This window comes from Melospiza melodia, chromosome 4 (genome assembly GCF_035770615.1).
Source record: "Melospiza melodia melodia isolate bMelMel2 chromosome 4, bMelMel2.pri, whole genome shotgun sequence".
NCBI classification, from domain to species: domain Eukaryota; kingdom Metazoa; phylum Chordata; class Aves; order Passeriformes; family Passerellidae; genus Melospiza; species Melospiza melodia.
Genome location: NC_086197.1, coordinates 84,462,905 through 84,534,993, shown reverse-complemented (window position 1 = coordinate 84,534,993; position 72,089 = coordinate 84,462,905). Strand labels below are relative to the sequence as shown.

At 38.8% G+C, this 72,089-nt stretch overlaps 1 protein-coding gene across 1 annotated transcript; it reads right to left on the bottom strand.

The window, feature by feature from the left end:
- Nucleotides 1-18,733: 18,733 nt before the first annotated feature.
- Nucleotides 18,734-63,071, bottom strand: IL17REL (interleukin 17 receptor E like). Its single transcript, XM_063155932.1, has 17 exons — nucleotides 62,928-63,071; nucleotides 45,395-45,422; nucleotides 39,393-39,542; nucleotides 38,547-38,656; nucleotides 37,147-37,261; nucleotides 35,389-35,433; nucleotides 34,407-34,546; nucleotides 33,995-34,066; nucleotides 31,598-31,652; nucleotides 30,756-30,919; nucleotides 28,455-28,502; nucleotides 27,748-27,805; nucleotides 27,229-27,374; nucleotides 24,730-24,789; nucleotides 23,645-23,702; nucleotides 21,014-21,068; nucleotides 18,734-20,045 (listed from the first exon to the last, which is right to left on the bottom strand). Exons 1-17 carry the CDS (start codon nucleotides 63,027-63,029, stop codon nucleotides 20,018-20,020), a joined length of 1,434 nt encoding a protein of 477 aa, XP_063012002.1. The 5' UTR covers nucleotides 63,030-63,071; the 3' UTR covers nucleotides 18,734-20,017.
- Between the last annotated feature and the right edge of the window lie 9,018 nt (nucleotides 63,072-72,089).

The following is a 72,089-nucleotide window of genomic DNA, read 5'->3' as shown; positions in this document are numbered from 1 at the left end:
CTGATTAACTGCAGAGATGCTACAGACATCATTCACAGGCTTTCTGGGCTGCTTCAGACTCTGGTGCTGGAGGAGTTTGCAAAGAATGTCTGTGTCTTGGGCAATATGGGCAATAAAATACCTGACAGAAATTTTCCCAAGTATGGAAAAATATGAAATGCAAATCAAATATGTTTTGTGCCTGCCTCTGGGTCCCTTTCTGTCTCAATCTGAAGTTAATATTGGCAAAGAATTTCACACCAAAAGGCCTGTTTCTACTCATTAAAATTACCTAGAATTATATCATTAGCTCAGTCTGTGTGGTTAAGTTACATTCAGAAACTGAACCTTGTTCACTTTCCAAAAAGTGCCTCTTTCCTTCCAGTAACTCTAATAAGAGAGCAGACAACCAGCTCAGCAGTAGATGTCTGCACCTGATCAGATGGAACCCATCATCATCAAAATTGTTGCCCTAGTCCTAGATTAGAGGCTTCTCAATCCCTACATTTTTCATTGTGAATCCATGTTTTCTTTTGAGAACTCTGCATGGTCACACTACTTCATTATGCTGGGTGTATGATGGGAGGTGAAAACATTAAAATGAATCATTTGGGTTCACTTCAGTAAACCAAAGTGGATTTTTTTGATTGTGGTCTATGATAATATTTCACTTAGATTTTAAAAACAGCAGGAAAACGTTGAGATTTTTAATTAAAATTTGTGGGAACATCTTGTTTTCTGGAGAGCTACATGCTCACGTTTTTTCTTCATGTGTAATAAAAACAATATTGAAATGTTGGAACTTTTCTCAGGACTGGGCGCTGTTTAACAGCACTCAAATCATACTGAATTCAGCCAATTAGGTTACAAAGTTACAAAAGGACATTAAAGCAAAGGAGAACCTGCCGTATTTAAACAGCTTTGTTGTGTTTTCCTTTTACATTTGTGAAAGGAAAACCATGATGTTGATTACAATGAAATTCTGGCTACAGCTGGATGACTGGGGTATGTTTTCTGACCATGCAAACCAATGGGATGGCCTGGCTTGCTCACAGCAGCACAGCTGGATCCTTTCCACAGCATGATCTTCACTACACCTTGTACTGCAGCCAGTCTCTGACCTTGAGTTATCCCTGAAACCGCTCCTGGCCACCTTCTGAAGCAGTGCTGGTTAAAAGGTCATGTGGCAAAAGCAAGCCAGGTAGGGGGCTGGTAAACACCAGCAGTAGAACTGATAGATGTCACTTCTCAAGCCAATGCCTTGGAGCTGTTTAGCTTGTTTGCAGTTTGCTCTTTGTTCACTATGGCTGAGTAGAAGCCTCTGAGCAGTGTAGACTGGCTTGTGGCCACACAGTAAAGGTTAGCTCCCTTCAGAGCACGCATCCTTGTGCCTCAGTCATACCTTGGTGCCTCTAAAATGCTGCTACTACTTGGTCTGCTGCTTTCAGCTGAAAGTGTTCAAAATACTGCATTTTGCAGTCCATCAGGGTGTTCTGGTAGCAACAGATGTAGTGTGTGTATTGTATGCCCAGGGATGTACTGCCGCAGTGAATGGAGGGCAATATGTATTATGGAATGACTGTAGAGGGGAAGGGAGACAGGATAGTTCCATGTATTTTGGGGAAAAGAGCCTGGAGTGAACTCCCCAGAGCTATGCCTGGGCTGTGTCCTTGCTAAAGCAGATAGGAGAGAGACAAACCAGAGCCATGCAGTGAAGCTACAGCTAAACAGACTGAATGATCAAAGTCTCTCTCCCTTGCCCTTGTGCATTTAGTAGCAGTAGTACCTTCAGATTGTGATAAAATGTGTCCATCATTGGCTTTGGGAACTCCTCATGGATTGGAGAACTGGAATCTAGTCAAACCATGCATAGCTCATAAGTTCTCTAAAACCAAAACGTTCCAATGTCAAAATTTCACTTTTAATTTTAGGAAAAGTGGCCTTAAAGGGAATGTACAGTTTCCACAGAAAGAATAACACAAACATTTGCCCATCCAAACTGTAGCATTTTTGTGTATGGTTTGTGGCTAGGCTTTGAAGCAGCACTCTGTTGTTGCATGGTAAAAGTCCAAGTGACACTATCGTCTCTTTTGCAGAGATACAATTTTATTACAGTGGTGCCCAGTGAAGAGTCCTCTTTAATAAAAGAGTCATAAATGCCTATTTTCAAAAGGCCTTATCTGAACCATAAAATTTATCTTCAGGCATAAGCTATAAAATAAGGCTGTAGCATTCAAGCATGATTTTATCTTTTGGCAGCACTGTAGACAGTATGTTCAAATTTGAATTGGTTTGCCCTGATTCAGTCTTTTTTGGTAACTTAAGGAATGCCACAAATTATAACCCATTTTTATATTGCTAGATTTTTTAGCAGATTTCATAAAAATCCAAAGGCTGGTTTTATGCCTGCAGTTTTTATGGACCAATAAATCTGTGAGAAGGAGTGGCTTTTCACAGCCAAATTCCAGCTCTGTGAAAGCACATCATTTTTATTGTCTTTGTAAAAATATTAATGACTAAAACTAAGATTCTGTACAAAATCTTGTAGATACAAGTTTGTCATACTGGAAAACACCCTGAGGAATCCTAGTGCATTTTTTTACATTTTTATGTTTAAAGATGGACTGGGGACTCCTCACAGAGAACTATGGTTCAGAGCAATAGCAATAAACAACGTAATAAATGTGAAATCACCTCAGATTTGTGTGATAGCATCTTATGTCAATTAAGCCAACTCTATGTCTAGAAAGCCAACTGTATCCTGGGCTACATCAAAAGCAGTGTGGCCAGCGGGGTGCGGGAGGGGATTCTACCCCTCTGGTCCACTCTGGTGAGATCCCATGTACAGCTGCACCCAGCTCTGGACACACTGTTGGAGCGAGTCCAGAGGAGGCCACCACCATGGTTAGATGGCTGGAGCACCTCTCCTGTGAGGAAAGCCTGGGAGAATTTGGGGTTGTTCAGCCTGGAAAAGAGAAGGCTTCAGAGTGACCTAATTGTGTCCTTCAGGTAAGTGAAGGGAGTCTATAAAAAAGCTGGAGAGGTACTTTTTACAAGAGCATGTGGTGTCAGGACCAGGGGGAATGGCCTCAAACTGAAAGACAGCAGGGTGAGATTAGATACTGGGAAGAAATTCTGTACTGTGATGGTGGTGAGGCACTGGGACAGGCTACCCCATCCCTGCAAGTGTTCAAGACCAGATTGGGTAGAGCTGTAAACAGCCTGGTCTAGTGAAATGTGTCCTGTCCATGGCAGTAGCATCAGAACTAGATGACCCTTAGGGTCATCAACTCGTACCATGTTATGATTCTATGAAGAGTTTTTTTTTTCATGCACAGCAGCATCTAGGCCACTTTTCTGGGCTGGGAGGTGGTGGGGCAGGGCCCTTCCTACCAAGCCACGCACAAACAGATATTGACATCCAGAAGCATGTCTCTGTTTCCTCAGACTGTGTCCCCAGACCTAATGGCTGCACCAGCAGCCTACCTCCAAAACTGCCAGTGTACCAATTCATTGCCTTCTCTCATGCATCCCCCAAAAACCTTATCTAATGCTCAGCCCTCCTAACACCCACTCCACTCAGAATCTCAGGCCTCCCACTTGTCATCAGGAGTCCCAATGTCAGTCCCATATGTAGTTCCTCAGTGCAAATCCATTATCTGCTGACAGATCTGTGTTGTTCATCTGCAAAGCCATGCGATTGCTAGCTACAGAGCCACAGGGCTTCAGAGCCAAGAGTTGTTCTGCAGCAAGGCCACCCCAGGAGATCCACTGGGCATGGTCACTACACTCTGTAGTGACTCCTTTTCAGTTGGTTTGGCAAAAAGACTGAGCACCAAAAATAAACCACAAGACAACAAGAAGCTTCAAAGGGGTGCAAGGACCTGATGATGTAACCAAAAACCAGCTTAGGAAAATTCATGCTAGGAAGTAGGTAGCACAGAAGTACTTTTGTTTTTAGGAAGAATTGCAAAAATATTGTGATTAAGATAAAATGAAGAATCATCCAAATGAGCTTGTTAGTCAAATCATCTACACTACTGAAAAGGAATTGCATCTAAGCATTTTTTGTTGGTATTGCCAGATGGCAAAATTTACCATCTTCCATAGAATCATTAGGATTGGAGAAAACCTGTAAAATCACCACATCCAGCTGTTAACCCAGTGCTGCCATATTGCCACTAAACCATGTCTGTGGAAGGAAGAGAGTAGAAGAAAACAAGTGGAGATATTAGCCTTCTGAGGGAGAAGGAAGAATTTCTATAAATAACCATGTCATTTGGTGAGAAGATTCCAGCTGCAGGAGGCAGCTCCTTGCTGGAATTAGCTACAGAGAGGGAGGAACACAGCACACATTCAACATGCCAAAAGAGTGAGCAGCTGCCTGAGGATATCCCTTAAAAAGCTTTTGAACAGCACATGTCTGGTATTGCCAGAAGGGAATGTTCATAGGGTGACAGGCTGGTGATACCTACACTCCAATTCCCAGACCTGTTCCTGAAGCAAAATCCCATGTGCTTCACTGTCACTTCTATCTGTACAAAACCAGCAGGTTATACTTAGGTCTTAAAAATCCTGGTAATTTCTATGAATTTGCCTTATCCTCTGTTTTTATTTCAGAGTCCCCTGAGGACTTTGAACTGCCTGAATTTGCACAGAAATTGTTAAGTTTCTTCTGCTGTTTAGCTGTATTTGCTCCTGCTTGAAAAAAGAAGCTCATAATAAACTTACTCTTTCCAGTTTAACTCTATGTAAGAAATTACATTAAGGGACACAGTCCTTTATGACAGTACCTACTAGCAATCTTTTTGTCTCAGAGAACTCTTCACCAGAACAATTGATCAAAATTCACCCCAAATGAGTTTTTACAGAGTAAAAAAAAATCCAGTTTTCCCATTCTATACTGGATTTGAATTGCATGTTATAACTGTGATCAACACTATCATGATTCAAAACCTGGAAAAACTTACTGTTATTTCTGGTTTAGCATAAATTTGTCGCTGATATTTCAGATAGATGTAATCAGAATGATGTGTTCGGAGGTAATTATTTTTCCAAAAAGTCATTACACAGTACATTAGCCAAGGAACAGCATTTTTATACCTGGCACTGCATAATTAATTCAGCCTACACATGAAACCTGAGAAGTTCACCCAAAAGAGGAAGTAGACCTTTCTTATCACCCTTGACTTGCTTACATTCCTGTGGCTCACTGCATATCAGCAATAAATTCCTGCTAAATATTTCCATAATTCAGATTGGTGTGTCATCATCCAAAAATCTGGCAGGAGCTTGCCTGCAAAAGGGCAAGCATCTACAGCAAATGGAGCAGATCTGCATGTAATCGATCACTCTCTCAACCTGCATACTTGATATGCCTCTCTGAGAGTGAAAATGGTGCTTCATTCCCACAACACCCTGTGGAGAGGAGCGATTATAAACCACACAGCCTGGAGTGTGCTCCTCATGAGTGTCCTCAGATGCCCAGATCCCTGAGACAGCTGGAGCTCTCTGGAAAATGGAACTATTGCAGCATCTTCTGACTGCTGCAGCCTAAAAGCAGGAACTCCATGTGTGATCCTCTAGCAAACCTCAAATCCCCATTTCAAATTCCCAGCAGTGTAAAATGTGAGTGGGTGACCATCAGCTGAACCACTGCAAAGCCTTCCACCTACCTTCGGCAGAAAGTGCCCAACTGGAAGGGGTAGTTTCCAGCAGCACAGTGCAGGCTAGATGATGCTACACTTAAAGCCTCCTCTTCTCCTTACAGATGTGCCAAGTACCCAGGGAGTTGGCATACCATACTGCTTTTCCTCCTCTGAAGGTTCCATGTCTTGCTCCCTTCATGGGACATCATTAAGAGAAATAAAATCTGTAGAGGTCTTTAATGTTTGGGTGTTTTTTAATTTAATGTCATTAATCTTGCAATTTGAGTAGCTGGTAACTGGCTAAGAACATGATTGGTCAACATGGCAAAAAAATCCAGTGACTCACACCTTCCAGACTGACCTTTTTTCTCCACTGGACAAGTGACTTTTGTTCAGTTCTACAACAAACCAGTAAAGATCATTCAGATGAGCATACCCTGGGCAGTGGAGTCCCCTGGGGAGCCCAGAAAGATCCCAGCCTGCAAAGGCCAGAATTTGGTGTTACCTATGCAGATTTCAAGGGGTTTTCCCAAATTAAATAGCCCATAACCAGCAAAGAAGAGGAAGTCACACTTCCTCACACAGCCACATGAAAAACGATTGACAGTAATGGCATTTGCTGCATTGTGGTAGTTTCTCCCTTTGTCACTCTGTGTTGCTCTGTAGTTCTGTCAGGGGTTCCCAGCACTGGCTGGCTTGGTCTTATCATGACAGCCTTACTGGAAACTGTTGTTCCCACTGTTATTCTTCACAGAATTTTTCTTTTTTTTTTTTTTTTTTTTCTTTTTTTTTTTTTTTTTATTGCATCAAGAAGTGTTTGTCAAGCGGAAATTCCCAACTTTGAAGAAATTTACACAGATTACGGTCTATATTACATTTGCCTAGTTCCCTTATAGGAAACTGGGAACAGGTTGTGCTTTTAGAATTACCTGGTTTACTTTCCCTGAATTACCATCCCCTGAAAATGAAAAGAAGCTGTGTTGCAACTGGAAAGGATAACCAGTTTCATAACGGGTTGTGTGTCCACAGTTAACCTTGGTTATTGCCCTTTCTGTACTGAGGCTTAGCTCCCCAACATTGCAGGCAGCCATCAGAGCCAGGAAAGTCACATAATTACCTGGATGCTGCAGTCAGCTGTTCCCTGCTATGGCACAGCCACCGTGGCACAGGCACTGATTCCACAGATTTTCCCTCTGGATTCTCTAGCATAATTCTCCAGTTCATATTATGTGCTTAAAAGAGTACCTGGAATTCACCTGAAAGCTTTCTCATCTGCAATCAGCTAAAGCTAAAAAAAAAATTTGGAATGAGAACTGACATTGAAATGGTTGCCATTGATGGTGAAGATCCAGTTAAAAATCAGTCTGTGAGTTCAGCCTGAAGACAGAAAAGTTTAAGAATTTGAACAATTTTCACAGGGGTCTGAGGAAAGAGATAATGACAGAGATAAGAAAAGATGATTGACTACAGCTTTTAGGTTCTTACCTAAAAGGGAAGCAATTCTGGCAACAAGTCAATAAATTAAAATTCACCTGAAAGACAAATACTGATACTATATACCTTTTCCTCCCCAATGACAGATTACGTCTTCCCACATAAACAGTTGGAGGATGCAAATTACTATAGTAAAGCAGATAACAAATTACTAAAGTAAAATAGCTGAGATGAGAAGAAAACATGAAACCTGCATCTGAAGCCAGTTTTTCAGCACAAGGAACACGTAGGGCAAAATAAATATTTTAATATCTCTGGGAAAACAGAGTAGGAAAGACAGAGTATCATCACAATGCAATACAATGATATTATCTCTATGGGCTTTTTTGTTGTTTGTTTAGGGTTTTTTTTTTACTAAATGAAAACTAAGAGAAAAGAAGGGCTAGTGAGAATGCAGACCTGGAAGCAAATCTTGGATCTGCAAGGCTGGATACAAGTATGCTATAAACAAACAGAGATAATTCTTTATGCAACAATGGGAGACACATTAATACCAACTAATAAGTAATACCTCTGTAACACAAGAAGCCAGGCTTCACAATCAAGCAATTTCCTCTCCTTAGAAACTATGTCTTATTGTGTGCTTGTGTGGTCCCTGATGACTTGGACCTGCAATTCATTCTTCACTCATAACCTCATAACAAGGGATAATTTGACAGCAGATATATCCTTTATATATTGTTTCAAAAGGTGCAACATTAGTCATACCCTGCACATTCCTCTCATGTGCATTCCTCTCATATATAGCCTTTCAACCTTCTTCTTTTTCCCTTTTCATCTAACTGGAATTCAGATTTTTATAGGAAAAAAAAAATTGCAAATTCCCATTTGCTTCCCATGCTTGCCCTTTCAAAGTGGAAGGACCTCCTGCAAGGTCTGATGTTGCTAAATTAATAAATAAAGTTAGTCAGAAATCAAGAGTAAGATCTGTGAGGTAAAAAAAAGGCTTGCTGTTTTGACTTTGAAGAAATGTTCTTGGAGCCCTGAAGATGAAACAGAAACATCATGAAAAGGAAACTGCTGAGGATAGATAGAGGTGGGTGGGAAATGGGTGTCTGAAGATATGTGAGAAACAAAAGGGATGTGAAAAAGTTGCTTAGCTGCCTTGTCAAAAAAAAAAATAGGGAACTGTGGATTTCAAGATTTGCAAAAACTTCTGTAACAGTTCACAGCCTTGTGCCCATTTTTCCTCTGAAAGCTGTACATGGCATAACACTACGGAAATCAAAAGAGCCAAATCTATGGGAGATCCCACAAAGCCCTTCAGCCATCATGGCAATGCCACCGGTGCTTTTCATAAGGAAAATCATCCTCAGAAACAAATAGCACGAAACAATAGAATATAACAGATTAATCTGTTATTGGCTTTCATTTTCTTTTATGAACCCAGGTTTCTTTTCCTGTGAAGCAGCAGGGAAGTCACCCTTAGAGTAATCCTTCCACCTCAGGATGAGCAACTCTCCTCAGGAATGAGCAGGAGCCAAAACAGAGCCACACCTGAGCCTGACCCCTATCCCTCATCTGTTAACCAGCATTGCGTGTGCATGTGTTTGTTTCATGAAATGCATGTTAGAACAGGAGGGCAGAGCATTTCATCTACCTATTATATATACTCTTTCCCAAATAAATGCTTCAGAGATGTTTTCCTGGCACACTGTTGGTTTTCTCAAGCTACAGTCTGGCTCAGACACCAGGTTTTTAAGTCTATTTCCAGTGGGGCACAACATTACATTCCTTGCTTTCCCCAGATTCCCTGCCACAGAGCTGCAGTGCTGCCTATGCAAATACCCCAGCACAGCCATGTGCTCCAGGGCCAGTTCTTGGGCTCTGACCAAGGAATCCTGCTCCTTCCCATGAGTTACTCACACACCAGGCAAAGGCAGCTCAAAGACACATCAGTGTCAGGGTGTTGATCATCACAAGTTTGCACTAAGATTCAGTCTCACCAGTCTCCAGAGGAAGGTTCCAACCTTGTTTGTTCTCCTCACTGTAACCTCAAGACCCTGCTTTGCATTTATTATTGCAATTCTTGGATGGGAGTCCATCTTCCCTCTCCTCTTTTCTCTCAGATCCAATGGGTAATTTGCACACTTCCCAAATTGTGGAGGCAGGGCAGGATAAAAAGTCAGTACTAGAGCTCAGACACACAATGGCATTGGCAATCACCTGGCTTCACCTCCTACTGACTGAGCTTCTGGAAACTTTTAAACCATCACATCGCAGCCTTCAGTAATCCAGTGCACCAAGAGAGGGAAGGCCTCTGTTTCCTCCTCGTTTTGCCACTTTTAAGAGAAATAAAAGGTGTATTGCTACTGAGGAGTCTTGTTGGGCTTTGAAAACACACAGAGCAATGGCATCCAGAAAATTTTCCAAATGGACTGGCTGAAAAATCAGAGATTTGTCAAGAATGCCAAGGAATGAATAAAGAAATTAAAGGAAAAACAAAGCAGATAACTGAGTGTCCTGGGTCTTGTGTGGAGAATTTTGTTTCAGAGGAACTGTGCAATTGTGGAAGTACTTTTCAACACAGGTTGAAATTTCCCCAGCAGACTCCCAAATGCAGCAAGACTTGAGCTGAGGCCCAATGGGTAGTCTGTTCTTTCCTTAACAGTCATTATGGTTTAAAAACTGAGTTCAGATTTTCACAATTAATCAAATAAATGCTAAACCTACACAGCTGTTGAGAAACACTTGATAAAAATCACAGCTGAGAAGGTGAAGAAGACTAATCCAAAGCAACCACTGCTTTGCATAAATTAAGAGATTAATACAGAGATGTATCATTCACTGCAGCACACTTCCCTTTGGACCACTTCCCTTTGGAGCACTCCATGGATAATTGCCACTCAGTGCAATGCTGTTCCACAATTTTCCCTTTTGTTTCCAGCTGTGCTGTTAGCAATCTGTCTGAAGACTCTGATGTCTCTAGTGAGAAGAATATGAGGACAAGATAGAGGGTGTGGAAAAGGTATCTGGCAATTAAAGAAGAGATGCTCATGTACATTTTTACTGCTAAAGAGGAAGTACATGTTGATTTCTTAACTGTTGAACATGCTTGTAAAATATCCAGCTAACAGTATAAAACATTTGCCAATGAGCTTAAGGTATTCAAGCTGAACATGAAAAATTACAAATGGGTTTTGCAACAGTGAGCAGCTGATGATAAAATAGTAGGTGATTCTCAATGCTGATAAAAAAAAAAGTGATATGTATGGGGGAAAAACAATCCTATCTCTGCAGCTACAGAAAACACCACTGACACCACCGCGACCATCACCACTCCTACCATGAAGCTTAACTGATGCAGAATGTGTCCTGTGCTGGCTCACAGGGCCTTGGTAGACTCTGCCTGTCTTGCACAAAAAGATTACAGTCCATATCTGATACTGTCAGATAACATGCTGCTCTAGACAGAAGTAATTTGGAGTAGAGGATGAGGACTCTTTTCCCTTCAAATCCAGCTATGACTGCATGGCCACACCATACATACCATATTTAGCACCCTACTTACTGTACAAACATCCCAGTAAAAAGTGAACATCCTGTGCCTGGGTCTTCCCTGCAGATTGGCTCAGGATATATTAACATTCATGGAAGTGTTACCAGAAACTGTCTAATGCAAGGGAAGTGTGAGCAGTTGTCTATTTTTTCTTATGAAATTGCTTAGTTGAAGGGATATTAATGAAGCATCTGTCTCTTCTGTTCAGTCTGCAAGAAGCAGGGCCTGAAGAAAGCATAAAGCTGCATTTTTTGTAATATAGTGCTGTATTGTGTTTAGCCATAAGCACTAAGGATTGAGATCCTGGATTTCCAACAGTTCCATGTTGTCAACAGTTCAGTACTTAGAATTACTTGTTAAAAACAGGCAGGCAGTTGTCAGCATTATTAGATGGAGAAGAGAAAACAGGACAGAACATCTCTGTGCTGCTGTATAAAATCATACATTATCATATTTTGTATACTGTACACAGTTCAAGTGGTTGCCATATAAAGAATGACTAAATAGATCTAAATTCTTCAAACTGACAAAAAGATCAAGAGAAGATAGCACAACAGTCAATAAAGAATAAAGAATGTGGGAAAATAAGTACAAAGAAACAGTTCATTGTTCTTTTCGACATAAACATTAGAGCTCAGTGAATGTCATAGTGGCTGGTGACAGGTTTAAAGCAAGGACAGATATTTCACACATCACCTGCTTACATTGTGGAGTTTAATGGAATGAGTAATAGAAAATACAAGATTTACATGAGTCCAAAAAAACACTTAGGTAAATTTCTATAAGAAAACCCCTTCCAGATATACTAAAACATAAGAATAATTCATTAACTCACATAAGAATAATTCGTTCATTAAGTTCTTAAGAAATGCAGATGAACCTGTTGAAGACAGAGTACAAACTAAACAATCATTTTATTTGATGCAGTACAAACTCTCCTATCACCTTACACAAAGTTAGGGAAGCCCGAGGGGCCTGGATAGATTTGTGGAAAAGGTAATGAATGGTTCAGAGGAGCTCTGCTCTCCTGACTAGGAGCACTCTGCAACAGATAGAGAGGGATAGGATTTACAGAGGAAAATATTTAACTGTCTGTGATTTCCTACTTTCCCCAGACAGTACTTTTTGCTTCTTCCAGCTCCTTACCATCAGTTTTCCCAGATGTCAACCATCTGGGCTCCACTAACAGGAGAGAAAATATATTGTTGTGTGGCAAAATGGGAATGTGTGCCTCTAGCTCCAGCCTCACAACCCTCCCTCAGGGTGGACTTGATGGCATTAAGGGAAGCAGCTTGTTTCATCATGAGATGCAACATGGTTGAAGGAGGAGCATCTTTGTCACAGACACGATGAAAAGGTGGGTGTAACCCCACAAAATATCCCAACAGCATCTTGCCTTGACTAGTATCAACAGGGACATAAATTTTAGTCTTTAGAGGAACTAGCAAGGATGACAGCAAAAGCACAGAGGCTTATAATGTTCTGATCCAAAGCCGATTAAAATTTGCCTAGTGAGAAATAGATTTGATTCCTCATGCATATGATTTGTTCTCTCTGAATAAACCTATAATTACCCACATTTCAAAAGCTGTTCCCTATGCCTCATAGTGCAAAAACTTGGTTTCCATTTACCTGGAAATGAATCATTTGACTTCACAGAAGAATGAAGAGGTTTTGTGCTTCTGGGAAATGAAACTCGGTAGTGTGCACATATTGCCAAGCAAAAAGGAATACAAAAGAAAAATGGAATCCATATTTGACTGGAATCTACTACTAATTACTACAGATGGCTTACAGATCCAAGGCATACTCCTAGAGCAGGACAATGTCTGTTTTCTTCATGACAATACTAAGTGAGCAGGGAACAATATAGTTTCTGGTGGGCATGGAAATTGTTGCTGTCAGGCAGTGGTTCACAGGGCAGATGATACACAAGAGAAAGTTTCCTGCAATGTTCTTTTTTTTTCTCCCTTTGTCTCAAGCTTTGCACGGATGAGCAGCACACACCCTTCACAAAAATTCACAACTATCAGATTAGACATAGGGAGTTGTGGTTATGAATTATATTACAATGAACATTCTTTTAGTGACACTCACGCTTTGCTGTAGTTTTTCAGAATTCCATTAAGATGCTTATTATGCTTAAAAGTCATTTCTTTACAGACCTTAAGAAATAGATAAGAGAATACTGCTGCCCTGTATGCTGAGTCATACAAAAATTATCTTCATTAAAAACTTGATTTGATGGTTCTTCATTTCTGTGAGCTGTGAGGAAAGAATATATTGGAGTATTTTCTGGAGAAAGAGAATGGAACCTTGTGAGAGTCCGAAAATAATTAACTTGTAGAGTTTGGGTCTTTTAAAATACTGGAAACACACATGGTGCATTCTTGAAACACAGTCTCTACTCTTGTCTTGTATTGGGAACAGAGCATTGGTAACTGAAGTATAGCAGAGCATGCATTCAGGAATCACAGAATCCTCTTTCATCTGAGGCAGTAACACAATAGCAGCAATTTTTGTACAATTATTTCCTGTAATATCCAATGTCTCTGCACCAAGCAGTAACAAACAGCCCTCAGAAGTACATTTATATTATCTTTGTGGTCCTTTTCATGGAATAAATCTCAGTTTGCTTGTGCAGCCTAGGTTGTATATATGGTGCAGCACAGCAACAACTGGTTATTTGGTGAATATAGAAGCAGATAAAAGTCTGGTCACCTTGGTGCTTACAAAACAATGTCATCTGTAGCATAGCCTTGAAGAACTAGAAATGGGCCTCTACAAAGAAGCCTGATGGTCACAAAACCATCAGAAGTGAGCTGCCTGGAAATGTGACAAAGGATTTGAGTCAGGTTTTATATTTATGACAGTTTTCTGGTCATTAACTCACAGCCTCAGCTTGAGTTTCTGAAGGAGGAGACTGTGACTGAGGTAGCTCATTTGGCTCAGCTCAGTCTCATACCTTAAATAAGCCAAGACAAAATGGGTGAATTTCAAATAACACTACAGAACATATATCCAGAAAAAAAGGCTGGCATTTGGTTTATACAAAAAAGCAAGGACAGATACCAGATTGCTGTCTGTGCTCTTGCAGAGCAAGTTATCCTCAATCTGGAAACCACATTAGTGCTGATCAATTAATCTATCCTGACTTCCAGTAAACCTTTTCAGATTAGCCATATTCACACAGAAATACAGTTAAGTGACTTCCTACTCAGCTACACACTCAGCCATCTTAGCTCAAAGACAGAAAATGCTTGTGCAGCCTAGAAATATTCTGACAATTTGGACACTCATGTGAAGGGTTAGGGCACAGGTAAGGAACTGGGTAGACAAAAGAATGCCTCAATGGAACATGCAGAACATTCAAGGGTTATTATGATATTGGCACCTGCAGACAGACAGAGAACTGTGCCTTTCAGGAATGAGCTGGCAACAGTCCATTGCAAAGCCTCTCAGCTGGCCAGGGTCTTGCAGAAAAATATCAGTGAGTGAAAACTACAGATGTAGAAAGACAATCTGGATTTCACAAGGGATGTGAAATTTGGTGAACAGGGACCAAAAGAGGAAGAGCCACCTGAAAGGAAGCTTACCACCACTGAAGTACAGTGCTGTAAGATTCATTATAATATTACATAACTAAAGTCAAAATTTGCTTCTAAAAATTTAAGGGAAACTGATGTAATGCAAAAGAAAGAAAAAGAAAAAGCTCTGTAAAGTTTCACTAGTTTTAAGGGGGAATATGGTCATGCAAGAACTATCAAGGGTATGTGGGTGCTGTGCACCTTGGTATTTCTCCACTTGTTTGAATCACCTTTGCTTTCTCTCACCACTGATAGACAGTTATAATTGAAGAAAGGAATAAAAATGACAGGCTGTTTCCACAGGCCCAACAAACTGTGAGGTCCCATAGGTAAGTAGCCCACAGAGTCTCTGTTACACAGAGAGGTTCTGGGTCAGTTTGCCTCCCACTCATCCTGGAATTGTGCCCCATGAAGAAGGCAACAAGATAATGGATAACAGGCATGAAGGTGAGAAGCAACCAGGTAGGGAAAATGTATGTATTGGGTTCAGAGCAGCACATCTGTGGTCACTCCACTCATTTTCCCATTTTACCTGGAGGTTCTGAGTGAGGAGCAGCTGTGGGTCAGGAATGTGAATGACACCAGGGCTGCCCAACTTCACCTCCCCCTTCCCTCTCCACCTCACAGTCTTTGTCCCCCCAGCCCATCTCCCCTGCCCCACCTCCAGTCACCCCACTCTGATTTCTGCATGTCTGCATCATTCTTCTTCCTTCATGGGCTTCCTTCTGCAGGCTCCATGTACAGCATTTCCTTCTGAGTGCATCTCCCTGCCTGTGCCCATGGATGACTCAAAGTACCTTCTCCCCACCTTTTATCTCTGGGATAAAAAAAGTACATTCTCCCCATCTTTTATCTCATCCTATCTCTGGGAATTATTTTTGCTTTTCACCCTTTCTACTTCTAAACACATCAAGTCAGGGATTCTCCCATGACAAAACTGTCCATCAAGCACGAATCCAGATTCAGAGTGCATATAAGCAATGTAAGCAAAGCTTGGAAATCTCTGCAGGATGTGATCAGACACTAGAACCTGTGAAATATATGAGAATAGTGGCTGTGAACCCAAAGGCAAGAGTTGGTTTATTCTATTGGCTATGATAGGAAAAGGTACAAACCCTTAGAGCACTTATGTGGAGACAGAACTGGAGAACACAATCCCATCCACAGCTGATTTTGAAAACTGACTTTTAGAAGTTAGGTAGGAACTTATATAGCTTTAAAAGAGGATGATTTAGGCTTCATTCTCTAGAATGTAGTGAATGACATAAAATATATCTGACAAATTTTGCCTATTAAAAAAGTAGTCTAGGAATTAGGATCTGTTTCTCAGTAGATAAGATGTCCTGGTTTTACTGTATCAGATATATATTAAGTGGACAATTAATCTGTCTGATGGTTTCCAGAAAATAGTAATTTCTAGTGTGCTTGTGAATCCAATACCAGATAGCCCTCATTCATTTAGATAAAGGTTTTCAAAATGGCACTTAGTGCCACATGAAAGGGCCTATTCCTGCAAAGTATGAGTCACCAATACTGGCAGTGGCTTGATATGCTTGTCACAGCACATACCACAGTGGAGATGGCCACGATGCACAGAGGACCACCATTCAATTTCAGAAGGCTTTAAACATCCCCATACAGAGTAACACCATGCCTCAGCAGAAGGCTTCAAGGACCTGCCCTTTTTGCTCTTTAGCCCAACCTTTTATCCTCCCCATGTTGATGCACTGCCCTGTGTGCCCTCTGTTCCCTTTGGTGTTGGTCAGTGCCCTGGGCACTCCCTGGCTCATGGCTGTCAGTGCTGCTCACCTGCTGCTCACAGCTGTGCCCACTGGGGATGGGCTCAGCCCAGCCCCATCCCAATCACCACACACTGTGTGCCTGCAGCTTGAAGGGGTGGAAAACCAGCAGGGGGATAGGAGGAATAACTCCCATCATTGTTACTGGACTTGTAACAGCTTTGCATGTTTACACAAAAGGGCTTTCTGGGTAAGAGAGAGAAAAAGTTTTCTTAATCCAGGAAAGATATTTCTGTGTGCAATAAAGAAACTTACAGGGGATATGAGATATAAGAGAAAGTCACCATTTTTTTTAGGCCAGCTGTTACAGGATATGAGTAAGGGGAACTTTTCACACTAAATTGAAGCGAGTACATTTTCTTCTGTTTATTAAGCATAGGTATGTTAAACTTCAGGTTGAAGTCTATTGTCAGTAATGACGATTCAGTCAGTCTGCCACCTAAGGAACTAATGAGCAGAACTGTTTGCACTCCCCTGGAGCTGGGCTCCTTCCCTTTTGCTGGCTCACACAGGCCTGATTGTGTAGTCCAGGAAGTGAAATCAGCAGTAAAGTACAAAAGTACAAAAGTACAAAAGCAGTCATAATTTCTCTTCCCATTTATTTCCTTGAAGTAGTTTATCAGAAGTGCAAAAGGAACAGGTCAGGAGCAGAGCCTGCAGAGCAGGAGTTGTTCTGCTGTGGCTGTTGTTACAGCTTGGTGAACACACAGCTGCTCTAATGAGGGATGTGGCAATCCAAGCACAGCACTCAACTGTAACTTGCTGATACCAAGGAAGTGTGTGGTTTACTGCAAATAAAGAATACTGCAGCAGCACCAGGCTGGTTTCCCACACCAGACCACATGTCAGCATACCAAGAAAATAAATCCCTAAGTAAGCGGAACAAAATTGTTTTTAATTTATGTCTTAACTTTAAATGTTGGTATCAGGTTTGTGCAATGCACTAGAAATAATGGAAAGTCTTTAAAAGATTACTAAAAAGCATCTTATCAGTCTTTTTGCTATAGCTCAATGATATTCTGATACATGCTAAGATCTCAGAAGAGCTGGGATATTAATGCTCTGTGATAATACTGAGAATGTAAATATTAAATGAAAAACAAATACATGCAGGTTACCTCAAAATAGGGTCCTCAATAAGCTTATTGTGGACTGGGCCTACAATAAGCAAGAAGGGAATTTCCTTCAACAAAGGAATGGAGGCTCTAGACAATTAGCCAATTCTATAATCTACACATAGGGGATTTTTGCATTTGACTATTGCTACAACACGTTTACTTGTACATTGGTCACAACTGCAAAATTATTGCATATTTTGGGTGAGAGAAAGAAAACATTTCAGTGGTCAGCAGAGTGTAATGAATACTTATAGGGTTAGGAAAGATTTTATTACTACCTTCTTTCAGGACTGACCTACCAGTGTTTAAAATGTCTTCTGAAAAAATTTCAACTCTTCTACTTTTGCAGCTATGAAGTCACAAGAACAGAAGAGGCTGTAACTTCTCTAGAAAATACAGTACCTGAGTGAAATTTCTTCCAAATGTGTTACATGTATGGGGTGGTCCAGTCACCATCTGGGAGAGCAGGAAAGCTGCTCCCAGAGGGAGCAGGAATTTTATGATTAGAAGAGACAATGTTTGCCTGAAGCAAAAGTATTAGAAAAGGACTCATACAGATCTGCTCTGGAGTCGGTCAGAAAAGCTACCAGCAATTTTCTCACTACACAAATGCAAAGAGGGAGACCTGAGCCAAAGTACAGAAATACTATTAAGGATTATTTGCAAACATTTGCCACCAGCAGGAATGTTGTAAGCCTTTAGGTGGAGCTGCCTAGGCTCCCTTTAAAACAAGTATCCAAGCAAAATGAAGTATGCCTGGAAAGTACCTGTCTCTTCCCAGTGGCCATCATGGGAGCTTAGAGTACTGTCTCTGGATAAGCACCTTATTCTCAGGTTAAATTACATCTGCTATGTCCCCTGTCCAAATTTTCCTGTAAAACAGGACCATGCTTTGCTATGACTGTTTTCTTTGGTATTTTCAGCACTGCAGCCAACAAGAGATGATGTACTGCAAGAGAGTCAGCTTCTATGCAGCTGAAGCAGGACTTTCTCACTGAAAGCACAGGGCTTAGTCCAGCTGTTGCTGCTTCGGGATCTCAGATGAGCTTGTCATTGGAGGTGGTGTTTTGCTTTAGCCTTAGATACACCTGTATCATTTCAATTAACTTTCAGTCCGAGGGTATATTCATAAAGTTGATTTTAAGATATCATGGCAATAAAAATCACTCTGTACAACAACCTCTCCTGCAGAAAAGACTTTTCCACTGGAAGAAAGTGAAGAGAGTTATGATGCTCTCTCAGCTGGGTGGCCAAGTGTCTCATTCCTGGCTGCAGCCTGAAAGGTGTTAGAGGAAAAGCAGGGTCAGAGCTTCAGGTTCACAAAGGAAGTAACTCAGTGCTCTAGGAATGCTGCCCTGCCACCTCTGCTTTTGGAGCTGCAGCACTGCCAGGAATGAGACTACATCTAATAGATGAGCAGTCTAAATAATAAAGCTTTTACATCAAAAGAGTCAAGCAGAACTTGACCTCGCCAGGGCACCTCAAAACACCTCTTGTGTTTCATTGCAGTGGATGTCTCTTACACCATACTGTTAAAAGTGTCAATGAATGCCTTGAAACACAACAAAACAAACAATTCTTAAAACTCCACACATTCAGATGGAAAATATTTTTTATTGATCAACTAACTTCTTGTTCCCTTACTCCTCATCCACATTCCTGATCTCACATGATCAATTCCACATGGTTTCAGGATAAGCTATTAATCATCTTTTATTTTACTTTATTCCCATGTTACACAACAGGAAGCATGTTTGACAGGACTATTCAGTGAAATAAAGGCCAAATATTTGTTAATCAGTAGAGTGTGTAATATTATCCTTAACAATTGAGTATAAATACTGATATAATGGGGAAAACTATTTCCATTAAACTGGTTCTTTCTAGACCAGATTTCCACAAGACAGTTTTAAATAGCAATCAACCAAAGACATGTACCACCTCAGACAAATAGGAAAATTATCTTCAAGGCAAACACAAATGCAAACACAGAAAGAAGTTATTAGATATACTTAAAGAACATGGTCTGTCATGGTGAGATCATCAGAATGGCATGAGAAAATCAAGACAGGAAATTGCAAAGAAAAATAATTTATCAAAGCTGAGAAAACTTCCTCCATTATTCATTTCTCGAAAATTTTTGCTTATGGCTTAAAAATGAAAGCTACCAACAAGAAAATCTGAAATACTTGTTCTATAGTTACACAAAGTACCATGAAAGTATTCACTTATAGCATGTTTTGTATAAATACTACTTTAGATGGGAAATGTGGACCTGATTTTCTAGATGATCTAATTGATGGTGTTCACAGGGGCCCCAGGGTGAGGAAAGAGACAAGGATCTGACTCCATGTTTCAGAAGGCTTGATTTATTATTTTATTATATATATTAAAACTATACTAAAAGAATAGAAGAAAGGATTTCATCAGAAGGCTAGCTAAGAATAGAATAGGAAAGAATAACAAAGGTTTGTGTCTTGGACAGAGAGTCCAAGCCAGCTGGGCTGTGATTGGCCATTAATCAAAAACAACCACATGAGACCAATCACAGATGCACCTGTTGCATTCCACAGCAGCAGATAATTATTGTTTGCATTTTGTTCCTGAGGCCTCTCAACTTCTCAGGAGGAAAAATCCTAAGGAAAGGACTTTTCATAAAATGTGTCTGTGTCATTCTAAGACCCTTTTTTTAAATACTGGGAAATAAGGAATCCCAATCTGAATTTGTCATATTACAGTAGGCTCAACTTGCTAAATTCTTCACTCATGAGAATAATCTCACAGTAATCAGAAACTACTGTCATGAGAGATGACCAGTTAGACCAGAATTGCAAGTTGCACCACAATACAATGTTGAGAAGATCCTGAGGACCTTGAAAACATGTTGTTAGATTCAATGCAAGGACTCCACACTCTTCATCCTAGGAGAAAAACAGAAGAGGAAAGAAGATTGTTATTCTTTTCTCCAAAGTGTGAAAAAGTTCATAGCTATATAGTTGGTATAAAATAACAAATCTAACATTTTGTCTACAGCTTGTGTACTTGACTGTCACAATTCAAACAGTGTTTATATGAACATATAAACAAAATCAGATACTTTATTCTGAGTGGTATCTTCTGAAAGGGAAAAGACTGCCTCAAGGCAAGGATGGCAGCCCCTTCTCAACCACATGATTTGCAGAGCTTTTGCAAGGCTCCAGCTTTTCCCCATCTTGGAACAAGAGTTTTTCATCTCTATTTTCTCTGCAGTTCTAGGTAGCTCCCACTCTTCTAGGCTGGCTCTGAAAGGTATCCTTAAAGGAAGAGAATTTTTAAGGGTTCAGGGTCTGCCAAATTGTACCTCCATGGGCTGCATTATTTACTGATTTTTTTGTCTATAGCCTAGGAGGGGTGTTTAGTAAAGGACTGTGGCAATAAGAAGCAGCACTGGAACAGCTGAGCAGACGTGTCTAATCAGTGAGAGCACAGAGGGATCCGACCTGCATGCAAACATCAGTGAGAAAGCAGGGGACAGGGGCTAATAATGTGAATATCACGCACAGCAATCTGAGCTTGTTTCAGGGCTCCTGAAGGCTGTGTTGTTACTTTACAAACTTCTCACTGGCACTGGTTAATTGCCTCCCTTTCTCCTCACTTGGGCAGCAAGGCAGCTACCTCTGATTCCAGACTAAACTGCAAAGAGAGAAAGCAAGAGAAGAGAGAGCACAAAAGCAGGGAATGTGTTCAGTGGGAAAGGGAGGGTTAAGAACCTGATATTCCTTCTAGCTATATACAAAATTCATTCAGATATTCCTTCTGTGCCTGTTACAAGGCCAGATTAAAAACCAATTCAAGATTAAAAACCCCATGCATTCCCACAGATGTTTCAAACTGTAAATTGGATGGATACCTGTGTGTCATGGCTTTTGGTGGGTTTCCATCACTGTATGACTGACCATGAAAACCTGAGGGAACAAGTTCAAATATAGGTTGCCATTTTGTTTTAATTATGATTCACATATTTATTCTCAGAGTAACTGATATGGGTTACTGTTTCATACAAAATACATAAAGTTCTTATTTTATAGAGGAAATAGTGTCTCAAAATGCTTGGCTTTATTAAATAGAATCCAGAAAAGTGGTCAAAAGAAATAGAAAATTTGACAGAAGCACAAAGTATTGCCTCCAAGTCATTGCTATTAAATTCAAAATTTTTAAAAAACCACCACATTATTTTCCTATTTCCATCCATTGTAGAGCAAACAAGACCAAGCCATTGTAATTCCCAAAGTACAGCTTTATAGAAAATATAGAAAAAATATGTACAGCTTTATAGAAAAATGCTATCCATTGTAGAATAATAAATTATACATGCCAGAAAGCTCTTCTAAAAGCTTGGGTAAAGAGCAGCCTTCCTGATGGTTAGACACAATGACATTTTTGTAATAGATGTTGTTATGACCGGAATCTTGTTTTCTAATAACATCATGAGTCTTCTGAACACACTGACAGTGCTTGTTATCTTTAACAGTTACACTTAACATGCACGTTTCTATTTTACAAAGATGTGCACAGTATATGTTTTCACTATTTCACTGTGCCATTACAAGATTATTTGTCATTTGCTTTGACATTTCAGTTTGTCACAAATTACAGACAAATCTCAAGGTTAATATTACCTTCACTTTTATATGGATGGCTTTCCTTAATATCTTAGGCCCAAACACAACAGCATCCCAGTGTAACAATTATCACCCTTGGTAACTGCTTTAAGAAACTTTCATCACATCCTGATTTTAAAAGGCTAGTGTTTAAGAAATACCTTTTTTATATAAAATATGCATTTAAGAATACAAAAACCCTTAGTAGTTTTGCTGTCACTTATACATTAAAAACCTCACACCTGAGAAGCAGCTGGTGGCTTCCAATGGGTCGTTAAGAACACTGGAATTATTGCAGTGAGACAGACCAACCCAGTTCAGTGTCCCATCTCTGACACTGACTTGTAACATCTTGCTTACAGGGAGATTTTGGGAACACTGGTCCACAGACAGAGATGGATTGATCTACCAACTGATATAGATCACATTGTCCCAAAACCATAAATTATGTCAGGATCCATGAAGCATGAGGTTAATGTACAACAAACACAGTGATCACACATTACAGTTCTGACATTCTTGGTAAGTGCCCATTTTCTCCTTTTTTTTCCCAAATCTCCACAAATTCCTAATCAGAAGGAAAAAAAATCCAAAAAACAACAACAACCAACAAAAACTCTACACACAAACACAACAAAAAACCAAACCAAACAAACAAGCTTGTGAAAAAAAGTTCACTATTTAAATATTTAAATCAAATATTATGCACATAAAGTTCTTTAGTCAGCTTTTGATGTTCTGCTATTTTCATTTACTGCACAGACATGTTCTCTCCTACCATGAGGTGCAGAGAATTTCCAAGACTGTCATCTCTAGACCTTTTAATTATTTTACACGTTTTTGTCATACTCTGCATTTTTAAATAGAAAATATGAAAAATTAAAATGCTGGGGTTCATCCACACTGCATGAACCACAACAGTGATTTAATATATTCATCTTGAGTGGGCCTGTTACAATCACAGGTTTTTCAGTGGAGAAGAAACCTGAACTGGCATTATACAAATGATTACACAGGGAACTACATTCAGACCACAAATTCAAGCTCCCTTCTTTTTATTATCAGGCTTCCAAGTCTGAAGCTGTAGTTAACTGACAGGTGTTTTCAGAACACAGGGAAAATCTGTCACAGGGCTTACTGTATTTGCAGTGAACTAGAAGGAGATGTAGGTTGGTTTTTTGTGTGAGTTTGGGGAAGTGTTTTTGGAAATGCTCAGATTGAGGCTTCTCTCAGCATGATTCCTTTTAGACTTTTTAGTTCTAAATTAGTCAATCCACTGCTGTACTGTTCACCATAAATCCCACAGCCTTAGTTTGCTCCGAACTCACTAATTTCTACAACACCTTACTTTCAGGGCTTGGAGGTTCTAGAGTATTCTGGCTCCATTGTGTATCTGAGTGCACCTCAAATCATCATCATAATAATGTCCAGAAGCAAATTTCTGCTTGCTGGGAAGTGGAGGGAAGTGCTGCTGTCCCATTTGCAGGGGGGGAACTGAGAGCAGGGCTGTGCTGCAGTCACTGCAATGGCAGCAGTGTGTGCCTCTTGCCAAGGTGTGCTTTTATCGAGCTACCTCATGTACTGACAGCAAGGTAAATACAGGTGTGACACACAGAAACTGGCACAAGGTGAAGAATTCACCCAGGAAGCAGAGACAGCAGCCAGCACACAAGCTGCCCTTGCAGAGATAATTAAAGTAGCTCATGAGGTATATCAGTCCACTGTCTATAAAGGACTCTGAGCATATCCCGCTCTCATGCACACATCCACCTCCAGTCAGGTGAATTCCACCTCAGTTTCACAGTGAAAACACACTTCACCTCAAATGTGCTCTTGTACAGAATAAAGACCCAAGCTTCTTTTGTTAACATTCTACTCACCGCAGAAGGTATCACAGATCTGCAGTGGAACTGAATAATCCACATCTGTTCTCCAGCCCTTTCAAAAGAAAGAATTGAGGCTTATTCCCCTTTCAGCAGAGCTGTTACTAAGCACTTGTGTTGACAAAACGAGATGGCTTTATTAGTTTACTCAAGGGACTGCATTTTAAATCTGTTTCTAAATATACACATATGGAGATTGCTGGTCTAGTATATATTGAGTTGCAATCACTTTTAGGTCTCTAAATGATAGAGCTAATCATAATTTTTGTTGCTATTGTTGACTGACAGATAATGTCTTACTTACAAAATAAATAATTTATGCAGGAAATTATCAGTCTCCCCACCAAATTTCATTTCTCACTAGGGAAAGACTAACTACTCTCATTACTCAGTAAGCTTTTGCCAATCTCACTTTCATCTTCCCTCTTTCTTCCCAGCAGCGCAAAGTGAAGGTGAGAAGGGCCTTCCAGGGCAGCTGCTGGAGCCTCAGAGCTCACTCTCATTTCTTTCAGTGTCTGCTGAGAACATTTACTCCAGAGAGGCATAAACCTATCAATAAGCTTCATGCTCATTTTCTATGAACAAAATTTCTTAATGAAGTTCAGCTACAGAAACAGTGTGCAGAAATCTCAGAAATCATTTGCTCAGTTCTACTTTCCTGAGTGCTAATTCTAGGACACCATGCACTTGCTGTGCTGTTTACTATATGCCTCACCTTTTCTAGTCAATGTCAATTTTCATCCATTATTTACTTGGATCTTTTGATAGCTTGGAACTTTTTATTTATGAAGGAACACATAAAGACAGGATTAGCAATATCCTGATGATATCCTTTTATCTGCCACTGACAAAGGAGCAAGATCATGGAGAGCAACTTCTCAGTTAATTAATGTCATCTCTAAGAAAAGTGGTGGCAGCATACCAAGCTTTAAATAATGCTCTTTGCCAACTTGATTTGCACAGTAATCAGATTTAGCTGAGAGGAGAAAGCAGTGAGAGTACTTGCTGGTTTGCTAGGTGTCTTAATGATTTTTTATTAGTTTATTTTGTACAGGGTACCTGGCAAAAAGCAAGACACATACCTGAATGCAAATTGTTGACCCACACATTTCCTGTGACATAGTGATTGAAACAGGATCTCCCTAATGAATAAAAAAAAAAAAGCTGAAAATCGCCATTTTCCATACCTGAAAACAATGAAAACACACTGTGTCTCTTCAGTTCTTTGCTTTGGTTCCCAATAATGCTATTAGAGTTCTACTGTGTTAGAAAATCAATGGAAGGTTATTTATTTTCAGAGCTAACCCCAGATCTCAATGACCATAAGCAGCTGGTGTTGCCAAGCAGAGTGTGGCAGCACAGGAAGGGGGCAAATGTTACTGCATTTTATGGAGCATCACAAGGAGGAAACTCCCCCCCTCCACTGTTTGCTTCCTCCCATCATCTTCACTTCTTTTCCCTGGTGTATGAGCTGAAGGAATGACCCTGTCTTTACAGCTCTTCTGGACTTCCCATCCCATTGTATGCAGAGAACAAGCTGAGCCTTAGGGCAAATTTGTCCTAAATGACTGGCTTGACATTTAATATCTGATTGATTATGGTTTGTCCTCAAAATAATGTCTGTTACTCCACCACTAGCTATGCATTCTACACCACTCTCTTCAGGGTGGCAAACTCCTAAAGTAATTGGGGGCAAATTAGGTGAATAAATTCAAGCATGACCGAAGAGGAATTAGTAGTTAGAGGATCAACATTGGTTTCTGGGAACACAGAGTGAGGTCTTGATGAAAACTTTGTGTACACTGCTCATGGTGTTGAGACAGGAACTGTATGTAATTTATTTTGGAGTCCCATTCTGTCACAGTAGCAGAGACATAACAGCTCTGTACCAAAGGGAAGAAAACAGCATGTCTAAATGCATCAGTGCCTTCATGAAACACACATTTCACTATCTAGCTGTGATTTATTGGTGTTCCACCATTATGCCTTTCACTTAGCTATTCACACAGGGAACCTTTAAAACCAGAAAATACAAACTCCACAGATTTCATGTGAAATAGATCAGCTGAAGAGAACCTTCCCTGAGTGTTGACAACTATTCTACAAGATCTCCATTTCTGCCAGTAATACAGCATTTTCCAGACAGCTTTTCCCTTTAGGATAGACTCTTGATATTGCCACCAATGCCCTCTGTGGTCTGTGTTAATTAGGATAGCTGTTTTTTCCCAAGCCTTTTGCCATGATTATTCAGCTCTGGGAACTCCTAGAGGAGCAAGTTGTTATCTTCCATTTTTGCATGTCCTCAGACTGTGCTGAGTTGGAAAACTCTTTTTTATCAGCTGTTCTGTTACATTCAGCACCAGAGGTGCACTAACAATCTAAACTGATCCATTAGAAAACAAATTCAGCATTCAGTGTCCAGCCCATCATGTTAAGAAATGCTTGTTCATAACTGCCTGATTGTGCACTCTTCCCACTAGAAGAATCACAAGCACCTGAAAAAGGCAGAGTTGCATTGTGTCCCTACATAGTGACAAGTACAGCTGGAATATACCTTACAGAGAGGACAGATGTAGGAGCTGTGCTTGTGTGCTCTAAAACACATCCCCCTATAGCCAGGAGTAACAATTCAAATCACAATATCTAGATTTCTCAAATTTCTCAAAATTCATCATGTGCCAGCTCATGTGCCTGGTCAGTGAAGCAGACAGCAGGAGCACATATTTAGCAGTGGATCTGAGAGTGCTGAGGAGCTGGCTGCTGTATTTCAGCATGGTGGTCCTGGTAGCTGCTAGGATCTATCCTGCTAATATTGTCCTGTTTGAAAAATAATACTCTGGCCTCTCTTTAGCTCTTTGACCTCACTTCCTAGATGTGTCTCTCAGCAGATCACAATTGGGCCAACAAGGTAACTGATAGGCAGGGTTAAAGGGCAAACCACAGTGCAGCACTGAAAATGTGTGGGACATAGACTAAGTTGCAAGAGAGGAATGAGGCTCTCATGACTAGCTGCTGCCTGACACTGAAATCTGACCCTCCCATAATCTTTCCCCTCTCTGTCCCCATTTTTTTGGATGAAGCAGTTGTGTAGCCACACCATCAGCTGGCTCAAATAGATAATTTGGCTGAAAATGAGCCCTTTCTGCGTGTTGAGTTTGTATTGGCAGCTGTGATATTTAGAGTTCATAATGGATTGATGCCTCAAGTCTTACATTTCATGATGTGTGATTTGCCAGGTCAGCTGTATCAGTGACCCATATATGAAATATTAACAGGAACATTTGCTATATACATAATACAAATACCACACTACAAAAATGACATTAAAGGAATATTAAAGTTCCCCTCAATAGTCACATCATTTGATGTGACTCATTGGACTTCAGCATCTTTATTTATTTCTTGTTTCAGTGTGAGATCAGATTTAGAACTACATGCTTTTAAAATGTTCCAGTAATTGTTGCAATATGTACATGGTTTATTAATGGATTCAAGCTGCAGAACAATATACGGAATAATATATGAATGAAGTTAGGTATGTTTAAAAGCCTTAAAAAGTTTAAGAAATAATATATACAAACCACAGAGACTGAATGATGCATCCCAAGAGATTCACATGAAGCCATCTGCGTCCTGTTACACACAAGCACTGAGAACTGTGCCTTGGTTTGGGATGTGAAGAAAACTTGTATTTGTTCTGCAACTGCAGCAGTCCTCATTTTCCAGGCTGATATTAGGGGAAAATACTTACTTTTAGATGTACAAGGACCATACAGTATATTCTAAAATTTATGCCTAAAATAAAAGCTTTTTGTATTTTTAAGTGTTATCAAATTATATGCAAATAATTATTTTAATTATTTTGATTCCTACAAGTTACTTTTTATACTGTTGAACACTAGATCTACTGAGGATACATAGAAGTAAAAAGCTGTCAAGTCTCTTTGACTTAGTTTACAATTTACAGTGTTGTTGAACATTTCTCACTTCTCATATCTAGTGATTTAAATATTTTCCACAATATAATGTTATTTACAATTTCCACAATATAATGTTATTTACAATTTAATGTTTATTTACAATTTTAAAAATCTATTTACCTGGAAATTCTCCATGAGCAAATGGACATTTAATCCAAGATCCTCGTTTGGTGGTAAACTGAAAGCAGAGAAATCTGTTATGAAAACTGGATTTTCTATTTCAATCTGTGGCAAATATTCAACTAGTGATGATCAGGGAATTCCAGAAAGTTGCAGAAGATTAATTCACAGCTTTCCTCCTTCATTGTATCTTCCAACCCTTAACTTAAATTAGATCCCCTAATTCTTCAGGTATTTATAATCATGCATATTTTATATAAATATCTGGTCCCACTGACCTGAAAGTAATTTAAAAGAAAACAATAATATGCCTGTATTGGCCTTATTTGGATTTTTTTCCCTCAAATAGAATAGTAAGAGATTCGTCATTAAGTGTTGATCATTTTATTTTCAAATATTTACTATGAAAAACTTTATATGTTAAATTTAGCATATTCTTCAGAGTTTGCATTGACAAAAAATATTTTTTTCCTGCTTTTCTTAAACAGACAAAAAGGAAGGGAACAATCTGACCTGTGTCTTATCTATAATTGCTGCTGCACTCCAAAACTATCACCTTCTAATCTAATCCTTCACTTTTCCTTCATTGTCAGTTCCCATTTATCAGAGCTATGAAACAAAATATTGATCATAAAGAACATCAGCAGCTCATTTGTTTTAGAGATAGAAGGGCAGTTAATATGTGTTTTACAAAGAAATTCCTTTACCTTCATGCAAAGTCTTGGGTGAGTGTCCACACGAGAATATTTGACCTGCTGGAAGACAGAGCAGTCATCATTAGCTAGATTTATTAACTAGTTTCACAAAATCAACTTCTGCAATTTTCATGGCTTGATTACTGCAAAGGCAACTGGTTTGTTTAATTCATAAACATCCCAGGAAGTTAATCACATAAAATGATTAGAAACAACTGCTGCTTTGGATTACTGAATAGTGTGCTCCCTTTTATCTGCAATATGTAGCATTTTTTATGGTCAGACTGACCCATTAGAGCTAAATTCATTGATTCTTTGGTGGCTTGTGCAAAATTCTGATTACAAAGTCAACTTATTTCAACCCCTTATTTTCCACTCATGAACAACTCATCAGAACACCTAAACATACATCCAAAAGTTTTCCACCATCAGTTGAGAAATCTTTGAATTTTCCATATCCTTATTTCAGAACAGTGAAACGTAGGCTGAATTTTGGAAATACACTTAAGCAATCCACAAAATGTTGTTTTTCTTGATTAACAATTGTTTACCCACCAAGGGCTTCACCACAAAGAGCCTTTTCTTCTAAAAACAATAGCTGCACACATTGCTATACACATGATCCTACTTAAATAAACCCTGCTGCTAAAAGTGACTGAGCATCCTACACGGCCAAACCCTTCCTGTAACTTCTTTTGAGAACATAACAGCAGCGTCCCAGGAGATAGCTCTGCAGGAGCCTGCTCAGACCTGGAGACAGTTTTGTCATTGACAGAGGAAGCCCCAGCCTCAGTCAGGAGGAGTGATGCAGCTTTCGTGCCTGAGTCAGTACATGTGCACAGTATTAGAGTGTGTGGCCTTGTCTGGATTCACAGGACAGTTGGCCCTATCTGAGCAATCTGCAGGAGTTTCCAGCATACTACAGGGATGGTTTTCAGGGTTACAGGACCATAAATGGACCAAATTCAATATCAAACTTGTTAGAATTAACGAGGAAAATAAAGAGAATCCATTCTATCCATGAATGTTGATGATCCTTGTGGGTCTCATCCAGCTCAGGATATTCTATGGTTCTATGATTAATATTAATGTTCAGTCATTAAATGCAATCAGTAAATACAGAAAAACACTCATACTCTGTAATAATTTTGGTTTCTGTTCTGGTGATAGATACAACCATTACCAGCCAGACCCCATTTTAGTCTTTTTTAGCCTTTTTTCTCTCCTGCAAGCAATGAATTGTACTTGTTGCCAGCAGATGAATAATCCCAGAGGGATCAGTCACATCTAGAATTAAATTAATCTGTTTTCTCAAGATCAAAGCTTTGTTGGAACTCATAAATGATGGATCTGAACAATCACTAAAGGCTTGGCCAGGAGTTCCTAATCACAAAAGCATTCGACAGTCTGGAGTCAGCCCCTCCCCAGTCATGTCATCAGAATAATAATATTAATCCAAAAGTTTCAGAATTAATCTCTTGTGTTTGATTTTTTTTTTTTTTTTGCCTTTTCTGTTGTTACTTTAAGTTTGCAGCCTTCTCTGCACAATCAGGCAAGCCTGATTGTGATTACTTTTCATGATAAAACTAATTCTAGTGAACCTCAAAAAGCCAGAGCATTCAGTATTGAAGTGTTAAGCCATTCAAGACATATGCATTTGAAACCCCTTCTCAACTTGAGAAAATAAATGCTGGAAGAACTAAGGGACACAATATTTCAGCACCCACAATTTCAAGACACTGGACCAGGCTGAGGAAGGCGCTTCAGGAAGATCTTAATTACAAAACAATTGTGCCCTACCAAAGTACTGTTATGTCTCCAGAAATATGTAAAGCTTCATTTAATTTATATTTCTGGTGTTTAAATGTTAAATATCTACATCTGATCTAATCACAAAATACCCTTGTGACAGTAAAAATAAGGTGGTACCATCAGAGAGAAATCCCTCCAACCTAACATGCTTATCTCGAGATGAGAAGAGTTGTCCTCACAATGTGTCTGTTTCTTACTTTAAAGGTAACCTGATGTGAACTATAAATAAAAAGCAGATCCTATTTACCCCAAAGAATTTAGCAAACATTACTAGCTGCCCAGTCATCTCCACTTGTTATTTCTTTATAATGAGTCAGTGACTATTTTGAATAAATCATGTGATTAGTGTGCAAGAACAGACTGTGATTATGAATAGTTTTAAGTATCAGAGAAGAAGAGAGGAATTTGCAACTGCTCTTATTCCAAAATCTAGCTCTTCACATTTTGCCTTTGGTGATGCCTTTCAATCTCACAGTTTGAATTAATCCACAGAGCTCTTACTTTCTCAGAAGAATTTTTGAAAGATTTTTCTATATCTTCACAGTGGTCATTCAACTTGGTGAACCTGCATAGGTTAACCATGACAAGGACAGGACAGGCTGGCTCCCAGGCAAGGGTTTGTGTTGATGGGTTATAAACAATATTGTCCCATAGCACCTGTGTATCTGTGCACAAAGAAAGAGGGAAAACATTACTCAAAATGTCCAGACAGGAATCAACACAGCTAATAAGTCTGGTACCTCTACATGTGCTTTAAACCAAAATCTTGGACTTAACACAATAAAACTCATTTTAGGCCACACTTTTTTCTATTTGCTTGGTAAAAAAATTACTTTCATATGTGCACAAATAAGATAATTTCTTTTTCTGTTTTTCTGTTTCTTTCTGAGCTGTCATCTCAGACAAATTTCTGATATTGCTGGAATATTTGTGTGAATAATTTCCTGTTAAGCATAGAACTCATATATAGTTAACTGTGTTCTTTTTCAACTCCTTGCTCCCTCCTTTGGGTTGGGTATTGGACACCCTCAAATGTCTCCTTGAAGCCCTCTTCTCACACCATTTCTAAGCTGACCCTTTATTCCGTCTGTCCAGTTTGTGTGTCACTCAAGCAAATGCGGGAAATGACCAGAAAGTTACTTAGTGTTTTTGTTGGCATAAACTTGGTGAATTATTTGGTCTGACAGTAAGTTGTTTCATCTACCCACAGTAAAACAAACCAATATGATTATTTCCTTGAAGTTTTGCAACACATGATTTTCAGTGTAGATTAATTTAAACTGTGACATACTAATGGAGCTGCTGAAAGTCATTCCTATAAAGAGTAAGCACACAATACTTGCCATTTTCAAAGGGACAAAGCTGTACCCTCCTTGCATCTGGAAGTGCCAGCCAACCCTACAACCAAACAGTGGGCATCAGTTAGAGGTTATCAATTTTTTTAACATTTTACCATTTTTTAAACATTTTTAAGATAAATGTTTTTAACATTTCAGTTAGAATGTGAAAGAAATTCTTCCTGCCAAAGATAAGGATGCTATATTTGTTAGAAAGCTTTGGAAGTAATTTTGTAAAGGTTTTTTTTTTATTTTGTTGTTCATCATTAGGGGCATTGAACTAAGGTGATCCATTCTAACACTATATCCTATTTCTAAGTTGCATATTTGGTCCAATTTCATTTAGAAAATCTTCCACTTTGATTTTCATTAAGTTTCTTACAGTAATTGACCTTATATTATGATTATTGAATGTTTTGATTTCCCTTTCTAGGGGACTCAAAACATTCAATAGTCATAATATAAGATCTCCTGGCCTAGGCAATTGTAAAGGATGCATCCTTAGTATCTGAGGACTGAAACTTAACCCAATCTTCAAGTATGTGTGCATGGCTGCTGCTATGCCCTATTTATTTAGATTCATGTGCAAATGTTTCTGTTCCCATCTGTTTGCTCAGCAATCCTATTGCAGAATTTTCTATCTGCACTGCAGAATTTTCTATTTCTACACTGCAATCCTATTTGCAGAGTATATACTGAGAGAAATAAAATTCTTCTAGTGATCTCATATTTTCAGAGTGGAATGAAAAAATTCCCTAGGCTTCGACAAGACTTTGTGGTTCAGCTTGCCTATTTAGGTATGTGATTTTAGGTCCCACAATGTACACATCTCAATGTGACTAAAGTGCCCAAATTACTGTCACAGTAGCCTTATTTAGACCTAGCCAGAGCAGCCAGTGGAATCTACAGTGCAGTCCAGCACATCCCAAAAGGATTGGCCATCTACATTTGGTCAGTTGAGCACTGACTGTATTAATTAGCTCTCCATTGACTTTAAGAGTTTATTCACCTAATTCAAATGTAGATATCTGTATTTAGATCTTTACATTTAGGTATCTAAATCTGCAAGGTAAATCTAACCTCAAAATTCAGTGAGAAAACTAGGTTCACATAGCATCTTTCTATGTTAGCAGGATAATTTTGAATTTGTTTGGGACCTTTTATTCCTTGTATGAAAGACATTCCAAAATCTCACTTCTCAGGTTATCATGAAAACCTGTAACTATCCTGAATATATTCATGGAATGAATTTTTTCCCCCTTCATTCTCATTGCAAGAATGACTTCCATTTAAAACATATCTTATTTTTCCTTATAAGTGATCCTTCTGGTCTGTATTTGCACAGCAAACATAATTTCTCTTTGTATGTGCTTTATCAGGCTAATGGAAACATGGTATTTGAATTCCTTTTGTAAAACAGTCTCTTCATTCCCCAATCACTACAGATTTTTATGTGCATCTTCCTTTTGAATTAACCTTTCTTAAATATGGATACAAGAATTCCTTACAGTATTTCAAAGAAGGCCTTGCCCGTACTTTCCTGTTAGCTTGGAATAATCTAATCTAACTCACTAACTTTTGTTCCTGTTTACATCTTGATATCAGGGAAGCAAGCTAGTTAATCACCCTGTGATCAACTATTTCACCCAGATCTTTTTGCTTCCACTGTTATTTCTAAATGAGGACTCACATCCTACAGCAAGAATTCTTTTTATCAGAGCAAATGCATGAACTTTCACTTCATCCTTTACACTTCATCGTCCTTCAATTATGTCACATATAAAGATCTCTAGTCTTCTCCAATCACCCTGACCCTCTTCCATTGTTATTATAGGTCCCAACTGTGTTCCAGCAAATCCTATTACACATTCCTGCATTTTGTCCCCATGTTATTGATGAAAGCATTTATATGAGAATGACTCTAAGTGTCATCCTTAAATAACCTCCCTACCAGCACAGGCCCATCCAACAGGAATTGCTGAGTTGGCCCTGCAGCCAGGTACTATCTACCACTCAAATCTTGCCATCACTCTCAGTTTCCTCAATTCCTGTTTTAGTTTCTCATGCAATACTATATCAAATGCTGCTGACATTCAGTCAGATTAAGTCTTCTGTCTTTTCATTGTTTATAAAAAATCAGTCAAAATAATATTACACAACACATTCCATTAATTATTATCAATTTTATCCCATTTTCTTCTGATTGCCATGTTTTAATTAGCATCTACTAAAAGAAATCTCTTCCTTACATTTACGTAATTCTAAGGTCAAAAAAAGCCTTAGTCAAAAACTTGGGCCTAGAGCCTTTTCCTTCAGATTTTTCCTCCTTTCCTTAGCACAAATCCCTAATAAAATTTCTTCAGTCAGAAACACAAATATATACCAAATTCCAGAGTGTATTACCTCAATGCAAAGACAAGGGAGTAGCTGAGAGTATTTCAGAGAAATGGATTTAAGAGATTCCTTTCCTTTTATCTGAAATGAAAAAGATGGTCATAAATCCAAGACAGTAAATTTCTTTTAATTAGATATAAGCTAAATTAGATATAGATAGAGATAGAGATAGAGATAGAGATAGAGATAGAGATAGAGATAGAGATAGAGATAGAGATAGAGATAGAGATAGAGATGATATATAGATAAATATAGACAGAGATGATATAGATAGTTACAAATATAGATTATATAGGTGATACAGATTATGTAGCTGTAGATATAGACATAGATGGCATTTCCTGTGACTATAACCTTAATGAGCATTGCCACCTGCAAGACACCCTCCCCAGTTCCCCAAAGCACCAGGTGTTTAACTCACCACAGCAAATGCCCCAGCATCTTCACACGTGAACCATTTGTGGCACAGGCGAACGTAATAATCTTGATCTTGGGGAAAGTTGGACACATTCACTGTTACCATTTTCCTTGCCCTGTCTAAATTATAAGCTAACTTTCCAGCTGAAAAAAATAAAATCAAGCATGAAATTATTACATCTCTTTCTTTATAACTTTATTATTTCTATTTTATCTATTTATAAAAGGGACAGAATATATTTTATAACTTGATGGAGATGAAAATCAACATCTATAGAATCTTACTTAGAATATTTGAAATTATTATTACTTTATACTCTAATAGTCCTCTTTTTTTTTATGAGATATAATTTTCATTCAACATTATTTAGTTTAGCACTTGTAATACTGAGAGGCCAAGACACCTACCAATTTTACCTCAACCTTGGTACTCGGAACCTTATGTAGTTTATGTATAAATATTTGAAATATACACGATAATACCACTATAAGGGCTGATTATCCCAAGATTGTAATTTTCTTACATAGAGAATATGTGCAACTATGAAAGACAAGTGTAATATGTGAAAGGAATATTTTTTTATACATATATTCTCAGGTATGCCACAAGCAGCGTAGAAGTTTGGCAAATCAATTTCAATCTATTTATGAGGTCTTCAATAGATAAAACATAAAACCAGCAATCCAAAGTGCATTAAAAGAACACAAATTTGTTTCCAAAATCTTATAAATCATATAGAATATCAAAACCTTTACCTCCCATTTTCAATAGAAATATATTTCCAGAACATTACCATGTACCATTTCAATAGAAATGCATAGAAATACATTTCCAGAACATTACCTATCAACTACATGGTAATTATAAGTAGTGGTAGTTGGAAATCATAATTTTTTCTCCCTGCTCATTTAAGTATGAAAACATGTCATTGTGTAGGTCACCAGAACTATCTCACAGCTCTAAGTTGCACAGGAGATCAGCTCACCTGAACAAGCTGGAATATATTTTCCCACATCACTGTTTCTGCAATCTGCAAGGGAGAAGGCAGAGTCTGTTTCAGTGCTGCTTTATTCACATAACTGTGTAAACAAACTGCCAAATTATCCAGTAGATTCCCAACAGGAAACCTGTCTCATCTCTCTTTTTAAGGGCAGACTTGTATACACTTTTAAAGAAACTGCAAAAAAGATAAGTACTCTTCCCACACACAGAGATTATATCACACTATGCCTTAAGGACCTATCTCCCTTTCTGGGGAGATACTGGGAAACCTCAGCAGCAGTAAAGGCTGCAGTTGAGGATTTAGCACCACACTTCTTTACCTAGAACCTAACAACAATAATTTGAGTAATAATATAAATTTGGTTACTTTTTCCTCGAAAAAACAACTCCTATTGTTTACCAGGCTCATTTCTCTGTTATCAATAATTCTGTATTTTTGCTATTCTGACTCCAGCCTTAGAAAGAAACACCCTACCTAGCTCCTAGGGAGCTTACCAGAATTAGAAGCCAGGCAACACTTTCAGAATATCTGATATTTTTATCTCCAAAACTTAACTTTTAAGAACATTAAAACAACTTTTCATGTGTTGCTTTCACCTCTCCTTACATAACACAGTATTGGAGCAGCACTTTACTCTAATTTCCCCGCAGAGTCCTTTTCCACTAAGAAATATTTCCTATTTTCATTTGTTCACTCATCCTTGTAATGTGTCTAAAACTGGGCTTTGTAAAACCTTGCTTCCTCCCCTCTTTGTTCACAAAGTATATATAATATACTTCAATATTATATAATTCAAATAGTGAATATCCTTCAAATATATATCATTCAATAGTGAATCAGAACTGATAAGAAAACTTCAAATATATATAATTCAATATATATACTTCAAATATATATAATTCAGTAGTGAATCAGGACTGATAAGAAAACTGAAGGCTTTTTAAGCACAGAAAGGCCTTACTTGTACCCAAGTGTCAAACCATGCAGCAGAAATGACACTGTACCAAGGGGCAAGGACAGGAACCATCCACCCATGGACTCTGGAGGTGGGAAGGCAGGACAATCCCAGCCTGGGATTGAACAAGGGGTCTCATGTCATTTTTTGCTTTTTCCTTCTCTGGCCACACTTTATCTTGATTGGACCACGGTGCTGAATCTATTTTTGTGTGCACATGGCATAATTTGTAAAAAATTCCTGGGCACTTCACTCCAAAACATGGAAAAACGCTACCTAATCTTTTCCAGTTACATGTAACAGGCTATAGAACAGGTAGTTAATGAAAGTAAAAATAGATTTCTATAGACTTTCTTATGAAGCTTTCCTCAGCTTCTGAAGCCACCCCTGGGCCACCCCTGCAAAGAAGCAGGAGCTCCACTGAGGCACAGAGAGCAGGCCGGGCTGAGCCTGCAGGCAGAGAAGGAGCATGTGCCAATCACAAGGAGGGCAACAGGGACAAGTGCATAGTGTAAGCTCAGTTTCCACATAGCTTTAGACATAAACTCTGGCTTTTATACCAAGTCGAGGCCTTTACTTGCCAACAAAAAAATCACTGAAATGTAAACTAAGACTGGTCCTGGCGTACATGAGCTACCATCAGTTAGGTCAGTGAGTCAGGTCATATCCCAGAATGTGATTTGGATGTGCTTTTGACTTCGAGGTTTTTTTTTTGGTTGGTTGGTTTGGGTTTTTTTATTTTAAAGATATTTCCTGAAAAGCATCTGATTTAAGATGTTTCCTACCTTCAACATAGTATTGCTGACTCAGCTTGACTTCACAGTAATGTGGTACAGTTTTCATGGTCACATAGATGTGTTGTGCTACATTGACTTCAATGCAATTGAATTGTATCTGTACCTGTTTAAAACATTGATAAAATTGAGTTCTCATATGACTTCCAGAAAAACCTTTGGTTAAGATATTAAAGAGAAAAATATTCTTTGCTTAAACATATTTACATTTAAGAACAGCATTAAGCAGTCAATAATGTAGCATTAGGAATGTAAAAGAAGCAGATACAAGTTAATAAAAGGATTTCAAGGAGTATCATTATTTCTTGTTGCTGTCACCTTCACTTTTAGAAATCCAAATACCTACAAGATATCAAATAATCCTAAAGCCATAGAAATATCAAAAGCCCCAGTCTATACACATTTTACAAGCACAAACCTTAGCAGAATGAAAAAAAAACTCTTAAGTCTTAAAAGAAGTGTTTAAATATTTAATGGCAACTTCAGAAAATGTAATAACTCAAATAATAGTTTATGAAACAGAAAGTAATTTAAGAAACAAAAGTTGCGGTCCAGTTATAGCAGGTCATTCCCTCACTGCTATCAGTTAACTATTAAATTCCTTGTAGGTTTTCATGTTGGATAGTCTCTTACTTGGTAAAAAGCATTTGGAGGGTAAAAGACGTCTTATGTTACCATTTTAGTGAGTGAACTGAAACTAGGAAAATGTGATTAAATATCTTTGTTGATTCTTGCCTATAAACTTGCCTTACTCTAAAAGCTGCTGGCTACTGACTGGTGGCCCTGCATTGCCCATAGGGATGGATGTTCCATCATCAAGAGATACCAAGTGCAAACTGCAGCTGCAGTTTGGGAGAACTTTGTTCCACACGTGCAATCGGTGTAACATTGTACAAAGCACACGAAGCAACCTTTGTGTACGGGATTAGTAACCATTGCCCACCAGTAACTGCAAAAATTCGTGCCTTTCAAACACCTAGTCAAGGGTGGTTCTTTTTTGCCTCAGTTGCAAATTTTAGCAGCAAATACTTCCCTTTAACAGATACTGCTCCTTCCAAGGGCCTAGGACAGATGAGCACAAGTGCTTAGGCACCCGTCTGTCTTCTAGATGTGTAAACTCCAGTGATATGTTTGACTGAAGTAATGTGCACCTAAAATCTCTGTAGCATTACTCTTCCTAGACGCTGGAGTCAGAAAACCTTCCACACAATTTGGAGGGCACAAAAAGAAAGCTGGCAGGACTGGTAGGAAAATTAGGCTCTGCAGAGACAGATTCCCTTGTCAAAAGGTAAGCGGAAGAAGTACAAAGATGGTGGAAAATTGAATTTATATTTTGTAAAAGGGAATTTCGTTGTGGATTTTCATTTGGCTATGCTGAAGCATATATTTACCTTCTTTCCATTAAGCATCTTGCTTTTTTTCCTGGTGAATCTCACATTTATGCATTGAGATTGCTGTGTGTCCAGTGAAAAAGAACATATTTCCAGCCCACGGACATTCTCTGAAATGAGTTAGGAACAGATTGCAAAAATATAATTTAAGCATGTTTAGGATCAAAAACACAAATTAAAATACGCCATATCATAAGCTTTCCTTCTAAGTGAAAGGCACATGTATCTCTGTTAAAAAAGAGACATTATATATAACTCACACATAGAAGTAGGAAGAAGGGTTTATTACAGATGGTACAAATTAAGCTTTAATTATGCAAGTTTAAAAATAAACCTATTAACTCAGAGAAGCAACTAGGAAATATCTAAGTGGTAACATATGAAGCACATGAATGGCAAGGTAAAAATAGACTATGTGCAGGAACTTGATATATTTCCATTTTCTTGCAGTGCAGAACTGTAACTTCAGATGAATAAACTGTTTCTCCTTCTGTAGGGGCAGTCACTCATGTTCAGACTATCAGAGCAGACAGAATGAGTGTGTGTGCCTGTGTGGATGCCAGAGCAAGAAGGAAAAGGGCAGCTGTGTGCTTGGGGCACTGGCAGAGGACAAGTTACATGTGTTACATGTTGGAAGCCAGAATTCATTATCTCAGTTCTCATTCACTTGGGAAGGGTCACAACTTCATCCTGTTTTGTAGTGAAATGCTTTCACAAAAATATTTTTCTGAGAACATTACATGAAAACAGCTTGGTCCCAAACATTACAATATGGAACAAATTTTGACTGAACAGCCATAAAAACAAAGTGAACAGAAAGGGCTCAATAGCAAAGTTGATTCCTACCATCCAGACTCAGTGTTCCTTTAATGTTTAAATGAAGAGAGCATGGGCTTCCTTGCACACATTTCATCACTGTTGAGATCTTCATGCTTTTCAGCACCATAGAAGATAAAGATGCAGGAGCATCATGGCAGAAGCTGTTAAAAATGCCGCCTGCAAATGCAAACACAAGGGCAGAGAAAACTCATTGCACACAGGATGTCTGGGGGAGAGCAAGCACTACAGGGGAAGTTCCAGCTCTCCTGAAATCAGTAAGAAAGTGACCAGCAAAGCCAGTACTTTACCTAAGACTTTCACACAGCAAACATGGCTATGTAGGGGGTTGGAATAAATTTCTAGGCTTAGGGAAATGTTAACCCACAAGAGGAAGCAATCACACTTCTAAAAACTATGATTAGCAGAACACACCTAGACTAATACTGGTTCTAATTAGTTAGATCTGCTAAACTGATACCTTATATAAACTTTTTTTCAAAACCATTGCCTGCATATTGTGAGCACTCTCATAATAGTACTTTAATTTTAGGACTTTCTGACTGTCTCCATTGCTGTTAAAATTTCACTTTCACACAAGAGGGCACCATTGCATTCCTAGTCATGGAAGAGTGCCTTACACCTACAGGATTTCCTTCTGCTTTAGACCAGAACAAGAGTAGAATAAATATTATCCAGGCCTTCTTCAAGGCCTATGGATTACTGTGTTCTTCAAGGCACAGAACACAGTAATCCATAGGCACAGAACACAGCTACTACGTCTTCTTTTATTTCCCTGTGTAAATTTAGACATTCCAAAGCTGTAGGAAATGGGTTTGCAGAGCTAAAACTATAGGCTAGGAAAAAAGGAAAAAATAGTCTTAAGGCCCCAAACCTCAACAGTTAGCATATTTCATCTCTTTCTACTTCTCAGTCTGCCCTACACAGAAATCAGGTACTTATTTATGAATTTATATTGTGAATTATAATACGATTTAATCCCCAATGCATTCCTTGGGCTTCTCTACTTCACATCCATTGTTTGTAGTCCCAAAAACTAGTAATTCAAGAAACTATCAGAACAAACAACCAGAGAATTGGGTTTTGTCCCTTGGCTTTGTGGTTCTGCAACGCAACACAGCTCTTTTTAGCTGTAACTATGTAACTACTATTTCTTTGAAATATTTCCTAGACTTCTCACTTTCATATACAGCATGAAAGCTAAAAACCACCCAAGTAAATAAAAAAAGTATTTTCTTGACCATTCTCCTTCCCCTGGTGAGAGGCTAGAAAAACAAAAACAAAATAACCAAACAAAAAAAATTTATTCATATAATTCAGCTGTTCAAAATGCTCCTAGAAGGAGTTCAACTAGTATGGCAAAAGGTATGGAAGTACAAAACAGCAGTGCCACAATACTGTGCTTGCCATAAAATTCAGGATAGCACTCTTAATAAAATCACCAGGAAATGGCACATCCCTCAATGTCAAGCCAAAAAATATTGTCAAGTGTGGATGCTCATTGACTCACATGGATTGGCATCCACAGTTCTCACAGAGGAAAGGTATGGTGAAGGAGGAAAGACAAAGCTAATCCTTACTTATCCTTCCAACCCTTCCAGTGAAGGAAAGTGCTCTAAATTCAAAGACTGAAAGTGTATTAACCTGAACAGGACTTCATCCTTCTTTATGAGTTCCTCATTTTCCCAGTGTCCCATTGCAGCTGCAGGCCACTGTCAAAGATCAGATACTGATACTGCAGGATGTGAACACAGGCTGGCATAAATGTGGCACCTTCCCTTAAATCTGTTAAATCTGTTAGGCCTTAAGTGCCCTCACACCTGGTATCAGGAGAAATAACTCCTGTGTGATACATATCACTTACACAGTGTCAGAAGGGACAAACCCTTCACACCCAAATCTCCATCCACACTGTTGGCCTGGTTTTGTGTCATTGACCATATTTTGGAGGCAACGGGACATGCTGATAAGAACCAAGTGGAAAAGCATGGGAAAACAAGGACACTTTATCTCCACTGGCAGCTGATCAACTCTGCATTATCCAAAGAAATACTGACAACTAGCAAAGACAATTTATGCAAACCAATGAAAAAACATAGATCACTCAAAATATACATATAAGGCTTTAAGAGCAGTTGGAATACCTTCACTCTTGAAGAATTTATAAACATTTCCACAGAGATGAGACAGCCTTCAGAAGTACAGTGCGCAGCAGCTGGATATAAACACTGTATTCCATGTTCCAAGAATGGGTGGTGTAATTATCCTGAAGGTATCTCAGGATGGAAAGTTATTACACAACACACAATTAATCCACCCACAACAAACTGGAAGTTTATCATATTGCAGAATTACTTGGTAATTATTACTAATAATGTGATAAGTGACTATTAGTTTGAGCTCTGTCTCTTTGCTCAAAAATATATTTTCCTGACTGCATCTTATGAGATGGAGTTGTGGATGCCCAATGGTATGTGGGAGTAACTATTTCTGCTTAAAGTTTGGTTATTGGTGTAAATTTCTTGATCCAGGCTTATAATCTCACCCATTGCCATGTCTGCATAGAAATTATTTAAGGGCAGGGCATTGTTTGTAGACATATGTAGATAGATAGATAGATAGATAGATAGATAGATAGATAGATAGATAGATAGATAGATAGATAGATAGATAGATAGATAGATAGATAGATAGATATTCAAAGTGGATAAGTCTTTACAAAGCATTCTGTTTGGGCGTGTTTGACCTTATTTTTTAGGGGTAGGGGGAGGAAAGTGTCATGACTTAGCTGAATTTTCTCCTTAGCTGTTACAGCCTGAGGTATGGTATCATCAGATGTCCCAGGGTTGGTACTAACTCATGAAAATTCCAAGTCAACCTGGGTGCATTCCTGACATTGGATCAGCATCAGACAGATGCAAAAACACCCTGCTGTCCCATCAGCAGAGACACTGTTCTCCTTGATCACAGTTTATACTTTCAAACTTAGAACAAATATGTTACGCACTGAATAAATGATATTATGCTTCCACTTTGGATTTTTTTCCATTAATTTTATGATAGATTTTGAGAATTGCAAAACATGCTGCAAAACTCATTAGTAATAATTTAAATGGATCATATCATGCATGAGGATACTAGCATTGGATTACAGTAAATACATGATACATGTATTTACTGATTCTGTCAGGATGACCTGACAGAAAATAATTTTCATTGTATAAATCATCACAGTAGGAGACTCATTTCTGACTAATTCTTCAGTAAGAAGAACTCCTACTTTATCATCTTTTAATCCCCCCTTAAGATATTTTCTTCTGGAACACACCCCATTTTCATTTTCACACAAGTAGTTTTATCTATACCACAGAAGACAAAGATACATCTTGTTACACAAACCATCTGTTGGGTAAATCTTACCTAAATTTACTGTTTATGAATAATAGCTGTAATTAGCCCTACATGAGAGAGGGATTGTTACTTTAGTGAAAGGTTCCTCAGTTATGGGCACGTATAAGCCCAGGCATAGAGAAACCAAGGCTTATTATTCAGCATGTAGACATTTCCTTGTACTTTTGCCATCAACTCAACCACAGCACATATTTTTTTTTAATCTGATGATGCAGCAATCAACCCAGAACTGTCACAACAGCAAATCCCACCTTATGTACAGCTGGATAATAGAAGCCAGAGCTGAGCAATGGATATGCAAAAGAAATGAATAGATGGATAATTTGAAGCCTCAGGTATGAAATTGGAGAAGAGCATGGGAAAAAAAAGGCAGAGAAAACCTATTAATAACAAGACTGAGACAACACCCAATAGAAAATCCTAACTGGTTTTTTATCTGATATATCTTCCCTAAAGTATTGTAAGAATCTGAGCTACTTAAGGATACTGACAGTGCTAAATCTGGGAGCATCTCTAGAATTGCTTCACTGGCACATCAATCCATGACTATAAATTACAGTAGTATTTCAAACCTATTTGCATATGATTTACCACAGTATCTGTTGCATCTGTTCATTAGGATGATTCAACAAAATTCGTCAGCAAAGTAGATATGCAGTCCTACAATAACCACATGGTGCACTTCAGTTAATAAGTACCAAAATTCACTACTTGTAAGTACTTACAGAAATTATAAAATTGGTTAAATTTTAGACTGACAGCCTCTCTTTCACAAGAGATGGCACTGCACAGTAAATTAAAAGAGTTTCATGGTTATGTGTTCAGAAAACATTTCAAACTTTTAGAGATATTGAACAACACTGATATACTGTGCCAAATACCTTTTCTGAAAATGTAATTTTTTTTTAAATCATTGATACTTTGATATCCATGCATGAATATATTACAATGAATTTCAAATACTACAGTAGTTCTTATGTCTAGAAGAGCAGGAGGAAGAAGGCAGAGTCAAAGTCACACTGCCAAATGCTGCTGAGGTGGTTGTTGCAAATTTTAGGAAATATCTTTTTGCTGCTAAAAGAAATTACTGCTGCAAAAGCCCTCTTCTAGACCTAGTTAAGGTCTTTTAAGGTAATTTTATCTCAAATAACAAATAATTTTAAAAAAATATAGAAAAGAAAGTATGCAAAGGATTATACACCCACTGTTGCACAAGTAAATTGGGATGAAGACAAAAAATGCTTTTTCATCACCCTTCTAAGGCTGAGTAATTCTACATGTTACTTGTGTTGAAGATAGCTATAAGTTTTTTCAGACAGCACTGAAAAACCTACAACCAGCTTCATGTATATCATCCTCAAAGATATGGATCTTTAGTTTACAAACCCTTCAGTGGCCTTCCAGTTGAGTGAAACATCTAGCTTATCTGATGTGCATCATCTGCATCAGGGCTTGGACCAGATGACTCCCAGAAGCCCCTTCTGGCCTCAGCTCTGAGCAACTCTGGCAGGCAACAGAGAGTGACAACCCCTCTTGCCTCTCTCCCAGCACAGAAATCCCCTTGTCCTAAAATGGATAGAATGAATCACCACCTCGTGGTACCTGTGAGTCTGCACTATCTAGACCTGCATTTGTGTAACACCCAGCAGAGATTTTAACTCATAACCAACAGAATTACGGGTGTTCTTACCTTTGAGAACAGGCTGAAGGGCTTGATTTTCTCAGCCTGTACTGTTCAAGGATGTAAAGGCATGCTTCAGCTAGCAAAGCAAGGGTGGACACCCCTGTTTCTTCTTCTACCTTCCACATACTTTGTGCAACTACCAGCTCAGCTGCCCAATCCTAACAGGATTCATTTACAACCCCTGAACCAGCCACCAAAGCTTCACTGTGCAAAAGACCAGAGATTTTTTCTGGTGGAACTTTTAACTGCATCCCTTCCATACACATGTTCTTTCTCTCCATCTCAACACAATCCCATAAGTGCCATGCATTCTGAGTAAGGATTCATGCCAGCTGGCATTCAGCTCATGCCCCATCAGCATCTCACATGCTTGAGCTCAGCATTGGATCTCCCCCCTGTCTATGGGGATTCAGGAAAGGCTCTGTGGACACCAGCAGTGCTCGGAGCTGAGCCTCCAGCTAGGACTGTCCTCTCAGGGGGGACTGACTGTCCTCTCAGTGGGGACTGTGACTGTGACTGCACTCTCAGGGGGACTGTTTCCAAGGCAGCTGCCTCCCACTTCCCTGCAAATGGCTGTGTGCACTGGAGGAGTGACTGATGGAGGCTCCAGAGGTCAGGTAATTCAAGCCCCTTTGTTATTACTGTGGGCAATATCAATAATGAGTAGAAGCAATAAAACCATATAAATGACTTAGAAAACTCTCCTTTACTATGGTAAGGAAAACTATAAAGCAATAGTCATTATTAACCTAGTATTTATTAAAATCTACCAATTTCCAATGTTGTTTATGAAAGAACTGGTGGTAAATACCCTGTCATGACAGTGATCTGATGTCACTAGAATAACGGATTTAATATCTTTAATAAATTATCTTTAAAAATAAACATAGTAAAAATGTAAATTATGTGTACTCACCAGAAGGTTTGCTTTTACAGTGAATCCCCTGCAAACAGAAAAAAAATATTTTTAAATCTGAGATAATAATAAAAATAAATATTGCTCCATCATTGTACACAAGTAAACATACCTTAAACAGATAAACATATTCATAGTCCACAACAGAAACAATTTTCAAAGTTAAACAAATTATTTTCCAATACAGTAAAAAAGCACATCAGTGCTGCATATGATACATATGGGGGCACAAGATCAGCATTATCCTCATTTTCATTTATTTCTACTCAGGTGTTTAGTTGCTTTAACAAGTATAAGAGTTCCATCAAACAAAGACATTATTTTATCAGGTACTACCATTCCTACTGACCAAGAGTTCCTGCATTATTTCATTAAACTCTACAATGGATTTGTTTAGACCAGGGCAAAGAAACCTAATTATTTTACAATGGAAAATATCTAGAATATTGTTGAATATATATTATTTTTAGAAGACCCTACTAGAAAGGAAGCATTATGGCAATTGCAAATGAAGTCTAGAAATAAGACTTTTTATTTCAGACAGCTGGCTTAGAAGACTGAAAATTAAATTACTCAACCACAGTACTTATTGTGTTCAAGGGAAAGTGTCTTTGTAAGAGGCAAAGTGAACCTGGCATTGAGATTTTAACAAGCTTCCAGCTATCTTTCAGACAGACTACATCCATTTTCCCAGTAAAATAAACACTTAACCACACACTAAAATTTTGTAGAGTACAAAAATAACAAATCTTACACTGACTGCTATGCATGACATTCTAAAGAAAGGCTATTCCTTAGCCAGCAAACACTGGTTGCTGCTGTTCTGGCATAGCCCTCATACCAGTATGCTTTTGCATACAGAATACATGTTCCCATGTCCGTTCCTTTAAAAGCAGTGTCCTGTTGACAGAGATACTTTTATCACACCCACAAAAGTATAGGCAGCACCTTGTCTCCTCTGCTCTCAAATGGGACGGCAGCTCTCAGTCCTTTAAAAACATTTTAGGATCCTGCCAACAAACCAACAATCTGTGAGTTTCAGAGCCAGAAAAGCCTTCTGGTGGACATTTAGAAGTTCTTTAATTGAAACACTGAGACTACAGCCTGGGCAAGCACAGCACATCATAAAGTAACTATTGCTTGGTTTTCCAGGAGGCTTTCATCCACAGGGAGCCCTGTGCTCCTCAGAGATAAAGCTGTGGAGCAAAACCATGTTATTGTAGCAGGTGAGAAATGGCAGCACATCACTTCCAGCTGCCTGGGGTACCTGAGAAGTGTGCCCTGTCCTTCATGACAGCTTTTTATTTGAGCTAAATAAGCTCCTTCTTAAAGGAGGCCTTTAGAAAATCAGTGACCACTGTCTAACCTGTATCAGTTCCCATTCTTCTGTCTTTTTGGCAGTTCTATTTTTAACAATCACTTTTGGACATGAGTTGTCATCTTTTACTTCTGGCAATTTGGAACTATGACTCAAAAAAGTGCAAATGCATAAAAGGTGGTATTTTAAACCCCATTTTATAATAAGACAGATGTGGTCATATACTATCATAGACTAAAGATTAGAAAAATTATTTGTGACATTATTAAAGATATTGGTTTGGCTGCTTCTACAGCATAATACATTGACACTCAAATTAGGACCTGTTGCAACAGACAAGAGGTAATGGTTTTAAATTAAAAGAGAGTAGATTTAGATCAGATGTAAGTAAGAAAATGTTTTACAGTGAGGGTGGTGGAAACATTCAAGGCCAGGATGGATGGGGCTCTGAGCACCCTGATCCAGTTGGAGCTATCCCTGCTCACCACAGGGGACTAGATGACCTTTGAAGTTCCCTTCCAGCCCAAAACAGTTTATGATTCTATAAAGTATACCAAACTTCTTCACATAACTGTTCTAAAACTGGGATACTTCTGTTTAAAGGGTTTTATAATTTCCTCAAATCGCCATGAAAACTGAAAATGGCAACTGATAAGACCTAATTTCTGCTGTAGAAATACTAGTTATTTATTAATTGTTTCAGAAAGGAACTGCTGGATCAACTAATTTCTCAGTCATTACTTACTGGAAGAAACTCATTATTCATGAGGCTTATCATTCAGCAAATTACTTCCATATTTTTTACTTCCCATTCTGCAGCCAGACTGTTGAAAATATTTTGGTTAGGTGGCTTGACAGAGTTCCCAATTGCCCGTCAAAATTTCTTAGAACAGCATCTTTAACTTCTCTAACCATTCTTTCTGGCTACAACCTTAGTGCAAAAAAATATATTTTTAAAAAAATCAAGATCACACTGAATTGAAGAAGAAAAGAATCTCACAAATATCAAAGGATTCAGCCTTTTGATTAGAGAAGGTCATCCCCCTGTTATGACACCTGAAAATTGAAAACTGAATGTAAAATAATTAAATTGTATATATTGCAGGAGAAAAAACAAAACACCATTTCTGTGGGCTATGGCATGATAAAGAAATTCTCTTATACCTTATTCTCTTACATACCTTTTAGTCTATCCTAATTAATTATTGGGTTTCACTATTGCATAGAGGAATCCTATTATCTGAACTCTTACATTTATTTTCTTGTCCTTTCCACAGGAAAGAAAGAAACATCCATCTGTGACTTTTGATCTGGTAAGGAGATGTTTTGTCATTCTTGAGCACTTGGTTGTGTTCTGGGTGAGGAGTTGCAGGGAAGGTTTACATAAATAATCAAATATTCGCATGAACACTTGCCAGTTACAGCAATATTTGTTCACAGCCCAACTTCTTATTTTTTTAAGAAGTATTTCTTTTTATTGTACAATACCAAGTGGGTGGGGGTGGTATTTTCTTTTACAATCACTGTGCAAAACAGTCCAAAGAGACCATTTGTCTGAAAGAATAATTCAAATTAATTAACCAAGTTCCTCTCCCATTTTCTATATCTTTTGTTTTCAGGAATTTTCAGTGATGAGTGCAATAAAAAAGCATAACACACTAAAACAGGAATGGAAATTTTCTTCCCCTTTTACAAATGCCATGGGCATCTTTTATGCAAAAATAAGATCCTGAACATGATAGTACCTTTTACTCCTATACAGGGAGAATCTTTGATTCATATCTTCTTTGGCAAAGAGCCTAAATAAAATATACTTACACAATGCACAAACAGTTAGGGATTTTCCTGTTTCTCTGGGGTTTTCCCCATTTGCGGTATTACTCAACTGTAGCTAGAGGTTATCTGAACAGACACCACCAGCATGCAGCATTCTGAATAGAAGATGTGGTGCCAACTTTTTAGCTAGCACAGCAACTTCTCCTCAGTCTAAGACAATTGTAATATCCCATTGTTCTAACAACTGCAGAGAAGAGAGTGAGATCAGCAGAGGAAGACTTGGATTAGGGGCACAGAGAGTGTTTGCATGAATTAAAATTGCCAAGAAAAAGAAACAAAGATCAAATCTGCTTCCCATTTCCTCTCATATCTCCAGGCACTAAATCAAGTGCAAAATTGTGGAAATTCTTCCCTGGATGTTCTGTCATGAAGGAAAGAGTCTGAGGAAAATTTGGGTTCACAGTCTACCTGTTAGTTCTATTGTACTCATTCATAGAAGAGCTGGTGGCAGCTCTTCCACAACTCTATAAGGAATAGTAAGAAGCCTGAAAATTTCTTAAAATGTGTTCTTTGCTTGAGACCAGGTTGCCAGACATTTAACATTCACTCATTAAGACACCTACATTAGTCAGTGAATGTAGGATCCTGCCTTTTGAGTGATGCTCACTGGCAAAGTTATTAGCTACATTCCTACTTCAGGTTCAGTTGTCAGAGAAGGCAGAGACAAAGGAACATGACCATATTCTGATGTTTCCTTCTATTCCAACAATCTATATTCTTTAACCACCATTAAGTGCAAGCATGGGATTCTATGTAATTTTACAACGCAGGGAAAGGGTAGGTTTGCAATAATTGATGTTCAAATTGTAGCCAAAAGGCCAGTAAAGATGGTTAATCTGAACATGCTATTTTTTGGTTTCCAATTGAGAGGAGATGCTCTGCAAAAATCCATCTTATTCTGCACACAAATACAAAGGATGTCCTAGATCACTGGGTATAGTCCCCTCATAACCACAGGTACCATATAATCTAATCCCTTTCAAAAACTGGCAAAGCATACTTTTAAAATCAGTCAGGCTTTCATGTGCACTGCTGTGAGAGCCAAGGCTATTCCAGAAGACCTGTTCTCTGCTAGCACCAAACCTTTTAATTTCTTACATGACCACAATAGTGGTTGGCTTCTACTGACTTCTGATTGCACTCATTATCTTTTCACTTAAATAGATGCTTTCCACCCTGGAATTTACTTTTCATTTTTCTGCAACCAGTAATGTACCTTTTCTCAGTTTTTTTGTGTAAAAGCCAAGCTCTTTTACTCCTCTCTAATAAACTAGATTTTCCTTCTTACCATCACTCTTCTCAGCACCTTCTTCTAGTTTAATGTATCTGTCCAAATGGAGTGACCAGAACCATCCACAGCTGTGAAAACACTGGGGTTCATTTTGTGCCTTGTAAAGTCACATTGATCTTTGTCTCAGCTGGGAACACCACAACCGTGTCATATCCTCCTCCACAGAGGGGGAGCTGCTTTACCCTGCTGTGTAAACAATCCAGCAGCAGCTTTCCTTTCTTCAGCTGCTCACCCATTCAGCTCACACAGGGAGGAGGCTGGCCCATTAGAGTCCTCAATGATTTCTCATGGCCCCTAGTAAAAAACCTGGCATGCCAGCGTCACCTCAATCACCTCCATAAGGAAAAGTTCTTTGAGCAGTGGACAGCCACAAAGTTATATGCATCTCCAACATTCAAGAACATTGGATGGAAAAAGAAAAGATTCAGAGCTCTAGCTGTATCAAAGGCTCCACAGGCCATCAACAAATCACTGTAATTCCTTTCTGAGACACTCAGCCCCAGAAACTGTCTAGGGATTACTTCATGGAGGGAAATAACTGAGTATGCTTTAGCTTTTTCCAGAGCTATTTTCATAGATAAAGGCCATAATGCCTTTGCAATTTACACGTCCTTGATGATGATGGGGACTGGAACCTCACAGAACTTTTCTCATTATGTTCTTAGAAAGCTCACTGCTGTATTTATCTTACCAAATATATGGAAACAGAATTCTTTACAGTAAAAGAAAGCACAGTGATAACATAATGATTCCTGTCCCACTGAAAGAAGACTTAACTATATCAAGTATTTATACAAAAAATTGGAAGTGGGTGGAAAGGAAAAATAATAGACCTCCAAAACACACTTGGCAAGTGAATTAAATTGTGGTTACATTTACCAAGAACCACAGAAATTGCAATGAAAATTTAGAACTATTAAAAATCTGTAGTTAGTACTGCTGATACAGTGCCCTCAAATGCCTTTTCTCTAAAGGAACATCTGTATTTATTTTGACATCAAGTGTAATTATTCTCATTGCCAAGGTAAAACAATGTTACTAATGACAGTTTTCAATTTTTGGCAAACCACGAGGTTGTTCTTCAGCTTTTACTGACAATGTGGTGATCTGATACATGTGAGCAGCATGCAGGGGGATTAGCTAGGCAGTCATAGAGGGAAACATTTGGACTGTTATCCATGCAGAAAAGAAATAGCCACCCAAACTTTTGGCAAAGCATTATTTTGGACTATTTTAAACTACAAAAACACCTGGATGCTGCTGGATTGTTTTACAGAATGCTTCAGACAAAACATCTGAGTCACGTCTACACAATATCCAGCTCCAGGTCTTTTCTCTGTGTGTTCCAAGTGGAGTGGTGAACATCCCATCACATTAGTGCAGTGCTCAATCTGAAAGAACAATTGCTCCTGAGAAGTGGGATATCAAGCTCAGGCTCAGTACAGTGCTAACAAGGTCATGCACTTTTTGGATGAGAGCTGGCCTGAGCAAGGTAACATCAGGCTGTGTTACTGCTCTGTTGATGGGCTCTGAGCTCATCAGTGAAACAGCCATGAACAAACAGGGAAGACATGATTGTGATTACTGAAGATCATTGGACACTCTCCAGTAAGACTTCACAGGGATCTCAAGCAGAGACTGTTACCAATTGTCTTCGTACCACCTTCCATTTCACCTGTAAATGCAAAGGTACAGACCCTGACTTCCACAACCTGCTCCTTGTCACCAGGCCAACACCTCCAGCACAGCTCAGCAGCACTTCAGGAGTGCAGGAGCACTTGACTTAGACCTTCATCCCCCTTAGATTTTCATCCTTCTGTTTACCTGCCATAGTCAGGTATAACAGGTTTCTGTTTTCCAGGCAGTATGCATTTCCTCCTGCACTGGCTGATGCAGAGGAATCCTGTTCCTACATTTTAACTGCACTGCTCCATATGTTATCAGTACTGGCATATATCTTCTGGCCCTCACAGTAGCCACATGGCTGAATCCTTTTCACAGAGCAGAACAACTGGAAGACTTAGGAGTTAGAATTCTTGGCAGTGATGGGCATTTATCCTATAAGTGAATAGCCAGACAAAACAATGTTGCTTTGAAGTCTCTCAGTTGGGAAGAATATTCCCTGCTTCTAATTTTTAAATTGAATTTTATTTAAAAGTAATGTTTAGATACAAAAAAAGGACCTATATATAAACCACTTGCTTTTAAATTTATTAGACAAAAGGGAGCTGTGACTGTCTGAAATAAAAGCTGCCTGTTCTATTGTATGCTTCAGCTCCAGGACTAGCAGCAGAATTTGCTTGAAGCAACAGTATGTGTTAACTTCTTTCTTTTAGAAATTAAAAGAACCAAACAAAAAAAAAAATTGTCAATCATTTTGATGTCACGTTTCCTACACTATTAACACAAGTTGTTAACAAAACAGAATAGCATACAATAGACACAGTAAAATTAAAATGTACTTTGACTGCCATACTGACTGCTGGTATAAATCAGCACCATCCCATACACAGACTGTCAAAAATTTCAGACCACTCAGCTACATGAAAGGAGAACTAATATACCAAATCAGCACTTCTACTATAACAATGAGACAGGGACACTCTGACAGAGCATTAATTATTTCAATTACTTTCTGGAGATCTCACACAGGGATGAGATCAATGGAATCAAAGAAATGTAGGGTGGAAGAGGTTTCTGAAGGTCACCAAGTCCAGCCTCCTGTTAGAAGCAGTACTGTCACCACCACCAGATCAAGTCAGCAATTATTTTGGTCGTCTCTTGAAAAACTAGAGGACACAGATTCCACATGCCCTCCAGACAACCTTGAGGGTTGCTCTGAGGTTAGGATGTTATAATGATCTTTGCAGCACAAAACAGGCTACAAGAAAAAAGCTCCCTCAGCAACACTGACAGAACTGAGACTAGCAGTCTCAGAGGTGACTGGAATCAGTGGGCTGTAAGATTGCCATAGAAAAGAACAGAGAAGGAAGAAAAAAATAGCAAGAGTTCAAGTGAAGATTATGAGAAGATACTCTCCAGTACAGAATTGCTCCTCCTGCTGCTGGAGACAGTAATAATTCTTTCATTTGGAAATATGCATTTTTATTTCTGCCTGCAGATACTTTTCTATTCCAGTTACTATCTTCTCAGCTATCCTAACACTATTGCTCAGCAAAAAGAGGGGACATACTGCAGGCCTTGTTTTCCAGTGTTCTGGCATACACAGCAAAGCTCTCACTGTTTTGCTCTAGGCAACTATCCTTTTAATATATGTCTAGAGTCAGTCCCAGGAGCAGCACTCAGTGCTCAGCTGTACACTGTCAAATTTATAAATGAAAAATGCCCCACTGCTTGGATCCAGAAATTGTGGAAGAGTTTGGTTGGGTGAGACACATTCTACTGATTTGGATGAACCTTGAATCTGATGCAAGTGGGGATACATTATTTTGCCTATTGTGGTGGGTTGCCCCTGGCTGGATGCCAGGTGCCCACCATAGTGACAGTGCCTCTATCACTGCCTTCCACCACTGGACAGGGAATAAAGAACATAACAAAAGCCTCCTGGTTTGAGATAAAGACAAGGAGAGATCATCCAGCAGTTGCCATCACAGGCAAAACACATTCAGCTTGGGGGAAATTAGTTTAATTTATTCCAAATTAAAATCAAAGTAAGTTAATGAGAAAATAAGGAACAAACCTTAAAGCACCTTCCTTCCACCCCTCCCTTCTTCACAGACTCAACTTCACTCCTCATTTGTCCACCTCCTTTCCCTCAGCAGTTCAGGGGAGCACGGAAGGGCAGCTGCAGCCAGTTCATCACACATCGCATCATCATTGTCTCTGCCACTCCTTCCTTCTCAGGGAGAAGACTCCTTATGCTATTCCTCCTTCCCCTGCTCCTGTAAGGGGTCCTTCCCACAGGAGAGAGACCTTCACAAACTTCTCCAAAATGCATCCTACCCATGGGCTGAAGTTCTTAATGAACTTTTCCAGAGTGGATCCCTTCCACAGGGTGCTGTCCTTCAGGAAGAGACTGCTCCAGTGCAGGTCCCCACAGGGTGACAGAGCCTGCCACCAAACCTGCTGCAGTGGGGCTCCTCTATCCACAGGCCACAGGTCCTGCCAGGGCCTGCTCCAGTATGAGCTCCCCACAGGGTCCCAATCTCCTTAAGGCATCCACCTTCTCCATCAGGGGATAAAGAATGCTGATATCCCAGAGGGTACCATCATCACTGATGGTCGAGAGCAGTGGTGGGTCTGTCTTGGAGCTGGCTGGCAGCTTCTTACAGAAGCCACCCCAGTCCAGCTACCAAAACTTCACCAAGCCAACACACCTATGCAAACATCAGCTTTGCCCATGAGAAAAGGGTCACAAAACTCCCAAGTAAGGCAATTGCTCCATGAGAATTTTGCATTAGTGGGTAGTGAAATAAAGCAAAAGTTTTCAGCCATTTTCCAAAGGATTAAGTCAGCCAAACCTAAAAGAGGGCTTAGGTACTTGAAATATAATTTAAGCAAACTGTGGTAACCTCAGCTCAGGACCATGATCTATAATAACCAATGAAATGTCACACAACACTGGGACACTTAAGCTTATTAAACACCTCCTTTTCTGATCTGAAATAGCCCTGGATGCACGCAATTTGGTGTTTAGTTTGTGACCAGAACAACACTGGAATGACCTCTAGTTCATGTCAGGGATAGCAGACACTCATAGTGAGACACATCCACATCACCCAGCATAGCACATGGCTGGAGTTTTAATAGTAACAGGGTAAAACTAGCAAAGCTCAAGCTTCCTTCAAACTGTAAATAATAGAAGAGGAAAACAGAATATGGGCATTTTGCACCTTTTATACTCCAGCTTTCAAGTTCTTATCTCAAGGGACCACCAGGTTCAACATCCTCCTTAAACTGAAGAAGTTCTGAGCTGCCTGTTTGCCACACAGCCTAATAAATGAGAGGGTTTCCCAGGCCTCCTGTCAAAGCAGTCAGAGTGAACAGAGGGGAAACAGAAGAATGCTGGTCTGAGAGAAGGACAGGGAAGGCACAGTGAAAATTTTAAGCTGAGTTTTTTGAGTGCTTTCAGCATTCACATAGGAGATCTGTTTCCTACTTACATTTTATCCTAAGCAGTGACCAGAAAACAAACCAGAAACTGAAACTTTGAAACAGCAGCTCTCAGCAGCTGCTCTGCAAGAGAACATCTTTATGGAAGAGAGTTTCCACAAAGAAAATTTCACTCATAACTCAGGTTTGTGGGTTCTAGAGAGTGTAGATCAGACTAACTGGGTGCTAGGCTCTTTCCCTTGCCTTTCCTGATGCAGCACCATGCTGAGTATGCAAGTTTCTCATACTGCCCTGACAAGACTCTAATGCTTTCTCAGGATCTCCACTCCATCTGTATTTAATAACCTAAAACCACAGGAACACAGCAGCATCACAAAATGGGTGAATGTTGTAGGCACTACCCTGAAATGTGCAGGAACTTAAAAATAAAAAATAATTTTCTAGCCCTGCCATCATGGATCACAAACTCATAGTAAAATTTAGAATAACATAGCACACTTTGCAAACATTTCCTATAACAATTCCAAGACTTTGGAGGTCACATTTCAGGGTTGAAACTCCCTTCAAAGCAGGAGCACATGTTTCTGGGTTTTGCAGCTCTGATTAAAATGATGTTTCTCCCTCTTCTCCTTAAACAGAATAAAATTTGAAATTTAAATAATCATGGAACTATCCCTGATTATATCTCTTCCAGATGAGAAGTGATTTTTAATGCTGACTTTGGTTTTATTCTAGCCTTAGCTGGTTATGTTGTGTAAGGATGTAAGGCCATACAAATGATCCCATAGGACGTGGTAGAAGCCATGGTAGTCTCAGATGATTGTATTCTGCATTCCTGCCTGAGCCACAGCTTCAGTTAAGAAACTGCCTCTATTAAAGACACTGCTAAGCAAGCCTGATTGGCTCTAAAAGTGCTTGCTTGAGTTACAGAAACATCCTAGCCACAACAAAATGAGGGAAATCTTACTACGTTAAATTCTTTTCAGCTGTATTCTTGAAAATTTTTAGAGAAAATTTTTTCCTGGCTATTCATATTTGTATTATTATGATGTCTGAAAGTCTGAATCCTGCATCAGAAATCCTATACCAGAATCCCTAAATGCATGCCTATGCTCTCCTATCAAGAGCAAGGAATACCAAAAACACCTTTCCCTGAAAGAATTAGCTGTGTGAGTACATAAGAAATTTAAAACTTTCAAGATTTACTGTGTAAAGAAACCCTACTGAAAATATCTAGTGTGTATTGTAGCTGAAACATTTGTGGTTTGAGAAAATTGACAGAGAAGCTAGTTATATATAATTTTGGAAAATTTAAAGAAAAATAAATCATATCCAACACAAATTCATTATTTGAAATGTCATTACATATGTCTGTTTCTCAAAATTTTTACTAATCATAATTTAATGGGGTTAATCATAATTTTGTGGGGGTATGGGGAAGGGGGAAAATCCCTGTAATAATCACATAGTTTACCTTTTTATAATGTATCATCCTTGTTCTGTAGTTGCTAAATTTAGCACAGGGCAATTAAAGGAGGCAGAGGTCCAAGAGAAGGGCTTCTAAAGAAGCAGAATCCTACTAATTTTACAAAAGCTAAATAAACCCATCAGTGTTCACTACTTTCATATGCTGTTTTACACTCTGCCTCATTTTTAATGATAGCACTTACTGCAAGCCATCTATGCCATACATTTGCTTGAAAATTATATGTGATTTTTAACCTCTAAGTGGAAGAGAAAATAAGCTACAAAGGCAGACTGAATGGTAACACAGATCTGACCATGCTCTTAAAATTATTCTGTTGTATCACATATAATATGTTGAAAATGAGGGGAGGAACCCCAAAGAACAGATATTACTTATCAAAACTGAGCATGAAGCATCACACTATAATGGTAACTGCAATTGTGAAAATTTTCACAAAGATATCAAAATACTAAAAGCAGTGGAGAAAAAACACTATAGTCATAGAAAAAAGAACAGCATGTCAGGGAGATGAGGAAGTGGGAAAAAGATGAAAGAAATTTGCATATGTTGGGATAAAAGGGAAAAATAAAACTGGGCACAGTGAAAAATCTTAACTGCAATAAATTCTAATTCCTCAAAGTTTTTCCAAGAAAAGACAATGAATGTACATCTAGTACCGTACAGTGTTGTTTATGTGATTCGTACTCTCTGAAAATATGCAGACAAGTAGAGGCAATAGCAAGACAAACAGTTTTCCAGAAATTATTGAAATTCACCACACTTATTCAAAGCAACTATGTTGAAACATTTCCTTGCAAGAGGAAGACCCACAGGTAATTTGCAAATTAAAACTTTAGCTCTCTTCATTTTTGCTTAGACACTTCCTGAATGAGGTTGCATATCCCATACAGTTTTCATGGTGAGTCCTATATTTTGCATGCTGGAAGAACAAGACATGCCATAGAGCAAAACAGGTCTTTGGCTCTGCTGACTGTTCCAAAGGATTAAGTCAAATATTATTTGAAGGACCATCTGTAGATCCCACAAAAGAGAATGAATGAATGAAAGCAGAGATACTTGTCTTAGAAAAAAACTCAGTATGTCATCTACTCTACATTTCTGCCTTAGGAAGAAAGACCTTTATCTGAGAAATATGTGAGCTACATTAGACATATCTCAGCTATATTTTCTTAGTGTGTGTGTGGAGATCTCTATAAGCTCCACAGGCAATCCATCCCAGTGCTCAGCATCACTTGTTACTGTGATTTTCCAGTCTGTTCATAACCTTAGAAAATTCTGACCCACTGAATTCCTATGGTTGTGAATGCAGGGGTAATGCTGTGATATGTCTGTACCACTACTGAGTATACATTAATTTATTGGTTCTGTGATCATTCCCAGAAAAGTAGTTCAGAGTTGGTCTGAAATTTCCTCAGCAAGACACTGCAGTTCGGGGCATACTTTCTGGTTTGTGTTTTTAAGATGGCAAATAATTTCCTGGTTTTCAAAAACTAGCCAATAAATGTTAACAAAATCAGGAAAAAATTTTAAGGAAATATATTTTTCTGGCAGAATGAATACATCTGTAATAGGTTGGTATATAAATCTTAGGGACCTCTCTCGGGAATAATGGTAACAAAACTCATAGAATTTCAAATGTGGGATCCTGGTTTGAACAACCACCAAGCCACAACACAGCACACAAAAGTGCAATTAAACTATTCCTAGACCTCACTGCAAGAATTCCAGCTAGGTCACACCACGTGGTGCCGTTAAAGTTATTACCACTCCTAGAAAACCTGTCCCACCCAGATTTCATCAAATTACAGGTAGTTTTCCAACTGCAAAGCAGTCAGATGTCTGTGGAAAGCACCTACTTCCAAGTCTCAATACCCTCACTACTTAGTTTTGTGTCCAAATGGAGCTGAAGGACAGATCAGATCCCTAAGATTAGGGATGAGAAAGATTTGTAAGCTAAAATTCACAGCCAATAATAAAGGCATCTTCTGCTTAGCTTGCTTATATATCCCCTTTTGGGTTTATCAAAAATGTGTCTCCTGCTATTTGCAGGAGATTATATACCGATTGCACATAAGTGATGCTGATGTCTCGTGGTGAAGCTTCTAACACTGCCTTGTGTTTCAGTTCCAAGACATTTTGTAAGGTCCAGTTCCAACACCTTTTAAGTCTATGCCCTCAACTTCCATGACTTCTTGTATTCTGTGCTTGCTATTCCAGTCTCTTTCCAGACCTTGCAACCTTCTTCTGGAGTTCCTGAGAAAGAGAGAAGGGGAAAAGTACAAAAGCTACCATTGCATTTTTTGCCAGTTCTGAATTGCAGAGCTTTCTCCATCTCCACCTCTCTTATGAGAGCTGCTGGTACATGCTGTAACACTGAGGTACACTGCACTAAGTGAAGTCCCTGTTTGTGCCTGTCACTGGCTGTTTCCTTCTCAAGGGGAGAGGAAACGTGACAGCACCTAACCAGTGGCAAAGGACACAACATGAAACTGTCTTATATCATTGCCAAGATATTTTGACCCAAAGAGCAAATGTGAAACACAGCCCAAGAGATAAGCCACCCAAATGTGCTAAATTGCAGCTCTTCCAAGCACCAGCAGGGAAGACAAGGAAAGATTCCTAAGCACATGGGTTAATATCACTCTAATACAATGACTCAATATGATTGAGCCCCTGAAGTTTTAACTAACGAGTACTTGACTTATAATTATAGTATTCAAAGCAGTTAATGAAAACATATAATTAAGACACACCACACAGGAAGGTCAGAACGCTTTTGTACTTGTGAAAACCAGAGAAATGAAATAACTTGAAGAGAGCCGCACAAGTGATTCGATGACAGGCAGAGAAGTAGACCCCAGGCTCTCTGTCTAGGGAATGCTCTCATGGATTGTGCTGCAGCTCAGCAAATATTAGCAAAGGATATGTTTATATTTTTATACATCTCCTTCAGTCATCAGATATATCAATGCATTTACAAAAAAGTCTGTGTTGAACTGTACTCCTATGATGAGATTTCATGTACCTCTCTCACTCACCCTGAGGATGTCAGGTCTCTGATCAGTCTCTTTAGACATTTGCCATGTCTAAAATTATGTTTTCAATCAGATTTTAGAGGACAACTGAATTACGCCACTCACATTGTCATATCCATTTTCTAGAGACTTGGGATCACTTTTAAAATATTAACTGTTTAATAATGAACAAAGAATAGCAATTTATGTCAGCTGACTTTGTGGACTAAGGGCTATATTATATCACTGATTTTTCAGTGCGTAGTATTGAGCAAAAATGGATTGATCCATAGTATAAATATCCATTAAAGAAACACCACGTATTTTGATTATGAATAGCAGGAACAAGAAGCAGTTATATGTCAAGGATTTGCTGCCAATAACCTTTATAATTAGAGGGAAATCCCAGATTCAGTTTAGTGTTTCCTTCTTTATCCATAGCCTTTGGAAACATTACTGCATTAAATGGCAGACAATACAAATAATATTTCGTAGTGTTCTGGGGAGTGTTTTTTAAATGTAGTACTCTTCATCTTTACCAGCTGTTGAATCAAATTTGGCATAAGCCTATTTCTTTGTGTACAGCCTGCAAACAATGTGGATTGTAAAATGAGTAGGGCACAAACCCAATTCCAATCGCAGGCTGGGATTCCCCTGTGCTTTTACAAGGAAACTTGGTTGATAACTGTGTTTCCTATTGGGTGGGGCATGGAGACCATGCCCATAACACTTAATCTTTGAATACTAGAATATCACGTGAACTATAAAGCCAAGCTATTACAATAAGGAAGAAGAAATAAATCATAACAAGTAATAAAAGTTTAGTTGTTCATTTGCCATCATTCAACCCACAGCTGTATGTTTTTCATACTGTTTAAAATGTTATATAATACTGGCATAAACATCCAGTGTTCTTTTATTTTCCTTTCCTGTACTGAACAGAGGCACAGTTTGTGTTACAGTAATGAAACCCAAATATTGCCTTACACAAGGTAATGTAAGGATATCTTGCTGGATACCCATGTTAAACTAAGAATAATTCCTAAAGTTGAGATAACAGTTCAGTGCAGATGTTTTGCAAGTCATATGCCTCAAAATAGTTATGTCACCATTTGCCTCGTAAGTAGCAACCAGTGCTTTACTCAGATAAGAAGTACCCATGGAGGTCAAAACTGCTCACAAATATCTAGTGGACAAAGCCACACTAAAATCTAGTCTACTGGTCAGACTCAACAGTTTCAGTTATTAAACCTTCTAAAAAACTTCTGACAATACCATAGTTTGAAAAACACAGAAAAATGCAAATTATTGCTTTTCATATTCCTTGCCTTACAAAGAACCACACAGCTTCAAGTTTGAATGCAGAAGAGAAATTTACTGTAAAAACTTCTGGGAAAACTTCATAAGAAAAAAAAATTTCTGTAATATTCACTTGTAACAACAGCAGCTGCAGAAATCTCTGATAGTTTTAAAATGACAATATCTCATTATCACATTAAGGAAATTGCTAGAAATAAGTAATTGATTCTCTACTTTTTGATCTGATGTGCTATAGCAGAAGGGAGCACACACAGATTTCACACAGACAAAGGCAAACTGTAACCCCTGACTAGTGCCCCTAAGAAGAACACACCATGGGGAAGACTGACTGCTCCCTTTTAGAATAACTCATGAGATGGATTGAGCCCACAAATCATGGTCAGTGATGCAGAGAAATGGAAGTTAATTTCAAAGGAGAAATAAGTTTCCTTCATTAAGTTAGTCATGAGATTCTAAAGTTCATGTAGCTAAAGTGCTTTGCACTAGATTGAAAATGCTATGCTGGCAGTAATTTATCCTGATGAGATCATTGTTGTTCCCTCAGAGAAAACATTTTTGTCTTAAAAAGTCATTAATGCATTCAAGATTCTACCGAATGCAACCAGCAGAAACATCACATCCAGACCATTAACTGAATCCTGTCCCTAATATCACAAATGATTGATTGATTGATTCTGCTATACTGGAAACAATGTATTTCCCCTGTAAATAAGAAAAATAAAACACACCTTTCTCAGTTAATCATTCTTTAGTATTGGAAAAGTGTAAGACACACTCTTGAAGGTAGAGAAAGGGATCCAGTTTGCCAAACCTTAGGGCTGTGTCTAGAGGCAATTAGTGAATCAGTCTTCATAACACACATACCTAAGGTTTGACAAAGATACCCTTTAGGGCCCCCAGAGGTAAATCCTATCCCCTAGACTGAAACCCATCAAAAAAAGGTTGATATTGATTTTTACATGCTGAGTCTGATAGTCCTACACTCTTTGGAGGAATAAATTAGAATGACAAATCATTTCTATTTCTAACTCTCATTGCAGCAGACCAAGGAGCATAAATTATTTAAAATGCATGTGTATTTGCACTCATGAATATAAGTTCATAAAAATTCTTGAAAAGTATTTGGGTACATCTAGAGATTAATCTCTTATGGCTATATTTTATTATTCTAAAAACATCTAAGTAGATAAAGACTACAGAACTTGCATACAGAAACATAAACTATAGTACATGAATATTTAAATACAGAGAGGGCTTTTTTTTTTGCTCAATCTAGTATTTTATAAGGATCTTTATTCCTGATGTTTTTCTAGGATACATATATTAAATATAAAATAAGTTACTTCAACATGAACTGACTTAATATCTGGGAGTACCACCACATTTAAACAATCATTAGAATGTCTCACTGGTTGTCCTAAGTACTGAAATCTTCAAGCAGTTTATACAGACAGCCAAGTTCTTTCATAGTATCAATTTCACTTCTCTGTAGGTAGCACACAGTTATCATCCTCCACTAAGACTGAAAGTCAGATTGCCTATTATTTAATTCCTTTTTGTTTTAACTGATCTTTCAATGTATGCTAAGTTTACAATTTCAGAATGCCAAGAGCAGACTATCTCCATACTGCCCCTTTGCGGGGATATTTGGAATTGTACAAACCCAAAGCTATTAAAGACGGTGTGGTTCACACCCCTTCATGCACATACAGAAGTCATTAAATTTAATACTGGTTACATTCAAACCACAAAATGGAGAACATGTTTTACTCTTTCTCATGCTTAATTCATTTATTCACAGCAAATTCAGTGTTTCATATGTTCCTAACATAATTAGCAATTTCTGAAACCTCTCATTCCTCCCTCTCACATCTCTTTGGCACCACTGCTGTTGTAAAAACTGACTCTGGAAAAGTAATGAATATTAACAAAATCTTTTTTTTCAAATACAAAAGACAGATTTTAAACTAACAGCAGCAGTTGCAAACAGACAAAGCTGAATTTTTCTACCCCCTTTCAGAGTAATTTTTGCCACTTTGGATATTTAATTCAGAATGACAGGAATATAAAGTGAATGTTCAGGACAGCTGAAATATTTTTCCCTTTTTTCTTTCTTGCTTTTCCTACAATTATTTTGGTAGCCTATAACTACTATATTAATAGACAGCAAATTGGAACAAGTAAGAGATTACCTGAGAACAAGAAAGTCCACATTCTTCAATCCTGGGAATAATCTGACAATCAGCATTCCAAAACAGAATTATTAGAAGAATCTGAACATAAGAACTTATCATTCTAAATTAAAAAAAAAAAATTACAAAAAGCAAAACCTCAGAAGTAACCTTCAACTCTGACAATTCTCCTTCTCGTGCCAAAACTTTAGTATGAATTTTAGTCCCTCCCACAGCACCTCTGAGCTCCTCCCTCTAAAACTTTCCAAAGACAGAAAATTGCTACTTCTGGGAAACATAAAGCATGCTCAACTCATTTCGTATGTTCCAAATTGAAAAATAGGAAACAGTGATTTCTGAAAATCACAGTAAAAACCTCTTCCTTCTGGTTTTCATCACAACAGCATTAGATCAGTTTCAACAGATTTCTTTTCTGTAAATTCCATATATAAATAGGAATTTTGTTTCTAGAGTGATGTACCAGACAGGTTCATGGGTATTCAAATGCAGTCTTATTTTTCTGGTTTTTTAGTGCTTTCAATGAGAAGAAAACCAGCTTTGCCAAAGTGGGTGGTCTTGGAAGATTAATTTCCTCTTTTTCATCAGCAGGAACACCAGATTCTTTCACCCTAGAAATCTGAGCCTTGGAGTTTTTTCTGCTATTATCTAATTGTATCAGTAGCAGCACCTTGTCCTATAGCCCATCTCCAGCTTTGGAAATAGGCATGTTTTTTCAAAGCTCAACACACCAACTCTGAGAGCAGGGCAGGAGTGAGTCACAATACCTCAATACCTGTTAGCATAACAGGATGCCCAGGACTGCCTCTCTGGGTGCTGTGTTTCACACAGTCCCGCTGCCCTTTGTAAGGAACATGTCAAAAACACACTCTCTGGTTGGTGTGGAGACCACATGTGACATGCCTAAGGGAGTTTTCCTCCACAGAGAGGGCTTGCTCACCACTGACAGACATCATTCAGTAGGACAGATCCAGGGCCCAAGTACTCAGTGCTCTTACCAAACCTTTTACATCAGTTACAGTGGGGAATATACAACTAACAGCATCGCCTAGGATCTGGCTTTATACATAAAATACAATGTCTACTCAGCCAGTGTATCTATTGCACTTGTATTTTAGATACCTCATGTGAGTCCAGTTTGCCAATTTTCCAAGAAGACTTTATTTTATAGATAAGCACCATCAATCACCATACTGAATAAAATGTAATTTAAATGTTTTGGTTGAAAAACAACAATTAAATTTTGTCATCTTATAGAAGCTTGGACATTAAGGAGTTAATTTGTCGCTATGCCTCAAACTCTGATGCTGATGGCCACTCGAGCAGGCAAGTTAGAGCAGGTGGTGGCTGGAAAGGGGGGCCCTGTGGCGGTAGGGCAGCACCTTTCTGGGGCCCACTTCCCTTTTCTGGTCCATGGTGACCACATAAAGCACAGAGGGGATGACAAGGAGTCAGGAGCTATTGAGAAAGGGTCAATCCAGAGGAAGTGGATTGAGACCACCTAAATACCCTCAAAGCCCCCAGCCCATTACCAAATCATGGGCATCAATGAATCCTGACTAGTCATAGAAATGGGATGTGACACATCTATGCACAAAAATACTGAAGATCAAAAACCTGCCCAGTCCACTCTCCTGTGCCTAAGAGGACGAGAGGATGCTTAGAAGAAATAACAAAGTTAAATATCCTACTTCCATGGATTATTTTAACATGCATGCTGACAAATTGCAATGACCTGGATCTTACAGATTTACTGAGCCAAAAGCCACGTGCACATCACTGATTTTAACAGCTGCTTCTGGAACTCTCTTAAATGTATTTGTAAAACAACTCCTTTTATCTATTTATCCTTTCAGTTTTCAAATCTCCTTGGAGCTATGAACTTTACAATTAACCTGTTTATTTTCTTTGTTTGGATTTTAAAACCGCTTCCAAATAGTTCAGTTGGATTCCCCCTTGTTGCTTTAAAAATACAGAATACCCATTTCCATCTCACCTTTGCAAAATAGTCACAGCTTTTTACTATATCCTTTTGTAAGATGAAGGTCCTGCAGACAACATTCAGGAGTGACCTATTCAAGGTTGTTTTACTCTCTAGCAAATGTCATTTTGAGTCTCCTTAGTGCATCATTTACCTCCAATTTCCACAGAAATTAATGGTGTGACTTGCCTTAAGAAATTTTATTCTCTTACTGTTTCTGGTATTTCTTAGGGCACCTCTGTCACATTCTGTATAAAGCTGATCAAAGCACGGATCTAACAATGTACTCTTTCTATGCAGGAATTGTGTTTCAGTCAAGAGAGTTTCTGTGTGGACTCAAGCTGTTAAGTTCAACAGGCAACAATTTTATTGTTATTTGCTTCACTTGAACTTTTTTTTTTAAAATCATGTCTAAACTAGCTACTTTACTGTTCCTGCATGATTTGTATCCTGGAATTACTGTGTTCATCCACTGTTTATATTACATCAGGTTTCAGAACCCCCATTAAGATTCTCACTAAAAGCTGGGCAGTATAATTGACCCATGCCACATTTTTTTGAAAACTATCAGTTATGTAGAAGCATGCATTTGAAATTCACAGGGACAATATCTCTTAGGCTCCATGCTTAAATGGGACTCCAATTCTTGACCATAATTTTGAATTTTTTTTTCTAACAGATGTCATTTTATCCTTGCTAGTCACTATACCTTACCTATATTTTAATCCACATTTGTCTTTAGTTTGATGCTTTCATTACTTTATCCCTGAAGACTGGATGATAGCAAAAAGTATTGTTCTGTTTCTACCAATGCTCCCTCCATCTTCAGAAAAAAGACCCTTTAAAAACCCTTAATAGGAAGGGCCTTCTTTTGCACTTTGGTAATAGAGATATTTTGCACCCTAGATCTTTATTAAAGCACTGGTCAAGAACACAGAAAAGCCAGAATCTAAACATTTCAGTCCAAGAAGGTTTGGGTCCAAATCTTTCACGTTTCAGGATGGTAGCTTGGTGGTTCAGGGTGTTTTTAATCAAATGCACAGGTCAACCTTAGAGTACAGAGTGAAATCCAATATTTTAGATTCCCCATTTTCTCTTGGGTCAAGTTGGATCTCTGGACCATCAGCTCCTGTACCTTTTTCTTAATTAGTCAAGTATTCTTGGATACATACTTGGCCCCCTTCAAAAGAGAAAATCATTCCACCCCTGGTCAAGTTTGTATGGGAAACGTTTGAAAATGAAAGTTAGGACAGATGTATCACCAGACATACCTAAGCAGCCAGCAATGGATTTTGTGACCTGATGTGTTTGAGTTTAAGCACAAAACTCCAAAGAGATTTCTGCTTTGGCTACATTACTTTTTGACTTTGTTAAATTAACATCAATGTCCATGCTGGAAGGCATGTCCCTGTCACATCCATGTTGGAGAAGTCCCAGCCTTCTGTGCAGCACAATAGCCACATTCACACTACATTTTGCAAGAGGATCCTGTGACATATCACTATGTTCTTCCCAGTTTCACCAACACAGGCACACATGCAATACTAGAACAGTCCCCTGGCTATTATTTTAACCCTGTGTGCAGTTGTATTGATTTCTCCAAGCAACAGACATTGTGCCTCCAGATCACATACATCAAACATAAGATACTGGAACTTGACAGCTTCTTGTCATGCTCTGGAGTGGAGTGGTGTGAGGTGCTACTGTCATCACAACAAAATACTCACAAGGGATTCAGAGCTGCTTGGGAACTGCACTTTTCTGGGACTGTGTCTGTATCTCCTGTCCAGAGCGAGCCTGTGCAGCCAGGGCAGGTGAGAAGCAGAGGCACCTGTACCCCAGAGAGACACAAGACAGGCTGGTGAAACACAAGCTGCCCAGGGCTTCTGGACTCAACAAGTTGCTGATTCACAGTCCAAAGACAACCACTACTCATTTCATCTGTGTGATTCAAGGGGACCCTCACTCTCCTCACCCACCATCCCTTTCCTTCAAGAGTCACGAGCATTCAGCAATGACAGCAAACATAGGCAGAGCACCTTAGCTGCACTGCTTACAACCCAGGCACAACCCACAGATGTTGAAGACTTCCTAAGATTGGAATCATACAATCATAAAGTGGGAATTTTAAAGATCTTATAGTTCTAAATTAGGCTGTTGAAAGTCCTGTGCATTGTTAAAGAAATAAAATTAAGAAAATGTATTTTTAAATTATTAAAGAAAATAATTTTAGACCCCTCTGAAATTGTTAATAAAATTATTAAAGAAGAAAATTAAAAACTTGAGTGTTGAAAAAAATCTGCTTAGAAAAAAAGTAAAAGAAAAATAAAAAATTATATTCACAATTATCCAAAATTTTTGTGGACAATCTATACTTTTATGAACTTAAAGCTCAGAGAAACTGGAATTATTAGCACATGTGGAGGAGTTGCAACTAAAAGTAAATCATTCATGCACCTTGTGCACACAACTTATTTTTTTTCAGGAGGTGCTTCAGTCTGCTTTTTTTCATTTTACTCAGCTAAAATTTTTCTTAGTTTTACCTATCTATTTTTTTTAAGCTAGGAACCTAACTCCTGGTATAAGCTAAGTAGTCAGCCATGGCATTAATTCCAGTGATACCCAAAGGCAAGAAATGGCACATTTCCAAGCAGAAACCCTTCTAACATGGCACATAGACATTTCTCTCACCAGGCTGACCTCAGAGAGGGATATGATTTTTGTCCTTTAACAGGCTTTCTAGCTTTGCTGTGGAAACAGATCATCTACCAGCAGACACTAATTAAAACTTCAAGCTATCAAGATTAACTGTGTCAAACATCAATACAAAAAGTCCTTTGGTAAAGAAGGATGGGGGTGCTGGTTTGAGTTATGAAAACATTGACACACAGAGTGAGATTTACAGTGAAACTTTCTCTGCCTGAGAAATGCTTTTCATTTCAGCAGCCAGCCCTACATTAATTATGATTTTAAAAGGCTGCCTCTTACCTCCATGATTTTTCTTCTTGCAGGGTGTGAGACAATTCAGCCTCCAGAGAGGTATCCATGGTTGGGACTCCTTGTTTACCAGGCATGCAGGGAGATTGTCCAGTCTCTGCTGTGCTGAACAGAGCAGGAAGGGAGCCATGGCCAGGCAGGGAGCCCTGGGATGTTCATCTTCACTGGAAAGCAGAATCAATGGCTGGCAGCTCCATTACAACCTCTTTTTTTATTCCCATCCCTTGCTAATCTAAGATGACTAAAATCCTCAGATACACTCATATGTCTTAAATATTTCTTATCTCAGGGTCAATTCAAATTTTAACTCAATCATCCTGTTTAGGCTATTTAATTTTTCTCTCTTTTTTTCATTAATGCTATTTTTTTCACTTCTTATTAAAACACTTTAGTTCCCCAAGAGAAATGCAAACATCTCCTATTGTATATGCGTTGTTTCTTCATAGTCACTCCTGACAGAAAAAAAAAAATTAAAAAAATCAGGAGCTGTTTAAAATGTTCTCACTCTTTAGAAGAGAGCACCTCAAGCCATTTGACTCAAAAGGAAGTTAAAGTACCTTTGTCTGCTTTGTTGATATAAGCATTTTGTGGAAAGGAAATTCCATCACTTGTGCAACTTCCCTTAATTTCTTTTCCCACCTAAATCATTTACAAAAGTAATATCTACTTATATCTAACCTGAATAACCAATGCCCATCTTCACTTGACTTGTACAGCAGAGGCCCATACCCCCAAAAATACTTACTTACTTATTCTAACATCTCTTTACAAATGTCCTTCTTAATTTCAATGGCTGTTAATGTTAAGCCTGACATTTTTATATCATTTGCCTCCAGTAGTTTTGAAAAACGTTTAGCCTGGAAGATACAATAGACACATGATTTCCTATCTCAGGAAGTGTCACCCTTCAGGCTTACATATCCCAGGATCATAAACGTGTCAATGTATATAAGAATATTTCAGTTCAGACATCAAAACTGAGAAGATCGGCGCCATGCCCATGTACTTTTAATTATCTCCCCTTTATCTAGAGCAAAGTCTTACAATTTTTTTTTTCATTTTCTCCTGAGCAAAGAAATCATATATTAGATTGATCTAAAGGAGTAATAATGATGTTTTTATAGACAGGTTCCTACTGACTATTACTTGTTTCCTGAAACCACTGACCTGTGCAGGTGAAAATATAAAGTGTACAAATGATGCAAGTTGATGGGGTGAGAGAGGCACTGACCATTGCCACCTGTGATTCCATAACTCTCAGAACCTCTGGAGAGCCTGAAGCAGTGCCTAAGTGACAGACCCAGATCCTCCTGGTAGAGAGGCCCAGAATTGCTCTGTTCTTCTTCCCCATATAATTCTCCTGTAATTCTTTATGGGAAATCTTCTCATAGAGTTCTGTGTTATATCCTTGAGCAAAGAATGCTCTGTAACTTCCGGCAGGGGGATACAGTGTGGGTAAATGAAGGTAGTATAGAATGTAATCTTATCCCCTAAAGAGTTGCAGCTGAACCAATTACTAAAGATTAGGAGCAGGCCTGATGTTAACAAGCCACACCTGTAGCCAATAACAACAAGTGGTATAAAAGAGTGGGTTGGTGTCAGGAGTCAGATGGCTGCTGCAAGGACCAAGAAGAGGCAGAGCTTAGAGGAGCTGCCTGTGGCAGACATCAAGGAGGTATAAGGCTCTGGCAATATGGAATCCTTGCTCTATAATGATAAGAGAACGCTGGGTATATAAGACAACATTTTCCTTCTTTAAAATTGGAGCACCTTCCATCCATCTTGCTCTGAGTTGCAGCATTTGGCATTATTTAAAATGATACCAGTCTGTTTTTGTGATCTTTGGCAGGGCCAGCTGTTCTTTATCACACAGAGAGGAGTAGCAGTTCAAATGGTTACTCCATTACTGATCCGTAGCTAAGTTTTAGAGATGCCTCATTCACCTCATCAGTTCACTTGCTCCTAATTAATTTGGTAGATCATCAACAAATTACATCCCTTATTAATAATCTCATAAGTGAGATTTATGGCCAGCATTGCTATCACAGCCATGGAGATAAAATTGAAATCTGTCTTCTATCTATGGATATTTATCTTGCCTCATGCATTTTACCGGCAGCTTTTATTTTTTTCCTCACATTTTATAAAATTAGCTCAGTATTGACAATGAAAATCATATTGCAGTAATCAGTAGAGTCTACACAATTAAAAATTAAATACTACATTAAAATACATACAAATAATAAATTGAAATAGGAAAGGAAAAGACGCTTGAAACAGAGGCTAGATTTGAAATAATGTATTCTTATATCAGCCTCAGGAGATCTGCCCAACATGGAAGGCCCTGCACTTTAAATGCCACATTTGTTTTATGCACTGTAACCAAGTATTTTGAAAACTGAAGTGAAATAAGAGTTTCAATCACAGATCAGAATTCATAAAGTAACAGTCTTGTGTTTTGTCTCTTTCCCACTGGCGTCTCTTGGCCTGTGTGGATTTAAATGAGGTGGTGAAAAATTGGAGCTTGCCTGGGAAACCATACCTGCCTCAGCCATGATTTAATAATGTTAATATTTTTTCAAGTGGTATTTTTTTCAACATTGAACTGTGCTTTAGAGAAGATATTTGGTAATAATTTCTTTTAGAACAATGTCTTAAGAATCATTGCAAGGGAGAAAGGCAGTTAGGTTAATGGATGATGATGGCATTGTAGTTTCCTCTGCAAATATGAGGTGAGTGGCAACTATTGAAAACAGAAAGTTTGTTAATGGCAATAAAAACACAAAAAACACAGGAGAAATTGAAGTCATAAATTTCCTGCAATTTCCAGACTTATTAGACAGCTAATCTACTTGTGTGTAGTGATCATTGGTTTTCATCACTCACATTGGAGAGAGTAAAGGAAAGCATTGAGTATTTATTCTAATTTATAGTAGTTGATGTGCATACACAACAACAAAGTAACAATCTACTACTGGGTTTTACTAGATGAAAGAATTGGCAAAGAGTTCACTGCTCCAGAAAAATCTTCAACAGCTATGGGCCCATGAGTTTTCCTGAGAGGAGATAGATGCAAAGCCCAAAGCTGGGTAAGAAAACAAAGCTCTATATTCAGAGGGCTGCAGAGCAGCTCTGTTTATTCAGAGCTGGGAGTGAAGTGGATCTCTCTGACAAACTTCACTCAATGTTGTTTTGCCTTTAATTTCATTCTAATTGTAAATTCCGAGTTACAAGGTATCAATAGCATATTCATATTTGTGTAAAGCTGTGTCATGTTTCTATGAGAGTTTGTTGATTTCACTACCACGTCACTTTCTTCTGTGTAATCCTCAGTCTACTGGTGGTCATTGATGAAGACTTCTGTAGTGTTCCTTCTGTTTAAAGTTCCTCCCTCTGTCTTCAGGACATTTCTAGTGTATCTTGTTATGTTTTTAGCTGAAATTTGGGATTGCAGGATGTATTACAATTTGCTGTTTAGGTGTGGATAGTGCTTGCTATGTCACTGGCTGTGCTGTCTTGCTTGGCACAGTATTACTTGTTTCCATTACTTGATTCAACATAACGTGTAGCCTCTTGTTACCTACAGTTCAGGATTCAGACCGTGCTTGTGTTTGTCTGAGGTAGAATATGAGAGTCCTTTGAGGGGAGGCAGGTGCCTCGGGTGTGGCTGAGCACCATAAGGGTGGCATGCGGTGTAGCCTGCATGTAACTGAGGCGGTGGCAGATGCCGATCGTGCCCCTGAGGGGCTGCGAGGGTGTCTGGGGACAGGGGGATGAGGGCTGTGTTGCTGAGGGGTACCGCAGCGCGCGGTTCCCGCCCATGGGGTTGCGTGAGCCCCTCAGCTCCCCTCAGAGCTAAGGGCAGTTACTCGACGCCGCCGGGGGCGCGCTCAGCTCCCCTCACGATGAGGGCGGTTACTCAAAGCCGCTGTGGCCGCCACTCCCGGCGCGGCGTCGGGCAGGTGATGCGCCCGGGCGGGGTGGCACCCTCGGGCAGCCCCTGGCGTGAGGCAGAGGAGGAATGGAGGTCCCTCACGCGTCTGCACGGTGTTTTGGTTTGCGGGAGGAAGCCATGAGGTAAGTCAGAGGGGAGAAAAAAAACTTCATGGGTGGGAATGCTGGAATTCCCTGGTGTCACCTGGAGAGCATGGAATGAAATATTTTGGTGTCAAGTTGAGGAATGTGGG

Excerpts from the sequence above, each read along its gene's own strand:
- IL17REL (XM_063155932.1), bottom strand. The coding sequence starts at position 63,029 with ATGATAAGTTCTTATGTTCAGATTCTTCTAATAATTCTGTTTTGGAAT. Across the intron at positions 34,547-35,388 it reads ATATATTCCAGCTTGTTCAG|CTGGAAAGTTAGCTTATAAT; the intron begins GTGAGCTGATCT and ends TATTTTTTTCAG. Across the intron at positions 28,503-30,755 it reads TCAAAAATTCTTCTGAGAAA|CAGGTCAAATATTCTCGTGT; the intron begins GTAAGAGCTCTG and ends TCTGTCTTCCAG.